Consider the following 72,089-nt stretch of genomic DNA (forward strand, 5'->3'; position numbering starts at 1 on the left):
TCTAAACAGCCATCACCAAGCCAAAAAAACATTATTAGTTACAAACTCTGAAACCAGAACAGCATGACATCACAGTCTCAGCTCAGTTCCCAGTTGGCGTCACTATAGAGCAAGAGGACATTAGATCCTATACCAATAGTATAGAGGCTAATTGTAATGTACTGCTATTTCAGCAGACATGAGCTAATTCAACAGACCATGAACAGAGCCAAATATCTGCTCTACACAGTTCGGCTCAATTCATTAATCCATCAGCAAAACCACCTCCTCTCCAATCTTTTAAGAAAAGCTACATAAAATACACAAAGCACAACAGAATCACAACGAATAAATCAAACAAACCAGAAAGTGCTGGGAGGGTTTGCAAAGTGGCAACAGAACAAAACTTCTAAGTACAAGGTTAAACCTGTAGCAGATTACATCACAAACTGGAAAAAAATCAGCAAGAACAGATATCACCTAGCTGAATATAAAACATAAATGCAGAAGTTTAGAGGGTACCCAAGAATGAAAACAAAATGCAAAAAAAGAGTAAATCTTCATCAGGAACATACAACAATGAGGGAATCAATTCTGAAAACAAGTCAAGATATATATTAAAAATAAACAACCACTAGCAGACTTTATTATTTTACTGGCTGAGAAGGAAAAATACAAGGCTGCAAAAAAAAAAAAAAAAAGCCTGGACATCTAAGCATAAAGGATCATCCAAACAAGTGTCATATAGAACCTTCAATTCTTTATTTTTCCCTGTCTAGCACAGCATTATGAGATTGAGTATGGCCCAGATATGCTATAAAGAAGAATTTTTTTTCAGATAAATAAAATCAATCAGTATTTCTCAGTTGAGTTTTGATTTATCTAATCCAGTCAGTGTAGAAATTTAGCAATTCTTCCTTACTTTACACAGTAAGTATACAACAATTACATACAAACTGGAAAAGATCAATGAATAGGCTCAATGTTGTCTAAAAATTGTACACTTCTATCCTTACCATATGATATTCTTCTCCCAATATTTGTCTCCACAGGAGCTTGACAGCAGCAATTTCAAAAAGTGATAAAGTTTTTCAACTTTCAAAGTTAAAAAACAGTTATTTGAAAGGATTCAAAGCCCCTGGAAAGAAGCGCACTACTAAATAAGTTACACATCATGCTGTGAAGTAAATTGTATGGAACATACTTGGTTGATTTATAGAATTTAAAAAAAAAATCATAGTAGAGGCCAAAAATTCAATTTTAAAATAGCATTTTTATTTCTGAAACACAGGGTAAATAATTTACTGGCTCAGAAACTTTTAACAGTTTCAACGACATGCTAGAACTCAAAGACAGAACATGTAATGGGTACATTTCCCAAATACAGCAAAACTTGCATTTCCTCTATGTGGAAATGGACAGTATTCAAACCAAAGGAAGGCATTGTTTTCAGTGTTATTTTCATCTTTATTTGAACTGCTTAAAAACCACCTGCTGAAGAATTAATAGATCAGTGTCCATAAACAAAATTTAATCACATTATCAAGTAAAATATCAATCTTGTCTTTTGTATAGACAATCTATACATGTAAAACAAATATTCTGACATATGGACACAAGACTATTTCCCAAAGTTCCACCTTTATAGTAACAGGACACTAATACTTTAAAAAAACAAAACGTCTTAAATAAACATTTTTATTTTCAGCATTTTACACAGGAAATTTATCAAGTTTAATGCTTGGACCCCTATCAATGGAAAATAAACCTCAATATAAATAACCCATATATCTGAATTTAATGAAAAATAAATATCTATAGTCACCCAATTGTCTGTACAGTTCAACTATTTCAGTGAAACAGCCTAGCTGAATATTGAACACGGATTCAGTCCCCATCCCGAACAGTCTTGCAAAGCAAACAAGTTTTAATAAAAAACACTTAAGACTGTAATAAATATCTCTTTGGAGTCAACATATACAAAGAGTTTGAAAAAATTAAATTTAGACTTTTTAAAAACTATGACAAAAATACACAACTTGGATGTACTTAAAAACTTAAGATCTACAGGTCCGAAAACATCTTTTACAGCTATTACAGTAATTGGTATTTCACATCACCAAAATTCAAAGTGGAAAACAAATGCAGCACATTACAAAAATATTCCAGCCATTTTTGCCATGCTTTTTCAAATATGGTATATACATTTTGAAATTACTTAGTCAATTCGAATCCCTTCCCTGCGTTACCACATTTCCCCACCCCAATTTTAATGAGTTTTTCATAAACGAGAATATTTATCTTTCAAAAAATGGGGAAATATGTATCCATACGGATAAACTGGTGCTCAACACTTGTTTTTCTCCTAGTCCTATCAATAGCCAATTTATTAAAATAAATTTTTGTTTTACCAGAACCGTCAATTTGTAAACAATACACCAAAAGGAAAAACTCAAGTTAATTGCTTAAGTACTAAATAATAATTGCATGCCATGACAGGATCACTAATAACATTCTTCTAAAAATGAAGTCTGCCAATTGATCAGGTTAGTGTGTTTGGATATTTAGCTTGTATGCACATAAAGACAGGACAGAGAATAGAGGCTGGCCTACATAAGGCACTACAGATAACAATGTACCTTCATTCCACATAGTTCATGTCATCACACAGTTCTACTTTATTTACAAAGCTTTAAGCAAACTTGGTGATTTCAAAAGGCTTAATGGCACTGGAACTTAGACAAATTGCTTGCGATTTGTTTCCTAACTGAAACTGAAGGTGATTTGATCTGCTCACCTGGTTCTTCCTTTGAAACTAGGTCATCGGCACTCAGTGATTACATCCGATTCCACAAAAGAAACTATACCCATGACATCACCCTCACAGAGGTCAGGATTAGTATGTGTTAAAGGCCGAAACCATAGACAGAATTATCTAGGTTGCAACAAATTTTCAAATCAAATCACAAAAAGAAATAGATTCAACTGTCATTAAACATGCAATTTAACCTCTGGGAAAAGGGACATTTTTCCAGGATCAGTGCTAGGTTTCTTTTGAAATTTTAGAGGAGTAAGTCCACAGACAAGGAGCAATACAAAACAGGAAAACATAAATTTACAGTCAGCCACAACTTTCAATGCTGTATTAGAAACCTTATTTAAATTTCTATGAATAAATGTGTTTTCTGCCTGTAAGAATTGATTTTGAAATATTGAATGCATCCAATTTTTCCTCCAGGGTGGCTTTAGGAATGAGCAAGCACGATCATTTCAATGCTTGTACCATTCTCATTCTTTGCTCAACTACTGTTATCTGACAGCTTGTTGAAATAGTCTGTTAACAGACAATGATTAAAATTTAGGAATTTATTTAGAACTTAAGAATGGTTTCTTGACATTTGCGCAGTTATAACTGCATACGCTGAAACAACTCCAAAAACACAGAATCTGTAATGTACTTACAAAAACTAACCTGAAATTGTATTGTTACCTTAAACATGATCTTTGAATTGGAATAAGGTTCTGTTTTGGTGAAATGTATCTACTGCGTTATTACTCCATAATGTTTACTACAAGTTATTACGTTGCAAGGCATCACATAGGTTCTGATTAGAATCTGGTTCTTCTGTTATCATAGCAATAACTTCCCATTCCCCAGACCTGCTCGATCTCTTAATAGCATCCACAACACTTTGCATATAAAGGCCATCTTCAAAGGATGCAGCCATTGAAACTGGCCTGTGGGCCCAAGTGCGCCGATCCTCTTGATCCTTAAAGGATTTGCTCAAGGCTTGCACCATGTAAACTGTGCCTTTTAAATATATAAGGGGAATATCGCTGAATGCTTTCTCTAGCAGTCCAGGTTTATTTATAGACATGGTATCAGCAAGCAGCAGCTCCTCCTTGAAGGAAGTATTTTTTTGTCCATACAAGTCTGTGCCCCGAGCAACCAAACGGCCTGTGGATCCCACAATCATGACTTCATGGATAAATGGGCCAGGCATGTTGAAGTTGAGTGTAACAGTGCTACACACACCATCATTCATTAACATCTGGAAGAAGCAGAAATCATCACTAGTGACGTGTCGGATTCCATGTATGTTATAATTTTGTTTCACAAAGGTTTTCAGGAGGCCGTGGACCTTCTCAGCCTTCTTATTGGTCAAGTGAGTCAGCAGATCTACAATATAGGTGCCCATAGTGTGAAGCCCACCCCCACCCATCAGTTCGTCACAGATCCAGTTATATTTGCTGCTGAGAAGACTGCCCCAATATACACGTACATCACAGATCATGACATTACCGATGTAGCCTTCTTCAATTAACTGCTTCATCTTCACAAATGCTGGCAGAAACCGAAGTACATTATCAACAATACTCATGAGTTTAGGATAGTAACGAGCTGCTTTCACCATTTTGAAGGCATCCCCTGAAGTAGCTGCTTTTTCACAAATCACATTCTTTCCAATACCTTTTATTTGGACAGGAAGAAAAGAAAATTAGAAAATCACACAAAATTAAAACATTTCCATTCAGTTATCTCAAGTTCTGGATATTACATAGTACTATCAAAATGTCCAAACAATTGCAATAACAATGATTGGAGACATTAAATTATACTTGACCCCAACACAAGTGCAACAACTGATGTTTTATATCTTTGTATCCACAAAATGTTCAAACAAAAAAAAGGACCACACTGATAACAAATGAAACTAATGGGACACAAACACATCGCAAATACAAACTTGCTAATACAAACTTATTCCCACCTCTGCACCTACAAAATCAGATTGGCTTGAAATGAAAATGTCATCCATTTTTCTCCCCTCTGAAATAATCCAGAGAGATATCGAATTCTATTTTGCTCAGTTCCTACTCATCCTCCAGAAGTTAATACATTTCACAAAATTATAACATTATACATTGCAAATACAATTTAGCTCACTGAATTCAGATTAGTGGCTCAATAAACAGCTTGCAATAAAGCATGAAATTTTAACTTCAATTGTATGACTACAATTTGTAGAGCTCATTCACACATTGAAAGGATAGTATTCCCGAGAATAGCTTCATGGACTTACTGGCAGTTTTCTCCAAATAAGTAATAAATTACTTTCACTGTTGGTTTCCAAGCACACAAGATTCAAGGCTGGTAGGAACACATTTAACAGCATCAATCTCCCTTTCTTCATTAACCTTGAGCAGTGATATTGCTGTGATCAGGAACTAAATGCCAGTTGCAGCATGTCCACCATTATAACATCACATGCTCCTCTCATAAGCTTGCAAACAATGACTTTCCTCTGGCTTTGCCAAATCCAAATGTTGCTTCTACTTGAGTTTACAAAAATTAAAATGTTAACTGCTAACCAACAATAAGCAACAGCTGAAGCAGCACAAGAGAATTGAATGCTTTTTTGGTTTGGAGTACAAAAATGGGCTTTACTGAGACAGTGAATGGATGTATGCTCATCAGACTTGAGATCCTGAGAGAAACTAATCACTTGGAGATTTAAAGTATGGCCTGAATTCTTTGAGGAGGTAATACAAGTAGCTCAGAATGCGGAAGAATAAAATAATTGAAATTAAACATTTTAGCCACATAAATGAATAGTAATATATGAGAAATAAATCATTAGTTATGTATCCTGTAAGTTTGAGGCAGGAGAGATCATAACAGTGTCAGAAAAATAAGTCAAAAAGTTAAAAGGATATACAAAACTAAAGTGAAGGAACATAAAAGTAAATAGAATTCTGCAATAATACAAATAACCATAAAATTAGGATGTGATAAAGGATGCAGGAGATAAAATTTAGAAGTAATGATCAAGAATGACAGAAATATTGAATAGCTGTTTTGACTCAGTATTTATGAAAGGAAACTTAGAAGAGGTTGGATTTGCCAGGCGCACAGGAAACCAGGGAGGCCAGGTCTACTTATTCATGGGAGAAGTTCTTCATCAGTCCCGGGAGGCAGGAGAAGCCCCACTGATTAAGATGAAGTCAAAAAGGGGCTGATGTGGAATTCCCAGCTGCCAACAACAGGATGTCAATTAGGCTCTTTATCCATTATCCCAGGTCCCCTTGTAATTTAGTGATGCCTCAACTTGGCCAACAAACCGCTGCAGGTGCCTCATTATCAATCACTCTATGCCCAATAAAGGGACCTGGGGCTAGGAAGGATGGGAGTTACAGAATGTCACTTCTCCCCAACCGTTGCCTCTGACTTCTTATGCTGCTCCTCTCCTATCACCCCATCTTGTTTTCATTCCTTCTGGCCTAAATGCAATTCAAGACCTATAGCAATGTGATGGCCATCCCTAACTGCTCATAAACTAAGTAGCTTGCTAGGCCACTTCAGAGGGCAGAGGGCACTCAGGAGTTAAATCATTTTGCTATGGGTGTTGAATAACATTTAGGCCAGAAGAATGGGAAATTTCCTTCTGTAGTAAACTAGATGTGTTTTTGCAACAAATCGATGATAGTTCCATGGCTCCATTACGATGACAAGCTTTCAATTCCAGATATATTTATTAGTTGAATTTAAATTCAACTAGCTGCTGTGTGCCCACAGCTTTACCTTGGGCCTCTGAATTGCTAATCCAGTGACATTACCATTGCACTCCATCACTGGGGAGGCGATGGCCTAGTGGTATTATTGCTGGACTGTTAGTCCAGAGACCCAGAGAATGTTCTGGGGACCAGGGTTCGAATCCCACCATGACAGATGGTGGAATTTGAATTGAATAAATATCTGGATTTAAGAGTCTAACAGTGACCATGAATCCATTGTCAATTGTCAGGAAAAACCCATCTGGTTCATTAATGCTAACTTCACTAACTTCCCTTTAGGGAAGGAAATTGCCATCCTTACCTGGTCTGGCCTACATGTGACTCCAGACCCAGAATGTGGTTGACTCTTAACTGCCCTCTGGGCAATTAGGAATAGGCAATAAATGCTGTCGAGCCAGTAATGGTCTCATCCTGTGAATGAGTAGAAGATCCCCATTTGTTATTTCTAAAATGATTAAATAATGAACGATGATCATTCTTGTGTGTTTTCTGGTCTGTTGTCGTAGAATTCTTCAATATGATCAACTGCCTAGCCTGCTTGATAATATCACTATTGTTAATTATTAGGGATCTCCATGTTTAATGTCAGAAGTAAACTAACATACTTTTTATTCAATCATGGAATGTGGACATTGCTAGCAGGACTAGCATTTATTACCCATCCTAGCTGCCCTTAAAGATGGTGGCAAGCTGCCTTGAACCACTGAAGCCCATTTGGTATAGGTGCACCCACAAGCTTGTTAGGGAAGGAGTTCAAGGATTTTGACCCAGTGACACTGCAGGAACAGTGATATGCATGGCAAGTGGCTTGGGAGGGGAACTTGAAGTGATGGTATTCCATTTATCTGCTGTCCTCATCCTTCTTCATGAGAGGAAAGATGAAGTCCATACATCTTTGAAGGCATCTCCAAGGTCAGCCTAATCACTGAGGACCCAGGGCTTTCATCACTGATTTTCATATTTGCGTGATGATCTGTACTACTCGAACTTTAATACAATTATATACCAATAATTATATACTGTACCACTTTATTGCTATTTGGTTTTGTGACATCTGAATCACATTAATTTTCTAGTGTTAAAGTGGGGTCAATTTGAAAAATAGTTAAAGAACTGATGTAAATACTATTGCAATGAACACTTAATTTTAATGTCTGAAGAAACTGCAGGCAATAGATAAAGTGCTCAATCATAAATAAATACATTCTCTGAGATCAGAACTTGAATTTTAAAAAAAGGAAATATTGCTGTACAAACAAACGTCAGATATAAGCAAATGACATTTGTTCATTATGAAGTTCCCACTAACCTTAAAGGGGAAATCGCATACCTCCATTAAATTTGCCAAAGCATTCTCTTATGGAGCAGAGACGTTCAAGCCACACTTCTTGTATAAGTGCACTGATAATTTTCTAACTGTTTCAGCAACTCCCAAAATCACCGGTTTATATTTTTGTTTTAACCAAAAAAAGGGTGAAAAGGCAGCCATTTAGAAACTACAGTTCAAGTGCTCTTTCAAACACTTATACAGCCAATAACAGTTACCCAATCCAAAGTCTTCACAACTCTACCAATGCAAAACTAACACTCCCCATGCATTAACAAATGCCAACAGTTAACTAATTGCCAGGTGTTGATCTTGGGTATGGCTTGAAGGGACATCAGAATCACTAACAACTCATGGCATTCAGCCTTTTTTGGCATTTCTGCAGACTCCCAGTTTCGCTGCAGTAGGGTAGTTTCAGTGAAGATAATGGCAGTGAACACTTAGTTTCAAATGTAATTACCACTGCAAAATCCAGGCCTGTGAAACTTTCTTCAGTAAGCGTGCCTTTAGCTCAAAGATTCAGCACTTTCATAATGAATAAAACTGATATCTCCCCCAAATCTTTCATTCTATGCTTTAACTATTTCCATTTTTGACCTAAGTGCATTACCCACCACCCCACACCACCTATCAAAAACTCAGGAAAACAAACAATAAACTAAAATTCTCATTTTCTTCTGCTGCTTTTGCTTCTCCTTAGCACACCGAGGAAAGGCGAAAGCACTGGTTTGAAATTTGAACCAATTTTAATTTCCATGAAGAACTTCACACCTGTATCATCTTGATAATGCTCTGCACTGCTAAAGCCTTCTTCAGTAACATGCTGAATCTTCTCATGAGACATCAAGACTTTAATGGTCATCATTAATGGTGTCTTCAAAGAGCAAAACAAGTTTCAAGATTTCCTTCCCAAATAAATCCCCGTCAGCAGCATCTTTAATTTCTAATGCTCTCTCCTGAAGACTAAATTAAAGGTCCAGCATATCATCTTGTAGCTGCTCAACTTCATCTTCAGTGCACCTCTCTTCTACTTTATCTAGCCTCTCCTCAAAGTGAAATGAAAGATCAATAATATTTTCCTGTGGTCACAAGTTTGGTGTTTCTTCAAGACTAAATTTACAGGGTAATGAATTAACTTCAATTTCTTCTGCAACTGGTGAATAAAAATGATTCAAAGCAACAAAGGTGTCTCTGCTTAATAAAATGAACAATCCTGATTAGTAATCACACACAGCATCAGAGAGTTCTCTCCCACTATAATGAAGCACAGCATACATGTACACTCACACTTATTGGAATACTTTGTGCCCCAAAATAAAAAAGGTAGACAGCCTAAGAAACTAGGGCTTCAGCTACAATTTGGCAACAAGATTAGATATGCATAAGCTTATTCGCCATGATATTTATACCAGAAATCATCTTGTGATCAGTCACTTCTCCAGAATAGATCTTGCTCTTCAACAGCATCCACTTCTTGGACAGTCACCGACTGGTATGCCTGTTTTTAAAGTTTTCACCCTGCCAACACAGGTCTCCAGCACCATTGTAGAACAGCCTCTCTTGTTGCACGTGTCACACTCAGCATTACAAAACTTCATGCCTGAGGGCTTTTTCTCCCCACAACAATGTGGATATGAAATAATGTTGGCAACCATATCTTTTCTCTTCGGAGGTGCTTGCTGACAAGCATCCTAGGTACCTCATCTCCTCCATGAACTGCTTTTCAGGTGACCGTGCTAAACCTTCTAATTCCTACCAGCACAACATTGTAAATTAAAGCAGGAGTTAAAGGCTAACAATGACTTCTGTATAGCTAGCAGTTCTGCTGCTGAATACATGTAGAGACAGACCTAAACTTTGATTTTTGGGTGGCTTTGGAGGCAGTGCAGGAGCTGCTGATGTGGAATGCCAGTCAATCCAGGGCAAATCTTGGTCAAGGTTTCCCACATACTCCAAAGTTCAAGAAAGCGTAAGGTTTTCTCCATCCTTCTGCATATCTGTACTGCACAGTTTTGGGACTTGTTTAGTGATTTGATTGACTTATTGTTGTTAACGTTAACAGAATTCTCTGTTCAGTTGATTGCTTTTTTGATTTCCCACCTTACATAGCATCAACCTGGGCCAAACTGATTGTTACTTGTGCACGTCTTGAAAATTCTCCATCTGGTTCACTATCCCTCACAACATTGACTGGGAGCCTTATAAAATGGTTCACATGCTATTGTCACCATTTTGTTATATCAGGATTGATGCTTGGATGCTTGAGAGGAGAGAGTCTGCAATCATGCCAGTGAAAACTTACAACTTTATTATCTACTTATTTTTATGTATTTGACAGAGTTTCAAAGGACATCTCAAACTTTCCACACAGGTTCCAGTTCAATTCTGGTTATTATCATTGCTGTTATTAACCCCTTATGGGACAGAAATCTACCAAATAAATTTCAGGATCTGGAATAGACACTCAAAAAGGCTCAACTCAATAACCATTCAGATGAACGAAAGATTAGCCTGTGCATAAGGCCAAGCTCAGAAGAGCAGTTCAAAGTGGCAGATGCATTTCTTCACGTGCATTTCCAATAACACAAGATTCCAATAGACAAGTTTCCATCAAAAACAAAATAACCTCATGCCAAGGTTGCAAGGTTAGGTAGGAACTTTGAGAGAATACAGGCATTGTTTGCCATTAGGCAAAAAAGGGACTATGCAACTGTGAAATATACTCCCCCATTCTAGCAATCATAGTTTGCATTAGCTTTAGATAAGCCATTTCAACAAGATCTCAGCAGACATAAAATGTAATAACACTTTTTGAAAACAGCAGATGCCAAATAATTATTTTCTGACTGAACATAAAAACGATTAACATTAGAGGTACATTTTTGGAGTTTTATTGAAATCGTGGTAAACAATTTTCTACTAATGGCTTGGCTTAATCATTTAAAAGATCATTTGTGGAAGCAAGGAGTTTTTGCAAATTGCAAAAGAAAGTTTCATGAGCAGCTGAAATTGCAAAAAAAAAATTCATTTCATACCAATTTTTCTGCTACATTTTGAATAGCTGCAAATTTACAGTCCCTCAATTATGAATCTATTGTACAGCACAGTGACAGATGCCTCCACAAAGCAAACACTCAAACACATTCAAAACTTAATTGTCTCAACTTTTAATTTTAAAATGGTAAACATGCAATGATCCCAAGGTCCAGATCAACATAGCTGAAAATAACAATTCTAAATAATATTAATACAGTTCCAAGAAAAATTAATCCATTACTTCAGGTGTTGGAATTTATAATCCATTTTATGCTCTGTACTGCATTCTGTTCATTCTTTTGAAAAAGTAATTACTGCAGTCACATTAAAAAAAATAAAACAGATATCAATAAAGGCACATCAGGCACACACCATCCTATTGGCTAATCAAGCTGGCTGTCAATGCAAATAAGCCATTTGTTGACAGACATGCTTTTTTTCCCTAAAATGTTCTATGAAACAGCACTTACAGTGCATCACAAGTCACATAGAACAGAAAAAAAACGTGTGTCCCCTTCTATTGCTCATTTCCAAGCTGTACCTGACTTGTGCTCCGAGTTAGTGACAAAATTGGCAATTTCGGACTGCCGATCAGATCCCATTAACTTGCTGTTTTAGTGTGGTGAAACTAAAACAGATTATGGAGAATCCCCTCACTTGAAATTTAATAATTGTTCCAACGAATCTATGGCGCTCAGTAAGGAGTATTAGTAGGACATAATAACATGAAGTGCACCTTAGCAGGTACTTCTTCCCTCCAAATGGGGAGATATCTGCTTATCTAGTTCCTTAAAATGTCAACATATTCTGACAGTATCCTACAGCTGCTTTTCAATCAAAGTGTGACAAGTGTGTCAAGCTTCTGGAGAGGCAAAATAAATGATAAATAACTTTATAGAGACAAATTAAATGACTGCACGGAGGATTTATGCTCAGCTTTAGCTGTGAAAAAGGTTTCTTTCCTTGAACTAAGCCTGTAGGATCTCTTCAAATGTCATTCTGTAAATTACAATTCTGTAAACATTTGAACACAAGTGATGCAAGTTGCAGAATCTAGAAGACCAGCAGTCAGCAGGTTGTGGCAAAGCTTTCTTTAAAGCATTTTTATATATAAAGTGTACAGACGCATTTAAGGATAAGTACAAGGAGAAAGGAATAGATTATGTTGAAAGGGTTAGGAGAAATTCACGTGAATATATACCCACATAGACAGACTGGGCAGAATGGCCTGTTTTTCAGCTGTAACATTCTGCGCAATTATATATAATTTAAGGAAATTCAAGTAACTTTGAAAAGCATGCATCAAAATTACATCCTAAGTGACTATGAACATGAAAAACTGTCCTTCCCCAAGGACAGTTGCTCTCAAGATGCTTTCTATTTGTCTGCAAGTTTTCCCACAGTTGACCTTGCCATCACCCTCGTGCATTTTCTCCAATTTCCACCTAGCTTGGAACAAAGAGCGGACTTAGAAATACTGTGAAAATAACATAAATCCTGCATTTGACAATGAAGAATTAAATGGAGCACCTTTGGCCCATGATTCAGGGAGCTTTGCCTCATGTAGGATCAACTAAAACTGACAGATGGAAGAGCTTTTACTGAAAAGAAATACTGTAGTCTATGAAACTGTCCAACTGGAATTAAGCCACAAATGATGCATTCCTTGGAATTTCCTAATATTCTTAATAATAACAATCACTATTTCTCTTCAATGAAGCCACAAATGTGTTACTGACAACTAGATTATTGGACAAACCATAACTGAAATCAGTGGTCTACTATAAGACAATTTTGACAAGTCATTGTTAGAAAGATAATGAATCACATCCACATACAATGCTTAACACCAGACTTTGTGGTTTTGTTAGTCTACAAAACTGTCACAAGCCACTGCATTTTATTTAGCACAAGAAGCTGAATCACAGCAGTTAATGGATCAGACTGTCCAACATGTACGAGAATTGAGATGATATCATTGAAATCACTATCTTTATACACAGGAATTTTATTCAACAGGAAACTGGAATGGATGGTCATAAGAACCTGGCTTGTACAATCATATTCCTTTCCTTTCACAGACGTACATCCGGTGATTGCCAAGGAGCAGGAAAAAGGCCTTCAATATGGAGAGCTAAATATAGTATCAATACTGCTGTCAATAGCTCATGTCATTTAGAGCCACTCCCCATCTTAAAAGTCTTAGAATGAAAAACACTATGCATGCTGTGACTTTAAGAAAAATCTTGTCTAAAGTACATGAACGGCAGCATGTGGGTGACTATCTGCAGACAATTATCAAAACTACTAGAATACCAGTGAGTCTTCCCCCTTTAAACAGGTGTAGAAAGCTCATATTTACAGCCCATCAATTTTCTAAAAAATTGGTTGTGGAATGAACAGCCAGCTGCTTGCTGAGTTACTACATGGAATGGAGTGATAAGTTAGGGATTCTTCCCAACAACTTTTTGGTATCTGACAATTGCCTAGTCTATTGGTAGTGTACACTAGCTTAATCACTAGGATTTTGTAACTGAGTTATTTGAAGAGAAAGTAATTTAATAAGGAATTACACATGTATCAGAACTTTCTTCTCTGTTTGGATTTTGAAAAAAATTACCACTGAATCAATCCACAAATTTGATCAAATATTAGTTAACGCTAATCATTATGAACAATACCGCAATTCTCAGAAATTCCAACATCTCCTCCCAATGATAAACATGGTATCTACAGCATTGCCATTTAACATGGAATTATTGGCCAGATGTTTGCAGCAGTAAAGGCAGGAAAACCATGGTATTCACTGATTGATTTCTGGAGTCCATACGAGAGCAATTGAATCTAGAATTTAGCAGTTGCTGTCAGTGATTCAATATGTTTCCGTAAGTGTGGTTCCCCAGACTGCTATCAATCAGAAATCCTTCAACAGGCTTGCTGCAAATACTTACAAAAAAGTTATGCCTCATTGAATGAGAGTTTTCAATAGCTTGCCAAGTTCATCACTACTATTAAGCAGCCTCATTGGTCCTGAAGGAATACACTTATATTTGTTGAATGTCCCATTTTTCTATAATGATAAAGAAGTCTCAGGTATTTTAGTTTTCTAAAGTTTATGATAGTAAAGCTTTCATCTTAATCTCATGCACATATTCTAGTCATTTACTTTGTTATTAATAAAAATTTTAAATAATGAAAAGGGAAGGAATTTGGTGGCTTTAATTCTGGTTCGGTTTTCTAGAACGTGTTTGGTTACTTAACCTCCTTGATATCAACACTACTGGAAGCAGAGAGGTCCCACCGAATTCTACTGAGCATCAAGCAAGGAGAAAACTATGCTATAGAGATCACTAGATCTTTGTGAGCAACTTTCTTGGAGACCGGTGGTGAGGAGCAATGTTACTTCACCATGAACAGATAAAACAATGTCCTTGCAGAAACAAAGACAGAAGTTGCTGGAAAAGCTCAGCAGATCTGGCAGCATCTGTGAAGAAACAAACAAAAAAAAAAAATCAGATTTAATGTTTGGGTCTGAGGTGGTGTTATCGGACACAAAAATTTAACCCCGATGTTTTTCTTCACAGATACTGCCATACCTGCTGAGCGTTTCCAGCAACTTCTGTTTTTGTTCCTGATTAACAGCACCCGCAGTTCTTTTGGTTTTTGTCCTTGCAGAAAACTGGATTTTGCATTTACTTATCTATCATACTGTCCTCTTCTCCTTTGGTCCCAACAACTTGGCTTTCTATAATAAAGATCAGTATGTCCTTCAACCAGCATTTCCAAGATTTGAGCAGTTCAGAAGGAGAAATGGAATTTGCTTCATAAAGTTCTTTAAATGGCTCTAGTGCCTAACATGAAATGGGACTCTTTCACCATCTCTACAGACAAGTAACTGAAATCTGTCAGTGTTAGCCTACAGCAACAGAAGACAAAAACTGTACAGCACCTTCCTTCCACAAGGTTACTTGATAGAAATCTAAACACAAGCATTACAATCTTTACACAATATGGCCTTCTGCTCTTCACACCTGTGACCAAAAGAAGGAGCAGTAAGACGACAATTTGGCTCATTGAATCCACTCTGCCATTCAATGAAATCATGGCTGATCTGATAATCCTCAGCTCCACTTTCCTACTTTATCCCCATAACCCTGGATTACCCTAATGATTAAAAATCTATCACCATCTTGAATATATTTAATGACCCAGCCTTGATAGCTCTCTGCAGTAAAGAATTCCACAGATACACCATGTTTATTATTACAATGTTGTTGACTACAATGTTTTTGACAACAATCGGATCCCTCCCCTCCTACACCAAGCTCCCTTCCAGCCTGGAAGGGACATCCTTAACCCTGGCATGAAGCAGGCAATGCAGAAGTTCAAGACTTGCAGAAAACAGTATCTATCCTCCTAATGATACTCTCCCCTACCACTGATTTTTTCTTACTTCCACCAACCACTTGACCAGATCCCCGTACCACAGAACATCATCAGGTCGCTCATACTTCCTACAGACGCCGCTTTCATCCACACAGGTTCAAAGAACCTTGTTACTGTATGACAATTACAGGAATGGAAGTATCTTGAAAGCTGACCTTTGGGTTCCCGTATCTACTTCACCTACAATCACACCCTCCTGTCCAAGTTTAAAATACCTATGCGAATGAATTCTGCGGTAAAGTGTCCAGAGTTAGGGTAAATAGCCCCCTCCCTGATATGATAAAAATCTGCAGCTCAAACTGCAGATCCTCAACCCGGATCTGAAGTTACTCAAGCTGCAATTCCTGCTACAAGAATGGTCTGGTACTATCTCTCCCAAACCTTTAACATTGTATTAGCAGGCCAATTATTTCAGGAATAGCTGAAAAAAAAAGAGTTTCATTAGCATCATGAAACATGTAGATACGTGAAATTGGTTTGGTTTAACATTGCCACTGGTTATGTAGGGTTTAATATTCAAAAATAAACTGAACCACAGTGCAAATTAAAGCAAAACTACCCTGATCCACTACCATATTGGGGTTTTCTACAAACATTTACCATATTCCTCAATACTGAAACATGATAATTATTCACTATTTGAGCCATTTACAACTTTCAGATCTAGCAATGAAAACTATCCTATCGGTGCTTCTGTAATTCCGGTCTCTTGTGCATCTGCAATTATAACTGTCTCTCTATTGGTGGCCAGGCCTTTAGTTTCAACTCCCAAAGCTCTGGAATTACAGTAAAGTCTTGTGTTCACACTGCTTAACGTTCCTGGAAAACCCTGCAAACAGAAAATATATTGCACTGCATTCACTCAACAATAGCTTACGTTTATATAGCATTTTTAAAGAATGAAACAGCCATTTGGCACTTCACAGAGGCATTATAAAACAAAGTATGACACTGGGCCACACAAGGAGATATTAGGTCAGATGACCAAAAACATGAGAGTCTTAAAAAATAAAAATCAAGATAAAGATAAAAAGGCAGAGAAGTGTAGTGAGGTAACGCCCCACCGTTTGAGAATTTGTTATCCACACAAAACATCATCTACCCCATTTTACCAACTGGGGACAAAGTGTTTGAATGAATGCAGAATGACTAAGATATGGAAGGTGTCAATGACATACTAAACTGCATTTCCTGAACTAGAAAGCATGCACTGCATCTGCATCATCAATATTGTTTGCAGGAATGAATGCACATGGATGTTAATTGCTGTTACGATCACTGCATTATACTGGATAAATCTGACAAATTCTACACATTTCTTATTGAAATAAACAATTTTTTGAGCAGAATGTCTTTATATGTATTGAAAACATGCTTCTAACTTTTATCTTTTACTGTGTAGCAGACAGTTGGAACCCATCCAATTGACAACCACAATAAAATATATTTGCTGTTTGCAGGGTTTTCCAAGAACGTAACTCCTGTGAATGACAGGATTTTACTGTAATTGGAGCCGAGGAACACCATTAGTGAAACATTCACTAACAAACCCGCAGATAAAGGGGACAGTCATGGTATGGCACACTGACCTTTACATAGCGAAGGCCAGGCACCAACTCTGATACCTCCGCCTACCGCCCCCCCTCAATCGTGACCCCACCCCTGACCACCAAAACATCTCCTCTCAAACCATTCATAACCTCATCACCTCAGGCAACCTTCCGCTCACAGCCTCCCACCACATTGTTCCCCAACCCTGCACCGCCCGTTTCTATCTCTTTCCCAAAATCCACAAACCTGACTGTCCCGGCCGACCCGTTGTCTCTGCTTGGTCCTGCCCCATGAACTTCCCTCTGCTTACCTTGACTCCATTTACTCCCCCTGGTCCAAGAAGTTCCCACCTATGTCCGAGACACCACCCACGCCCTCCACCTCCTCCAAGATTTCCAATTCCCTGGCCCCCGACACCTCATCTTCACTATGGACATCCTATCCCTGTACACTTGCATTCCCTATGTGGATGGCCCAAAAGCCGCCCTCTTCTTCCTCTCCACAGGCCCAACCAATCCCCCTTCACCGACACACTCATCTGCTTAACCGAACTTGTCCTTACCCTGAACTTCTCCTTCAACCCTTCCCACTTCCTACAGACTAAGGGGGTGGCCATGAGAACCCGCATGGGCCCAAGCTATGCCTGCCTCTTTGTAGAATACATGGAGCAGTCCCTCTTTCACAGCTCGACTGGCACGATCCCCCACCTCTTCCTCCACTACATTAATGACTGTTTCGGCACTGCCTCGTGCTCCCACAAGGAGCTTGAACAGTCCATCAACTTTACTAACACTTTTCACCCCAACCTCAAGTTCACCTGGACCTCTCTCTCCTTCCTGGACCTCTCTGTCTCCATCTCTGGTGACTGCCTCAAAACTGACATCTATTTCAAGCCCACCAACTCCTACAGCTACCTAAACTACACCTCCTCCCACCCACCTTCCTGAAAGAATGCGATCCCCTACTCCCAATTCCTCTGACTCCACCGCATCTGCTCCCAAGATGGGGCGTTCCACTCCCAAACATCCCAGATGTCCTCTTATTTCACGGACTGCAACTTCCCCCCGCTTCGGTGGTTGAAAATACTCTAGACCGCATCACTTGCATTTCCCACACCTCTGCCCTCACATCCCCTCCCACCAACAAAAACAAAAAAACAGAATCCCCTTGTTCTCACATATCACCGCACCAACCTCCGCATCCAACGTATCGTTCTCCGCCACCTGCAATCCAACCCCACAACCGAAGCTATATTTCCCTCCCCACCCCTATCTGCCTTTCATAGGAACTGCACACTCCATGACTCCCTTGTCTGCTCCACACTCCCCACTAGCCCCACCACCTTTCCCTGCAACCGCAGGAAGTGCTACACCTGCTCTACACTACCCCCCACTCACCTCCATTCAAGGCACCAAACAAACCTTCCGCATCAGACAGAGGTTCACCTGCACATCCACTAATGTGGTCTATTGCATCCGCTGCTCCCGATGTGGCCTCCTCTACATCGGTGAAACAAAACGGAGGCTCGGAGACCGCTTTGCAGAGCGGGTGCGCTCTGTTCATGACACACATCACCACCTTCTGGTCGCGAACCATTTCAACTCCCCCTCTCACTCTCTGGGCGACAGGTCCATCCTGAGCCTCCTCCAGTGTCACAATGACGCCACCCAGAAATTGGAGAAGCAGCACCTCATTCTACCTTGGGAGCCTACAGCCCAATGGCCTAAATGTGGATTTTACCAGTTTCAAAATCTCCCCACCCCCAACCTCATTCCATGACCAACCCTCCCTCTCATCCCCGCCGCCTTGACCTGACACAACCTGTCCATCTTCTCTCCCACCTCACTGACTAATCCCTATCACTACCGACCTGCACTCACCTACACCATCCCACCTACCTTCCTTAGCCTCACCCCTCCTCTATTTCTCAGCTCCCTTCCCCTTCCCCCATTTCTGAAGAAGCGTCCTGACCCAAAACGCCAACTTTTCTACTCCTCCGATGCTGCCTGGTCTGCTGTGTTCCTCCAGCTCCATAATGTTATCTCCAACTCCAGCATCAGCAGTTCTTACTATCTCTGGCTTAATTTTAAGACGGTTGCCAGGGAAACCATGGAATTGGCAGTTAGGGAACGGTGTTTAAAGTAGGAGCAAAAACAAACAAATTCATTCATTCCAATATGCGAATTCCTGCTTATCCCACATACACTGCTGAATAAGCAGTCTGATAACTTAGCAATAGTGAATAATTGAGAGAAATGGGGAGGGTGATTTGGACGTCTTTAGTATGCATGCAAAAACCATGACTTGACATGTTTTAAAGATCATATAATTTTTATTTTTCGTGTTTTTAAAAACTAGTGTGTAAATACGTGGCTGCAGTTTTGAGATCAAGTAATCTGATACTCATGGCAGGTATTGTAAACAACTGTTTGAATAAGTAATAATTGCATTTCAGATTGCAGACAACCTGGAGCCAAGGCTGTGCACTGAACAGCTAAGAAGTTGCCTGATAACTGTCATTAGTCCACAGACCAATGACAGAGACCTTTTACTTGCCAACAACTGTGACTGGTTCTCAGGTGGCTGAGCAGCTTGGAGCTGCAAGTTTCAGAGACACAGAAAGAGGAAGAGAATTATGCAGATCTTCTCCCCATCCATAAGCTACCTGATCTCTCTGCAGTTGTAAACTTCGTTTAAACCTGAATAAAACCAGCTTTTTTTTCCCCAGCAGTTGTTACAAGTTGTGATTTTGAATTGATAAATCAGAGACGTTTTCCAAGTGAATCAATTACTCCGTACTCCTTAAAAACAATGGAAACATTCAGACAAAGACATCTAAACAACAAAGGGTCTAATCAGCCAAAGGATCATCTCAACATCGAAACCAGAAAGCAAAGATTACTGACCTGTCTTTCCAGTTTTCCACCTCCACCAATAATCTGTTTTCCTTATTTGTTTGCCTGTGTGTTTTATGGGGGAAATTAATAACAGGAGTAGAAGTTTTAAACAGCTATGCTAATGCAAATGTTTATCTATAGCTATAATCTAATTACTTGCAATAAATATTAATACAGAAAGCTGGTCAATGCTTTCTACCAACATCAGTCCGGAAGTCAGATAAATTCAGGTAAATGTACATTTTTTTTAAAAAATGTACAACTCCAGGAATGGTGGGGCTCAATTTACAGTGCACTACCTCAAGTGGGGCGAAACAATTTCAACAAAGGATAGCATGTAGATGAAAACTTGGAGGGAGCCATAGTTTAATCTTTAGGGGATACCAGAGTCAGTGTGGAGCTGGAAGCTATTTTTTTTTAAAAACAAAGGCTCAGGGTTATGATCAACATATACACCAATGTTTCTCTGCAGCAAAGACATATTGCACAATGTTTAAGAGCCAGTAGCAATCCTAGTAATTTCCAGGGGTTCTTTCTTCACTGCAGAGTATCTCTTTTGTGTCAATTTATTTTTCAAGTAAAACATTGTATGGACTTCTCTATGCCCATTTCATCTTCTTGTAATCAAACTGTGTTTACTCCCAAATCTCTAGCATCAACTGCTACCTTGAAGGGCTTCGTGAATTTTGGTGCAGCCAACAGTGGTTCATTGATCAAAAAGACTTAACTTCCCAAAAGATGCCTGGCTTGACCAAACTACATGGACTTGCTCCAAACAAAAGCCAGTGTAGAACCTATCCTGATGAAATCTGTTACAAGTTTGAGACTAAACCAACATATGCCCAAAAATAATTTCCTATTTAGTCTTAGGGGCAGGAAACTCCACCAGTGCTTGTCCTTTTGCTTTTCTTGGCAGCATTTAACCTACCCTATAATATACCATAAATAGGTTATTAGTGTCTCTGCAAATCCACTTCTGGTGAGAATTATCAACAAAGCAGCTAATTGTAGTTTCCTGGTCAAAGCTTCCATTTGTTCCAAGTGGTCCTCCCATTTCCTCACCATCATGAATATAAACTACACAAACTGGAACACCAGCCACGCTTGATTCACAAGTAACTGGAAAAATGCAGCAGCTTTTCTTTCTAGCCTGAATGACATCATTAGGTATTGGGAAAAAAAAAGACTGGTGTCACAAAGACTGATATCTCTTTAGCTCTGGATGTCAAAGCAACCAGTATCCCTTTAACAAATCTATTTTGCTAAGAACTCTAGGACTGTCAACCCTATTAATATAGTATTTGAAGCAAGCAAATAAGTAGGAGTCTGCATTTGTTACTACATTGACCTTTCTATTGTTAATACAAAATTAGATTGAATTATTGGTTTAGGTACTACTACTAACTCTACTGAGGAATTCCACTGATTTGATTGCGTTCGATTTGGCAGTTTCCCAACATGCGTTAGATTTCTGCTTTCACCTGGCCTGTTTCTTTTTATCTCAGCAATAGGGATGCTGTTTTATAGGAAAGGATTCTGCTACATCTAGATCACATATGGCTAATGTTGTGCACCCTGTTTTGTCCCCTTTCAACTCCCCACCCCCCACCCCCCGCCCCGCTCCAAGAGATTCTTCCCAATGATGATAATTTTTCAATATATTGACAGACACAACTGATTCTTTTCTTAGCAATCTGGTGTGTAAATTAGACAACTTATCAATTTTTTAAAAACCTATGTATGGACCACTGAACCATGCTTGTTTCCAACAGTTCAGCTTGTAAAGGCAGTAATATTAATAAGTCAAAACCAAAAGAACTGCGGATGCTGTAAATCAGGAACAAAAACAAAGTTGCTGCAAGAGCTCAGCAGGTCTGGCAGCATCAATGGAGGAGAAAACAGAGTTAACGTTTCGGGTCTGCTGAGGAAGTTCAGAGGAAGAGTCACCAGACCTGAAACTTTAACTCTGTTTTCTCCTTCAATATTAATAAGTCATCTCCTTGTCAAAATGTTGGGGACTTGGTATGCTTGTCAGCTCATTGTTTCATGGTTGTTTGTGATGTTCTAAGGTGTGCCTGATCTACTTTGCAGCCACCTGTGAGCCATTCTCTGAACAGTGATATCTAGTCTAACATTGATGACATAAACTTCAGTCCCAAAACATTTCCTTAGTTAGAGTCAGAGGTCCTCTTACTTCATGGCCGCAAACTAATTCAAAAGGAGTAAAACTAGAAAACTCATTCGGTGAATCTCATGTGGCAAACAAAAGAAAATCCCATTCTTTGTTTCAATCATGATGTCAATCATGACAGTATATCCTGATCATTGTTTGATTATATCTTTCAGAAGCTCCTAGTATCTGTGGGCGAGGTGTTGAAGACGTTTAGCAATGTTATCGGCAGACTACGTAACTTTACAGAAAAAGGTTCAGATGTGAAATTGGGACTGTGATCCATTTGGATTTCCAATGGCAATCCACATATAGAGTGACCCATAACTGCGTTAACCTCTCTTACTAACTTAGCGTGATTGGGAATCAAGTAGCAATATCCACGATAAAAAGTATATGCTGGAGAACTACTTTTGTTTTCAGGTAAAGGTCTCTTTCAATCCACCCAACACCCTACAAAATGATTCCTCAAAAACTGGTACGGGAATTAGAGATGCCAGTTTGGTTGCATGTTGCACCTTTACAACAAGCTGATACCTCTGGCATGTTTTAAAGACTGTTGCCTATCTTTGTGAAGGTGGCCAGATGAAATATTGTTTTATACATGCTTGGGTCCTACTGATCCTGGCATATTCTGCTATAGGAATTTCAATGGCTATCTTTGATATTTCTTAGTGATATTTGGGTAGTATCACTATCTGTGATAACGTCTCCAGTTTCTGATCAGAATCACATTTTTGATATAGCAGCATTCTTGAACTTCCACAGATTTGACTTCATTTTGAACCGATTGGGCTACTTCACTTAATTCCAAATTGGTTTGCTGAGCTTGATCAAAAAAGACTTAGTGAACATTTCCTTTGGATTGTCCAAATTTCCAAAGTGTGAAGATCACTTTTTTTTGGGACTGTGGACTAAAAATCAGAAAAAAAGGTACTGCCTTAAACCAAGGAAATGCAGATAATGCTGCAACTTTAAAAACAGGTTGCTGGAATTCATTGAGTGTAGTATCTACAATATTGCTTTATTGAAACATTGGATGAGGATGTTAGACATCTCAGGTACGTGTGTACACGCACATCTGCCTGTGTGCACAGGGTAGTTTTGCTTAGAGACAGTCCTTTGATTCGGTTTTCAATTGACCATTTGCTGTGCGCTTAGAAGGACTCATTACAGTTGTAACTAATTGATTAGTTTCTGGACAAGCGGCTATAAGGCTTGTACGTGGACAAAGGAGTGAAACATTGACCTTGCAAAGAGAAAGCACATTGATCTCTTTGCCCTATCCTGTGTGCAGAAGTAACAGTCTTCTAATAGCTGTTCTCATTCATCATTTCCCTGTAAACTGTGCTCTGTGAAAAATAGCTGTTGAAATGAAGTGGAAAATTCATTGCAGGAGGATAGTGTGGTCAACCATAGGTAGCAGCCACTTACCCGTAGCTGGATGTAAAATGTGACCAACGAGGTTAAAATGCTGTACACTTTCAGTTTTGGAAGATGCAAGTTGAATAAAAATAACTAATATTATTTACCTACTTTATAACACTTAGTATTATGAATTTTAATTAAAACTATGATTTTAAAATGATACATTGCTTGAGTTTATCTGCTTATTATGCAAGTAGTTTATTATTTCATGTTGTTCCCAACGTATTCATGATTTATAATTTTCTTTGAACCGGTTATCATTGTAGCAGTGTATCAAGCAGTCTTTCACTGATGTTCAGTGACCACCAGATTAAATAGTTTGTCATGCTCTGTACTTGCTGGACTGTGGTTCAGAACTCAGCACACCAAGGTGCATCAAACATTTCAGAATTGATCTGGTTCAGGAATGCAACAATGAAAAACAGAATTGTTATTTTAGAGCTTTAACTTTAAAATGCCATGAAAAGTAAGACTTTGTTTCTAATATCAGTGGGGATTTCAACAAATTTCTTTGAGTTAAGATAAACATTTTTAGTTTTATGCACTAATCTAAAGATAATGGGATACTTTGAGACATAAACTTACTTGATGTGCTACATAAGAAGCCTCTTGGTTATATTGATTCTCCTATCACAACTCATAATTACAGTAGTTAAGAGAAATCTCAGACAAAAATGGAAGAATTGGGACTGTACAGTGCAATAACAACTCTTTTTTTGCAGAGGCGATGGTTTAGTGGTATTAATCGCTGGACTGTTAATCCGGAGTCCCAGATGATATCCTGGGGAGCCTGGTTCAAATCGCACCACAGCAAATGGCGGTTGTTGAATTCAACAAAAAACAAGTTAAAAAAATCTGGAATTTAAACTCTAATGACAACCATGAATCCACTGCTGATCATCAGAAAAACCCACCTGGTTCACTAATGCCTTTTAGGGAAGGAAACTGCCATCCTTAGCTGGTCTGGCCTACATGTGATTCCAGAGCCACAGCACTCAGACCTCTGGGCAACTAAATGCTGGTTAGCCAGCAACACCCTCATCCTGTGAATGAATTTTAAAAAATAGAGGCTTTATGAGGACATTTCATACATGCATTACAAAAGAAAATGAAGCACCAAGTCACAAACGATATGGATCAATTTATTGATAAAATAAAAAATAAACCTTTTCAAAGAGGCGGGTTTTAAGGAGTGTCTTAAAGGAGAAATGTGAGGCAGGGAAAGGATTTCATTTTGATTTCGGTTGCCATTTTTTTTTAAAGTTACTGCATAATATTAAAAAATGTAACTTTTAAAAGTTAATTTCTAAAGATCTTCGATCCTGTTCCCACTGAACTGCTTATCACAAACCTCCCCCCTTAGCCCTCATGTTGGCCTATGTAATAAATAACTCTTTTCAGACGCTATCTTTTCCTCCTTTAAATTTGTCATCACCCCTCCACTCAATAAGGCAACCCTTGAATACCCTGCATCTTTGAAAAAGGATTTTCCCTTCTCCAATGCCCCTATTTGTTTCCACCGTCTTTGAAAGTACTGTCACTTTCTGAGTCAGTTTCTAACTTTGCTAGGACTCCATGTTTAAACTCCTGCAGTGAGGTTTTTGTCCTTGTCAAAGTATCAAAATAGATCAAATCACAAATGACATCCTGTGACTGCAATAATGGTAATCTTTCCGTCCTTATCCTTCTTGATATGGTTGACCATACCATCCTCCTCCAATGCCTTATTCATTTCAACAAGTACTTTGTCGAAAGTGTGGTTTACCTGCTGCCGTAAGATTACAGCTGACATGAGAAATTACATTGCAGATCCCAGGCTAAACATGGTCATATATGACTTCTTAAAAACTTTCATTTCTCAAATATTATGTTCTGGAGATTTAAAGTATTTGCTATTCAACTCTACTATAGTTGCAATGAAAAATGTTTTACATTTAAAAGATATACACATCAAAAGTAGGATGGATCCGTCGTAAGCATTTTACACCATTAACAATTTTCAATTTCTTTTCCTGCCTTCCAGTCAGTGAGATTGGGTCTGATTGCATGAACATAGAGCCTAACTCAATCCTATGTTTCTACCCTGCTGCCTGCAGGAACAATGGGGCCAGAAGAGATTTCACAGAATCATTGAATACATGCACAAACATTTTAGTTGTAAAACTGGACATATGCTAGACTGTTCAAGTTAATTGCTGTTAAGTAAAGAAAATTATAAATAAGACATATTGCTGAAGTGGGAGACAAGTTACTGAAGCTTTTTGTCTTGCACTCTCCAGGACAAACATAAGAAAGCTTAATTTTAAACAGTTACAATAATTTGTAACACAGAAGAAAAGGGTGTCAACAGATTAGCAAGTCAAACGTGATTGTTTTCCCAATGTAACACTTCAGCCAAAGAGGAGCTATAGATAGACAAAATACATAGATTAAAGAAATGTTTCTAGAGGCAAAAACAAAGGATAGTCTACCATATTTGACAGAGCAGGGCAACAAAAGGACACCTGCCATTAGTTAGATGTAACTACCTAAATCAATGCAGAAAGTTGAAGACATGAGCTGATAATATTGCAAGGAAAACCATGCACCTGGGACTCTGGTAGAAACGATTACATATCTCCTTAACCAGATTGAAGGACTGTGAAACTACTAGCACATGGACTCAGAGTACATGAAATAGACTGGGCAAATTCACTGTGAAATCTGGTACAGAAAGTGAAATACATGGGCAAGGAAAAGGAAATATTGGGATGAGACAGTAAAGAGGACAAGGAAGAATATTTTTTAAAAATGTTAATTTTTAAAATCTCCAACAAGTAAAACCTGAAGAAGTGAGATTCCCTCTTTGTAACTGTTAATTTTACAGCCGGATAAGTTTTTTGGCAGTAATTAACATTTGGCCCATTGTTACAGAATACATAGGCTTAAATGGAGAAAAAAAATTCCTCATGCAAGGTAATTTTGTGACTAGTGCAAATGCAGTGACTTCATACTGTAAATGGATTTCAATGGTGAGGCAGATAGAAAGATGTTTTTGTTAACAATGAAGCAGATCTTGGACTCCTTATTTAACTCTGAACTGGCCTTAAGCTTTTGCAGAAAATATAACATACTGTGGCTACAAGAGCAGGTCAGAGGCTAGGAATTCTGCAGTGAATAACTCACCTCCTGTCTACCTAATGACTGCCCACTGTTTATACGGCACAAGTCAAGAGAATGAGATGGAATACTCTTTACTTGCCGGGATGATTGCTCCAACAACATTCAAGAAGCCTCACACCATCAAGGGCAAAGCACTTGATTGGTACCTCATCACCATCTTCAACATTTACTTCCTTCATCAAAGTACAATGGCAGCAGAATGTATCTTCCATGAGATGCACTACAACTACTCCCCAAAAGCTCCTTCAATAGCTTCCATATCCCGTGAACAAATTTTAAAAAAGCAAATGCACATAAAATTATAACAAATACTTTTGCTCCCACCATTATTTTGTTAGAAAATTCTGGTCTGTTCTTGACAACTTCAAAAAGTGAAATAAGATAAGTACTGCAGTTGAACACTCCTCTATTTACAGATTTAAATCATGACAGCATTAGAAGGGAATAAAACAAAATTACCTAAATTACAAAAGGATGTATTGATTTAATGGAGGCATCTACACATTTAGTATAAGACGACTTAAAATATCTACAATTACCATGTATTTGATTGCTCCAAGATAACATTATGTCTACACAATATCACAATGCATTCATGTTCAGGGTATGCCCTGCCACCCCAGCTTCCTGTCTGGCTGTTTCCTCAATTTAGCAATGAACTTTGTGTAACTGGTTGCCAAAGAAACGAAGTGATTTATCTTTGCCTGGGAAATCAGTGAAGTACTGATATTTTGCAATAAAATGCGATCTACAACATTTAGCCCAGACAGCCACCCCAAAATTTTTTAACCAGTATTTTCTATGAGCCAAAGCCTACAGAAATGTTTCAGCCTCCCATTCGAGGAAAGGAGTTACTTATCCTGAGGACATTGTATTCAATAACTTCCTAAGCAAAGTTTATTGCAGAAGAAGAGAATTACATAACTCAAACAATACAACTAATGTAAATTTTCAGAAATAGAATAATCACATTAAACAACAACTTCCTCTATATGTCTCATGTAGATGTTCTAGTTTCATGTTACAAAAACTTTTATATTATGGTGGTAGAAGTTTGATATATAATTTGTAGAAAGCAGTACCAGCAGTCCCAGTGTTACGAATTGGTTCTGTTCTTGAGTACATTCATTAGTCAATTCATACGCAAAGTAGAACTCAATACAATATGAAATAGCCATTGGCAAGTACAAACAAACAAACAAAACAAAACAAACAAACATTCACAGGTTGGAACTTTAAAATTACTATTAATGCACTATTGTGCGGAATCTCATTCATAAATGTGTGTTTGTAAGTTGGACATTCGGAAATCAAAAGCCATCTGTACTAATGGTGGGGGAGCTCTTAAAAGAAAATGGAAAAGATGGTTGTTTCTCCCCTTCCTTCCCCCAACATTCATTTCTTAAAAATTGATAATTCATACTGGATTCAATACAGTGTGGAGCTCGAGGAACACAGTAAGTCAGGCAGCAGGAAAGTCAACGTTTTGGGTTTACACCCTTTGTCAGGATTGGGGAGGAAGGAGGGAGCTGGAAATAAAGGGAGGAGGGGTGGGGCTAGCAGAAGGTAGGTAGGATGGTGATAGGTGGATGCAGGTAGGAGATAGTGAGGATTGGTCAGTGGGAAAGGTGGGATGGATAAGTGGTAGGTAACTCTGGTGTCTCATCCAGGTGGTAATTTGTCATAATGCTGTCAGTGACACGCACCAAAAGCTGAACATCCAGAAAGTCTTAGGAGCAAAGGTTCCTCCAATACATAGCCTGGAATCATTTGTTTCCAGTCTGAAATTCCCAATAGCTTCAGCTGGTTATATAGGAGGCAGGTGTACTCTTTTGCATCATTGAAAGATCAAGCTTCCTAAAATCTCTTTATGCAGGGAAACTGAACAATGCAAGGAACCACCAGGCCTTTTAATAAATCCTAATCTGTTGCATACAAATCGTAACTTCAAATAGATGAGCAGTCCTCATTTTACGACTGTTTTCAGTTCAAGTGATATAAATATTAGTCACATTTGTGGCTTAACATTGAAGTTAAGCAGAAGTAATTGAGCAAAAACGTAACATTTCCACTGGTTCTGGCAGTTGTTTGCCTATATGTATGATTCAACATTTGACTAAAACGATATAAACTTTATAAAAAGAATTCACTTACCAGGTTCAGTGCCAATGTTCTATAGTTACTGTTTACCAGCTGGTAAGCTCACAAGGTTGTGGTGTTTTTACAAGAGTTGCATTTCACATAAAAAAAAATCTTTACTTATGATTTTCTTTGCTGCCTTCACTGCAAAAATACTGACATTACCGCTAGCAGAATAGTTGAAAATGACAATGTGCAATTGAACACGTACACTTAAGTGAAATTTACATGAAGATCTAGAAGCTGATTAAATACAAATATTTAAGCAAACATTTACTTGATTTGGTGCAGTTGCATTTATCTGTGAATAACAATACCCTATGAATCCTTTAGCATATGGTTACATGTGTAATGCCACTGTGATCAATAAAGTCATCGTATATATTTTTCCCTTTAATGTGTCAGAATTATTTGAAACAGTCAAGCTTAACATTTAATTTACAGCAGAACTCAAAGCAATGCCATAAACTGCCAGGTTGTATTTAGCTTTTATGCAAAGTTAAGATGTGCTGACCATACATGCTCCCATAGATGTGATAAAGAACAAATTTGTTTACCGAGATGCACTCACAAGCAACAGAATGTGGAACAAGCAATATCCACAGCCTGCCAATTTCTAAACAGAAAAGGTGAATCAATACTTAGAAATGGGGAGTTTTAAAAATGTAATACCTACACACTGGGTACTGAAACTACTACAATTAGTATATACAGAACTCTCAGTATTGAGAAGTCTTTAAAATCTCATGATAGCATGGTATACTTCATGATCTAGCTTACAGTAATCAGAATAAAGAAATACTGTACCTAATGCTTTAGCAGCAATTTGGCAGGTGAGAGGCGGAGGAATATTGATGCAGATAAGATCTACATCCTGATGGAGCAAAACATCGTCAGTCCGACTCGTGTAGAATGAAATGTTCATTTCCTCTGCCAACAACTTGGCCTCTTCTTCTGTTCTTCCCCAGAGTGCCTCAATGGTGAAACCTTCAGCACGCAACAGAGGTACCAAAACCCGTGCAGTTGTACCTGTCCCAAACACACCGACCCCTGGGAGCATTTTCCACTCTGTTTCTGATAGAAACAAGGTTTCATAAGCAATTGAAAGCCAATATCCTCTCCAGATTTAGAGAAAGCTTCTGTTCTGCTGTAAAATAAAAAAACAAACAAGACTCTAAGATCCAGAAATCACTTCCCAAATCTCCGATTTAAGTTTGGTCACACACGAACAAGAAAAAGATTCCAACGATTGGTCATTAAACTCCGATCGTCTAAATTTAGTATTAAAGTCACTTTTAAAAAATATACATCTTACTGACACTCGCTTCCAGACACTTTCACAATGTCTATATGTACTATCAAATGATGCAGCCCCTCCGCTTTTACCATTGAAATTGCCTTAAAAGTCCCATATTGAAATGCATTCTCAGTTTGGTGCAGCAAGGCATTTTCTGACCAGTTTTTCCCCTTACTACTAGGTGTTAGTTTTGAACCTCCTGCATAGCTTAAACATATTAAAGCTGGCAAGGGTCATGGTAGCTGTATTCATTGCTGACCAAAAGTGAAAATGATTTTGGAATGAATAGTTCACAGAATTTTGCACAGATAGCATTATGATTAGTATTACAGTGGTAAATAAATCCCTGTGATTAAAATTGTTCAAATCTTCATGGGCTACAGGGATTCTGTACGATGAGGTTTAATCCTGGAAAACTGTGCAGTGCAATGTGTTAATCACACCATGAAACAAGACCATCTAGAACAGGGCTTCCAAAATTGGGGTTGGGACCACAGTTAGAATTGCAAACTGAACATTTGGGATCACATGCTTAGAAGATGAAATGGCCACCCAGTAGCTCAGTCCCCTCCCCTGCTCTCATAGGTTTTCTATCGTCCTGCTGTGCCAGGTCTTCTCATTCAACCCATGCCTGCCAAAAATAAAGGTCACAGTTATCTACAACTCCCAAATTTTGGGTACAAGTTGAGATGCAACTAGACTATTTCCAAAAATTGATCACAAGCATTATGTTGGCTAGCTCAGGGCAAGAAACAGACAGATGTTTACCTGCCAATTGACTAATAAGGAAGGATTTTAAAAAAGTTTACTGCTGCAGAGTACCACATGTGAAGGAATAAAATGTATAATTAATATTGAAATATGGATGCAAATATGGTTTTAAAAAGTAAATTGTAAATGGTTAAAAACATCAGTTAACCATTTAAATGTCAACAGCTGTGTTTAATAAATACAAATGCCAGTGATTAAGGACAAAACTAGCATTGAAAAAAACAATCTGCAGGTACTGATGATCCTGGAATGCACAGGTAACTCTTCACCAATTCAACAAACTTAGGAAAATGCTGCATTTATCTTCCATCACTAATATTTGACAAGAAACCCTGACTGTAATGGAAAACAAGTTTGAAATTACATTCTCCTCATCTCAGTGTAACATTTACTTAAAAGCTTCATTATAGCATTCTTTTCAGTTTCATGCATTGTTTTTGCTGAGAGCTGTATAGGGTCATCTAGTTCAGCTACAGCAATGCAAGGTTCTTTATTTCTCCTATCACTGCAACTTACAAAAGCTTTTATTTAGCAGTGATTTGCATAGCAGATGGAACAAGTCGCATGTGTTTATATTGTGGATCTAATAAAGAACCAAAAATATAGGTTAAAACGGGATCGTTTGGTTTCATGCCACACTCCAGAGTGTGTCAAACAGCAGCCTTGAAATCAACAACTTTTCCCCTATTGGAAAAAATTTCAATTTGGAGATGAATTTGAGAAGACTGTTGCAAATTAGATAAGACGTTTGAAATTTAAACTGAATGTTCAGGATTCATTGCAGCTGCAATGGTAAGATGATGTTCTCAATTAGTTGCTATTGCTCATTGTGCAGTTGAACTGTGAAGGCAGATAGCTCAGAACAATCTAAAAGGAAAGCTATTGTAGCCACCTTTGCTCAAATTCCAATGAGTTTTACAACACTGGCTCCAAGTGTCGTTCATCTGAAGTTGCATGTATTTTCTTTCAAGTGCTTTTGTCACCACAGTGCTGTGATAGAAGTATGCAAGTAACCTGTTTGCAACTGCAATGGTACAATTCACACTGAAGAAAAGCCATTGTTCATGACTTGCTGCAAGGGATGGAAACAATTCTCAGATTTCCATGCAATATATTGCACTGTCAGTTAGTGCAATGTCGCCTGCAAGACTGCGTACGCATGCCAAGATGTGGTCTACAAACTCCCATTTTTTCACCATTGGGTTCAATATTTCAGCCAGGCTTTCTGCTGTATGTTGCTCTGCCTCACTTTCAGTTTCCAGGAACTGCAGATAAAAGCCCCAAATTCTCAATATAATAACAATTTACAGTCACCTAGCTTTCTGCAGTTAATGCTGTCCATCAATCGGTGGGGAAAGCTGTAAAGGCATGTTCCAATTTTTCCCACAAAGACATCACACAGCACACATCACACATCACAAGATGCGAGGTTATTGCCTGTCTCACAGGCACATGGTATTCAGTTTCTACAAAATTCATCAATGCATGAAAACCTGCACCCTCAATGACACGTACTCAGCATATCCATAGTGATTTGGGCATTTCACATGTTGCATTTTCTTTTTTGTCACACAAAACACACTTTCCCTGGGTTTTGTGGTTTTGTTTCCATTACTATTTGAACTTTAAATGCTTCAGAACTGCAATAGTGCTGTTCACTTAACCCAGCACTGCAGTACAGTTTACATTTAATGGCATTTTCCTCCATTTTTATGAAATTATTCCAGGCACTGCTTCTTTTTGACCCATCTTCAAATTAACTTCCTGCTGTGGAAAAACAGTGTCCTAACACCACAATAACTCAGGTGATGTTAGTATCGGGAATCCTTTATCTGAAAGCCTCAGGACTGGCTGTTTCTCAGGTAAAGGATATTTTTGATTTTCAGATAGATCCGAACATACATTAGGTCCATTTGGGTGAAAACAAAAACCTTTGGTTGGTCCCAACAAACTCAAATGAGTCTAAGAGCAAATTTTAACTTTTCCCACAAAGGTCACAAGCACATCACTGGTCTAGGGATATGATTCTTGCTTTGGGGATTACTGCATATGACGAATGAGCGAGGGGGCCCGGGTTCAAATCCCGGACGAGCCCTTATTGTTAGGTGAGGCTCTGTGGCACAACGGAGAGCGCATTGGACTTCTATGGATGTACTGAGAGCTATTCAAATGTTGTGCGTTCGGGTCCCACCAGAGTCGAGTTTTACGGGCAGCATGGTGGCTCAGTGGTTAGCACTGCAGCCTCACAGCACCAGGGACCTGGGTTCGATTCCACCCTTGGGTGACTGTGCAAACTTCATACATTCTCCGTGTCTGCGTGGGTTTCCTCCCACAGTCCAAAGATGTGCAGGCTAGATGGATTGGCATGCTAAATTGCCTGTAGCGTTCAGGGATGTGTAGATTAGGTGGTTTATAGAGGATGGGTTTGGGTGGGCTACTCTGAGGTTTGGCGTGGACTTGTTAGGCCGAAGGGCCTGTTTCCACACTATAGGGATTCTATGACTATGACTATCTATGACATCTGTTGACCTGCTGAATTTGGGCTTTTGGAAAACAAACTTGCTTTTAGGTTTTTCATCAGAAATGGCTTTTCTGATGAAGGGTCTAGGCCCGAAACGTCAGCCTCTCTGCTCCTATGACGCTGCTTGGCCTGCTGTGTTCATCCAGCCCTGCACCTTGTTGTCTTGGATTCTCCAGCATCTGCAGTTCCTACTATCTCTTGCTTTTAGGTTTGTTCAGGTCAAGCAGTCATTTTCCAAAGGACCCCAAACTCAGCATATCTACAAGACTGTTTGGGTCCAATTGGGTCTGCATTCGAGAAGTCCTTTGGTTTTTAGGACATTTTGATTTTTGGAAGTATGGATAAGGGATACCTGACCGGTATTGCTCTTTTCATTTTATGTCACAAAATCATTTACCCAATCTGTTCTAAATATTAACCTATTACTGGCAAAATCAATAATCATTAATTAACCAGTAACTATTTTGGGTGGCACAGTGGCTCAATGGATAACACTGCTGCCTAACAGTGTCAAAGACCCAGGTTCAATACCTCCCTCAGATGACTGTCTGTGTGGATTTTGCACAATCTCCCCATATCTGCATGGGTTTCCTCTGGGTGCGCCAGTTTCCTCCCACAGTACAAAGATGTGCAGGTTAGGTGGATTAGCCATGGGAAATGCGGGGTTACAGGGATAGGGTAAAGGGGTGGGTCTGTTGTTGGCTGCTCTTCAGAGGGTTGGTGTAGAGTTGATAGGCTGAATGGCCTGCTTCCACACTAAGGATTCTCTGATTTTATGCCATGATTCTACTTTACATTGCTAATTGAAATCATGACGACTTCGGGGAATAATGTGCCAGTGAATGAAGAGTTACACAAGAAAGGTTCAGTGCAGGGCAGAGTACATAATGACTCAAAACCACAGGAGGATGGGTGTAACTGAGTATGGATATGAGTTTTAGTGGTGATGATATGACTGGAGGTGAATACTCTTGTGGATTGAAGCAGATAACTTTCCTGAAGAGTAGGATATGGGGTATGGTCTACAAGTGATTCCAGTGACAGTAGGAGCTTCAAAATCTCCCCTCCCCCTACCGCATCCCAAAACCAGCCCAGCTCGTCCCCGCCTCCCTAACCTGTCCTTCCGCCCACCAATGCCCTCCTCCCACCTCAAGCCCCACCCCCATCTCCTACCTACTAACCTCATCCCACCCCCTTGACCTGTCTGTCCTCCCTGGACTGACCTATCTCCTCCCTACCACCCCACCTACACTCACCTTTACTGGCTCCATCCCCGCCTCTTTGACTGGTCTGTCTCCTCTCCACCTACCTTCTCCTCTATCCATCTTCTATCCGCCTCCCCCTCTTTCCCTATTTATTTCAGAACCCCCTTCCCCTCCCACATTTCTGAAGAAGGGTCTAGGCCCGAAACATCAGCCTTTCTGCTCGGCCAGATGTGTTCATCCAGCTCTACACCTTGTTAAGTGATTCCAGTATTCAATGACTAACCAGTATGTTCAAATCAAACCATGGCAAGCATTATTACTGAATTCAGGAAATTTAGAAAATAAGAGACCACAAAGTAGTCTTACTGATGTAAATAAAATAATGTGTCAACGTTTGAAAGTAACCTGACACTTCCAGCTGATTTAGTCTACACGTGACCATGATAACCTCAAGATAGATATACAAACACTAAGAACTGCATCATTGCCATCCATGCTAATGAACAACGGTACCTTCCAAATGAATGATAATTACTATCTAGAGAGGGAAGAACACACGAGAACACTACCAGCTGCAAATTCCCCTCTAAGCCATTCACCATCCTGACTTAGAAATACGTTGCTGTCACTGCAACCTGGTTAAAAACCTGGAACTCCCACTCTAAAGGCAGATGCCAAAATGGACTGCAGCCGTTCATTCTCACCTTCTCCAGGGCAGCAAATGCTGGTTTAATAAGTGATGCCCACATCCCATGAAAAAATAGGATGAAAAAGATTGAAAAGACTAAGTTCCACATCAGGTTAAGATTGAATAAGAGTAGACAAAGGATGGTATCAGGAAACAAGGTCCATAAGATGAGAAGATATTGGCGCAGAATTAGGCCAAACGGCCCATCAAGTCTGCTCTACCATTCGATCAACTTTATTTCTTGCCTTCTCCCTGTAATCTTTGATCCCCTTACTTGTATTTGTTGGAATGGAGAAGAATGGGGCTTGTGGGGTGGGGAGAAAGAGAAAATCTCATAAGCATATAAAATCTTGAGGGACTGGACAGGCTAGATGCGGGAAGAATTTTCCCGATGTTGGGGAAGTCCAGAACTAGGGGTCACAGTCCAAGAATAAAAGGGGGAAGCTATTCAGGACTGAGGTGAGGAACAATTTCTTCACTCAGAGTTGTGAACCTGTGGAATTCTCTCCCACAGGAAGCCGTTGGTGCCAGTTCATTAGATATATTCAGGTGGGAGCTGGACATGGCCTTTGCGGCTCAAGGGACCAAGGGGTATGGAGAAAGGGCGGGTATGGGATATTGATATTGCACGATCAGCCATTATCATATTGAATGATGGTGCAGGCTCAAAAAAGGGCCAAATGGCCTGCTCCTGCAGTTCTTTTCTATGTTTCTATGATGGCAACATGTTTCACAGATTCACCACCCTCTGGCTGAAGTCCTCCTCATCTCAATTCTAAAGACTGTGCCATCCAGTCCTAGTCTCTGCTCCTAGCAGAAACATCTCTTCCATGTCAACTCTATCCGGGCCTCTTAGTATTGTGAAAGTGTCATCTGCCAATTTAGCAACCATGCTCAATTCCCTCATCCAGATCAGTAAAGTATATGAATAGCTGTGGTTCCAACACGGACTCCTGCAGAACTCCACTAGTCACCAGCTGCCATCCTCAAAAGACCTCTTCAATCCAACTCTCTGCTTTCTGCCAGTCAGCCCATCCTCCATCCATGGTAGTACCTTGCCCTTAACACCATGGGCTCTCATCTTATTTAGCAGCCTCCTGTTCAGCACCTTGTCAAAGGCCTTCTGGAAACAGTCAGAGAAATTCTTGAAGTAAAACAGAATGGTTTTCATCTTTTCGGTGTTAAAGTTCTGGTTTGTCCACCAACTTGTTGGACAAGTAGCACAACTGTCTTAAAATTCAGTGGTGTTTCAAAGTTAAAAAGGACAAAATTAACCTTTTATCTTTCATTAAATTTTCTGGATAGTCACTGTTATCTTTCCTGCAAAGAAGGAAATACATATCCTTCAATTTAAATTACTCCTTTATTCAAAGTGCTATCAGATTTTAACTCATCTCGTTCTCTATAGTTGATCTTGACATTATAGATCATTTTTACAATTTTGTGGAATAATCGCTAACCTCTTGCACTCTAGTTAGAAAATGATGTTCAAGTTGCTAACATCTGGGGAGGTGTCGTAATTTCCTCAGAAAGCTGAATAGTGAGCAAGAAAGGGTTGTGTGCACAAAGCTCAACAAATTCCCCTACAAGAACGTGTCTCGACGATACACAACAATGCTATGCTAATAACAAGTCATCACACTTACCTACTTCAAATAAAGAAAAAGTAAACACAGCCGTGACCACTTTTTTTTTGGAGAATACATTTCAAATACAATAACAAGAATCTACACAATTGAAGACTAAACTTCTTAGCAAATGGACAAGAATGCATAGATCTATTCAGTTGTGGACTATAAAAGCTGTGACAATCTGATCTTCAACTAAGAGCATCTGTAAATCCAGGGCAGGTTATCTCATTCTGATAGCACAGGTTCTACTTCCAAAAGATGCTGGGTACAGTGCGCAAGTGTCACACAACAGATTTGCAAGGAAAGTTATAGATCATGGATTAAAAGGGACAGTAGCAATGTAAATACAAAACTGACCAATTCTTCTTTTTCCTGATACACCCATGAATGATCTACATCTTGGTGCGCAGGGGGAAAATTCAAAGTTTGTGGATGACAAACTTGGAAGAACTGTAAACTACGATGAGTGCACAGTAGCACTTCAAAACGACATTAACACATCAATGGAGTGGGCAGATGAATGTTCAATGCAGAGAAAAGTGTTAAGTAATGCAATATGGTACCAATAACAAAAAGAGACAATATAAAATACAAGGTATGAAGATACAGAGAGACCTGCACGTATATGTATACAAGTCATTAAAGGGCGCAGGATAAAGAGAGAGCTATTAATAAAGCATAAAGTATTCTAGGCTTCTTAAATGAGGGCATAGTGCACAAGAGCAGGTTAAGTTATCATGAACATAGAAGGCACTGGTTAGATCTCAGCTGGAGTACAGTTCCGGGCACCACACTATGGGAAGGATGGGAGTACATTGGAGAAATTACAGGAGAGGTTTACGAGAATGGTTCTATGGATGAGACACTTCAGTTATGAGGAAAGATTAAAGAATTTAGAACTGTTTTCCTTGGAAAGAAGAGGAGGAGGAAATTTGATTGTTTTCAAAATCATGAGGGGTCTAGACAGAGTGGATAGGAAGAAATTTTTCTCACTTGTAAACAATCTGAGAATCAGAGGGCACAGTTTTAAAAAGTTTTGCAAAAGGAGCATAGGGGAGGTGAGAAAACCTCTCAAATAAGAATGCACTGCCTCAAGGTGTGGTAGACGCAGATTCAATTGCAGTGTTCAAGAGGACACTAGATGATTATTTAAATAGAAACAATTTGGATTGATACAGGGAGAAGACAGGAGTTTGGGACCAGATTAAAATGTTCAGAAAGTGAGTACATATACAATGAGCCGAATGGCCGCCTCCTGCACTGCATCAACTTTCTGATTCTCTTGCAGCAATCATCAATTGCCTTTGCAAAGCCACACATTATATCTTTAACAACAGTGTGGAGCTGGAGGAACACAGCAGGCCAGGCAGCATCAAAGGAGCAAGAAAATCGACATTTCAGGTCAGTACCCTTCTTCAGAAATGGAGAGGAGGAAGGGAGGTGGGAAATAAATAGAGAGGACAGGTGGGGCTGGGGAAGGTAGGTGGAATGGTGATGGGTTAGTGCAGGTAAGGAGTGGTGGGGATTGGTCAGTGAGGTGGGAGGGGTGGATAGGTGGGAGAGAAGATGGACAGGTTGTGTCAGGTCAAGGAGGCGGGGATGAGAGAGAGAGGGTTGGACATGGGATGAGGCTGGGGGTGGGGAGATTTTAAAACTGGTGAATTCTATGTTTAGGCCATCGGGCTGTAAGCTCCCGAGGTGGAATATGAGGTGTTGCTCCTTCAGCATGTGGGCGGTGTGGCACTGGAGGCGGCCCAGGATAGATATGTCATCAAGGGAGTGGGAGGGGGACTGAAAATGGCTAGCGATTGGAAGATGTTGTCATTTGTGGCGTACAGAGCGCAGATGCTCCACAAAATGGTCGTTGGTATCACTGATGTAGTGCAGGCCACATCGGGAGCAGCGGATACAGTAGACCAAGTTGACGGATGTGCAGGTAAACCCCTGTCAGATATGAAAGGTTTGCTTTAGGCCTTGAATAGAGGTGTAGGGGGAGGTGTAGCATTTCTTGCTGTTGCAGGGAAAGGTGCCAGGTGCGGTGGGGTTAATGGGGACAGTGGAGTGGACAAGGGAGTCCCGGAGTGACCAGTCCCTATGAAAGGCAGATAAGGGTGAGGAGGGAAATATCTCTTTGGTCGTGGGGTCAGATTGTAGGTGGAGGAAGTGGTGGAGAATGATATGCTGGATGAGGAGGTTGATGCAGTGATGTGAGAGGACCAGTGGGACTCGGTCTTTATTTTTTTTGGGGGGGTGGAGGGGGTTTGAGGGCAGAAGTGCGGGAAATGCAAGAGATACAGTTGAGGGCATTTTGGATCAACATGGCGGCGGGGGGAGCAGGTGCTGAGTTGCGATCCTTGAAGTAGGAGGAGATGGTCCAGGTGAATTTGAGGTTGGGGTGAAAGATGCGAGTAAAGTTGATGGACTGTTCAAGCTCCTCGTGGGAGCACGAGGCGGCACTGATACAGTCAATGTAGCGGAGGAAGAGGTGGGGGATAGTGCCAGTATCCTACGAAGATGCAGGCATAGCTTGGGCCCATGCGGGTGCCCATGGCTACCCCCTTAGTCTGTAGAAAGTGGGAGGAGTTAAAGGAAATGTTGTTCAGGATAAGGACAAGTTCTGTTAAGCGGATGAGGTTGTCGGTGGAGGGGTACTGGTTGGGCCTGTGGGACAGGAAGAAGCGGAGGGCTTTTGGGCAACTGGGTTGGTAATGCAAGTGTACAGGGATTGGATGTCCATAGTGAAGATGAGGTGTTGGAGGCCAAGGAATTGGAGGTCATGGAGGAGTTGAAGATGGGGGTGGTATCCTGGACGTAGATGGGGGGGCTCCTGGACTGGGGAGAAAAGACAGAGTCAAGGCAAGCGGTATGTCAAAGATGGAGGTGTCCAGGAAGGGAAGGGAGGTATCGGGGATCCAGAGATGAAGATGGAGATGGTCCATCTCCGATATCTCCCCATCTCCGGTAACAGCCTCAACACTGACCTTTATTTCAAGCCCATCAACTCCCATAGCTACCTGGGCAACACCTCCTTTCACCCACCCTCCTGCAAGAATGCAATCCCTTACTCCCAAATCCTCCACCTCATCTGCTCCCAAGATGGAGCGTCGCACTCCAGGACATTCCAAATGTCCTCCGACTTCAAGGATTGCAACATCCCCCGACTCCGGTGATCAAAAATGCCTTCAACCGCATCTCTTGTGTTTCTCGCACTTCTGCCCTCACAACCCCTCTCCCCAACAAAAAAAAAATAGAATCCCACTGGTACTCATATCACCGCACCAATTTCCGCGTCCAACATATCATTCTCCGCCACCTACAATCCAACCCTGCAACCAAAGAAATATTTCCCTCCCCACCCCTATCTGTTTTTTGTACGGACCGCTCACGCCGAGACTCCCTTGTCCACTCCACACTAACCCCACCACCTCCCCCCCTCACCTCCATTCAAGGCCCAAAGCAAACCTTTCACATCCACCAACTTGGTCTACTGCATCCATTGCTCCTAATGTGGCTTCCTCTACGTCGGTGAGAACAAATGCAGACTCGGGGACCGTTTCATAGACCATCTGTGCTCTGTACATGACAAACGACAACACCTTCTGCTTGCCAACCATTTTAACTCCCCCTAACACTCCGAGTGACATGTCCATCCAGTGCCACAATGAGACACACACAAACTGGAGGAGTAACACCTCATTCTGCCTCGGGAGCCGACGGCCCGTTGACCTAAACATAGAATTTACCAGTTTTAAAGTCTCCACATTCCCAGCCTCATCCCATGTCCAACCCTCCCGCTCAACCCCGCCTCCCTGACCTGACAACCTGTCCATCTTCTCTCCCACCTATCTGCCCTACCCATCCCACTGACTAATCCCCAACACTCCCTACTTGCACTCACCTATCACCATCTCACCTACCTTTCCCAGCCCCACCCGTCCTCTCTATTTATTTCCCAGCTCCCTTCCTCCTCTCCGTTTCTGAAGAAGGGTCCTGACCTGAAACGTCGATTTTCCTGCTCCTCTGATGCTGCCTGGCCTGTGCTCCTCTAGCTCCACACTGTTGTCTGACTCCAGCATCTGCAGTTCTTGCTATCTTACTTTTTACATTATCAATAGTACTTTAATAAATTTGTTAAACATGATTTTCCATGTATAAAACTATGGTGGTTCCACCTGATTATATTATGAGGTTCTAAAATGTTACGCTGCTACTTCCTTAATAACAGATTTCATTAATTTGCCAATGACAGATATTAGGCTAACTGATCTTCAGGTTCCTGCTATATGCCCCCCTCCTTGCTTGAAAATGAGTATTTTATTCATTTTTAAAAAAAAATCCACTGAGATTGTTCTAAAATAAAAAGGGAATTTTGGAAATTCTGTAGTTAATGCAACCTCTACCTCTGCAGTCACTTTTTATGACCCTTGGGGCATCAGGTTCAGGGAACTTGTCAGCATTTCGGTGTATTTTTCCCAGTATTTTTCTCTAGTAAGTGTGATTACTTAAAGATTATCTCTCCATTTTATCAACAGACTCTGTTACTGGGATCTGATCAGGAATGAAGACAGGTTCAAAACGTTTATTCAAATTCTGTAACTTCCTTGCTTAATCCCCTAAGGAACTTTAACTATTCCTCTTTATAGACTTCTTTAAGTTTTTGCCACCTGCTTTCATGTTTCTTGATAGACTGAAAGTAAACTATTTCCTTCTTTTTAAAATCATGCTTTGATTTCTAAAAACAAATCCCAATGATCCAGCCATTGCAACTAATCTTTGCAACATTGAAGTGCAGTCATAGTGGTGTAGGAAAAGACAAAAAGTGCTTCAGTGATAGCAAAGCATTTGAGAATCTTATGTATGGTGCTATGAACATGAAAGTTGCCCTTTTTAAAAAGGATAATCTCCAATACTAACACTGAGCATAGGAACAAACATTTAAAGTAAAATTTCATCACCTGCACCATTCTAAAGATCAAATCACCATTAAAAATCTCCATCATTTGCATATTTAAACAGCTTACAAGGGTTTAATGCATAAAATTCTAACAAGGTAATGCACTCTGGTTCATCCTGTTTAATTCCTTTTACCAGAGGGCTCAATAATACATTGAACTGCCACTCACTGAGATCAAAATCTTATAATTAAGCAAAAATGTATTTTTAAAAAGTTGAAGCAATGTTAGAAAACCTTAATAGCAGTTTTATCCCCCTCTTAAATGAATGTCTTATATAGCTCATTTTCTCAATTCAGCTTTGTATCTCACTTCCCTGAAGGAACAGACTGACATTAGTGACAGAAAAGAACCAGAGCAATATTCCAGCAATTTTCAAAAGTGGTCAATCATTCTTCGTCTGTTAGGTTGGACGACTACTTAATCCGAGCACCACAAAACAAACGGATCTTGTTCTCACCATACATTCAATGGAATTTTCAGAGGACAAAGAAATTAAAGAATTCTCAAAGAAATTAAACTGCATGGACCTCCTGCCCCAGAAAAGACAACAGCAGAAACAGCCCTGTCAACCCTGCAAAGTCCTCCGCGCTAACATCTGTGGAAAAATGCCAGAATGGGGACAGCTGTCTCACAGACTAGTCAAGCAACAGCCTGACATAGTTGTACCCACAGAATCATATCTTACAGACAATGTCCCAGACACCACCATCACCACCCCTAGGTATGCCCTGTCTCACAGCAGGACAACCCCAGCAGAGGTGGCAGCACAGTGGTATACAGTCGGGAGGGAGTTGCTCTGGGAGTCCTCAGCATTGACTCCGGACCCCATGAAGTCTCATGGCTTCAGGCTAGACATGGGCTAGGAAATGTCCTGCTGGTTACCATGTACTGTCCTCCCCCAGCTGATGAATTAATACTCCATGTTGAACAACACGTGGAGGAAGCACTGAGGATGGCAAGGGCACAAAATGTACTCTGGGTGAGGACTTCAATGTCCACCACCAAGAGTGGCTTGGCAGCAATACTACTGATTTAGTGTCCAACCAGCTCAAGGACTTAGCTGCTACTCAGAGTCTGCAGCAGGTGGTGAGGGAACCAAGAGGGAACAACATATTTGACCTCATCCTTACCAATCTGCCAGGTGCAGATGGATCTGTCCATGACATTATCGGAAAGAGACACCACCGCACAGTCCTTGTGGAGACCAAGTCCCACCTTCACATCTCATGGTGCACTATCACCGTACTAAATGGGACAAACTTCAAACAGATCTAGCAACTCAAGACTGGGCATCCATGAGGTGCTGTGTGCCATCAACAGAATTGTATTCCAGCACATCTGTAACCTCATGGCCCAACATATCTCCCAACTCAACCATTACCATCAAGCCAGGGACCAACCCTGGTTCAATGGAGAGTGCAGGACGGCATGCCAGTAGCAGCATCAGGCATAACTGAAGATGAGATGTCAACGGGTGAAGCCAAAGAGGATGATTTGCATGCCAAACAGCATAAGCAGCAAGTGACAGACAAAGCTAAGCAATCTCAAAACGAATGGATCAGATCTAAGCTTTGCAGTACTGCCATTTTCAGTCGTGAACGATGGTGGACAATTAAACAACACATTGGATGAGGAGGGTCCAAAAGTAAAAATCCCCATCCTAAATGATTGCCGAAATGGGAGGCCAGCACATCAATGCAAAAGGTAAGGCTGAGGCTCTCACAGCAATATTCAGCTAGAAGTGCCGAGTGGATGATCCATCTCGGCCTCCTCCAGTGGTCCCCAGCATCACAGATACCAGTCTTCAGCCAATTTGTTTCACTCCACATGATATCAAGAAACAGTTGGAGGCACTGGATTCTGCAAAGGCTATGGCTCTGACAATATTCCAGCAATAGTACTGAAGACTCATGCTCCAGAACTTGCCACTCCCCTAGACAAGTTGTTCCAGTGCAGTTACAACACTGGCATCTACCTGAATGTGGAAAATTGCTCAGGTATGTGCTGTGCATAAAGCAGGACAAATCCAACCCAGCCAACTACTGCCCCATCAGTCTACTCTTGATCAACAGTAAAGTGATGGAAGGTGTCACCAACAGTGCTATCAAGTAGCACCTGCTCAGCAATAACCTGCTCAGTGATGCAACGTTTGGGTTCTGCCAGGATCACTCAGCTCCTGACCTCATTACAACCTTGGTTCAAACATGGAGAAAAGAGCTGAAATCCAGGCTTGAGGCGAGAGTGACAGTCCTTAGCATCAAGGCTGCATTCCACAAAGTGAGGCATCAAGGAGCCCTAACAAAACTGGAATCAATGGGTATCAGGGGGAAAACTCCCTAGTGGTTGGAGTCATACCTGACACATAGAAAGACGGTTGTGGTTGTTGGGGGTCAGTCATCTCAGCTCCAGAACATCTCTGCAGGAGTTCCTCTGGATAGAGTCCTTGGCCCAACCATCTTCAGCTGCTTCATCAATGACCTTCCCTCCAATATAAGGTCAGAACTGTGGATGTTCGCCAATGACTGCACAATGTTCAGCACCATTTGCTACTCTTCAGATACTGAAGCAGTCCACGTCCAAATGCAACAAAATCCGGACAATATCCCAGTTTGGGCTGGCAAGGGGCAAGTAACATCTGGGCCACACAAATGCCAGGCTATTACCATCACTATTGAGACAATCTAACCTTCATCCCTTGATATTCAATAGTGTTACCATTACTGAATCTCCCACTATCAACATTCTGGTAGTTACCATTGATCAGAAACTCAACTGGACTCACCACATAAACACAGTAGATACAAGAACAGGTCAGAAGAATATTGCGGTGAGTGACTCACCTCTTGACTCCCCAAAGCCTGTCCACGATTTATAAGACACAAGTCAGGAGTGTAGTGGAATACTGCCCAGTTGCCTAGATGAGCCCAGCCCCAGCAAACACTCAAGAAACTTGACACCATCCAGGACAAAGCTGCCCACTTGATTGGCACTACATCCACAAGCATCCACTCCCTCCACTACTGATGCTCAACAGCAGCAGTGCATACTATCTACAAAATGCACTGCAGAAATTCACCAATGATCCTCAGACAGCACCTTCCAAACCCACAACTTCAATCTAGAAGTACAACAGCAGCAGATACATGGGAACACCATCACCTTCAAGTTCCCCTCTAAGCCACTCATCATTCTGACTTGGAACTACATCGCCATTCTTTCACTGTCACTGGATCAAAAACCTGGAATTCCATCACTAATGGCATTATGGGTCAACACACAGCAGGTGGACTGCAGTGGTTCAAGAAGGCAGCTCACCACCACCTTCAAGGGAAACTAGGGATGGGCAAGAAACACTGTCCAGCCAGCAATATTCACATTCAACAAAACGAATATTTTTTAAAAAAGGACAGGAATAAGGAGCAGGAACTGTGGCTGAGTGTTCCTCCACCCCCTCCAAAAAAAAAAAAATCCTAAGGATACTGAAACTAACAGTAGCAAAGTAATCATTCTAGCCAAGATGAATTAACTCAGTGCACTATCAATGTTTCATTGCATCATATTTATGTGATAAATTCTAGACAACAGGAACACAAACAAATCAATGATGGGCAAAGGGATGGGTTTAAGAGAAAGGTAAACTAAATTATTTCATTAGCCATTGACACTTCTGAAAAAAAAACTCTTTGCCTAACAACAGTTGACTTTCACATCCAGCCTAGCCCGAGTTCACTGATTTACGCAATTAGAAAGGTTACCTTCAACACCTTCTTTATAAAATGAAAACGTCACTGAATTGCAAGCCCTCGCTCGCACAAGCAGTGCATTGATTATCCGACAAAACATTTACAACAGCATATCTACAATCTTCCACAATCTACAGACAACTCTCAATTAATCTACACACACTACAGAATAAAATTTATTCCTACAATGGCTAGCTATGTTGAGAACCATTTATGATAGAAATTATTGTAAAAGAAACACCCGACACAGAGCTGTAAAAATATTCCCGTGTAACAACGTAAAGTCACTCTTCCTACAAATTGCACAACTGACCAAGTTTGTAATTCTTTCCCAAACACATCAACGTTCCTGCCAGCACTACCTGATCATTCAGGAGCGTACAGTACGCAAAAAAAAATCGATGGAAGGTCTCAGCAAGTGGAATGAAAACTCCCATCTTTAAATAAACAAACAACAATGATAATGCAGCCGCTGATATCGGTTGAAGTTATTCCTCATTCTCTAACTCCACAGCCCGAATGCTACTTTTATAAAGGTGCTGTTACCAGTGAGGTGATCATGAACACAAACCCGGATTCCATGTGCCCCACATACCGCCTGCCCCGGCCCAAAAGTCCATCCCCTCACTCCCAGTCCCGATTGCCGAACCACAGGACACAGGGCTGCGACAAAAAGGTTTGTCTGCGGTCAGGTTGGCCCGTCACGCGTTTCCATCACCGCGGCAACAGCAGGGCCTTGACTACACCCAGATGCCGAGCAGTCCCAACCACCCAGATACCGAGGAGAGCAACCCCAACCCCAACCCCAAACCCAACCCCAAACCCAATCCCAATCCCAATCTCAATCTCAATCTCAATCTCAATCGTTACCATCAGCAGGAGGTGAATCACAGCGACCGTAGAGCTGTCGCGGGCTCATTTCCCGGCCAAGGCTCCGCCCTCAGCTCGGTCGAATGGCGACGGGCCCAACAGGCACCAAGGGATCTGTCTGAGGTGACTGAGCCTCAACTTGCTGCTACCGCCGCCACAAGGAAACCGTTGGCCGCGAGCTCCAGCAACACAGAACCAACTACGCGCGCCGTTCAATCTCCCAGGCTGACGGTATTGCGCAAGCGCGCTAGGGAACTGCCCACTCTGCAGACGTCACAGATAACCAGCGCCGGACCGTCATGATATACGCATGCGTGTTCTCCGCCTGCTTAACCACTTACGTCAGGGAGACCTGTCGCACTCATTACTGTTATTTACATGGCAGACTCCGCCCCACTGTTTACATAGCTTGGTGTCCACGCCCCGCTAGCATTTATTAGCATCTCAGCACCAACCTATACTGAGAGAACAAGGTGCAGAGCTGAATGAACACAGCAGGCCAAGCAGCATCGTAGGAGCAGGAAGGCTGACGAACCTATACTGGACTGATAGCTGAAAATGTTGAGACATTTGTCTCTTTTTGCGCGTAGATCTTTCCTCATTTATTTTCGTTTTGTTATCGTATCCCATTCAAACGTGATCTAAACAATGCAATCAATCAAGAACTATTTCAAAAAATCATGTTTCTTTCAAAAACTTGGGGAAAAAGGAGGGGTAAATTGCCTGGCGGTCATTGAAATGTAAATATTGCGCAACACGAGATAGTTAGCAAGCCTATGATCTACACCAGCAGCAACGACAGTTCCATTTTTTTGGCAAAAGGTATTGAGGAACCATGCTTGTTTCCAACAGTTCAGCTTGTAAAGGCAGTAATGTTAATAAGTCAAAACCGAAAGAACTGCGGATGCTGTAAATCAGGAACAAAAACAAAGTTGCTGGAAAAGCCCAGCAGGTCTGGCAGCATCTGTGAAGGAAAAAGCTTTGTTTTTGTTCGGGATACTGGAGTCATCTTCATGACTTCTCCGCTCGAAGGCAGCGCTGCACTACTGTTCGGGTAAGGAGACAAGTCCCAAATCTTCCCCAACCGGATCTGGGATATGCTACCTTAAGGGCATCTGAACAGCTCCCAAATCTGAAAAAAAACAGAAAATACTGAAAATACTCGGAAGACTAGGCATTTGTGGAGAGAGAAAAAGTTTCAAGTTTCAATGACCTTTCATCAACACTGGGAAAATTTAAGAGACATACGTTTTGAACATGGGATGAGTTGGGACAAGCGCACTTGGGGAAAAAGGTCAGATTCAACGGCAGAACAGTCAGTCTAACAGGGCCAAAAGAAATAGCGATATGGCAAGTGACGTGGAAAAGATTTGCCAACATCAAATGAACTGCTGCCTGAACGCAAAGCTAGGATAAAAATCGAAATTCGCAAAGGAAAACAAAATGGGGTCTTATTATCAGAGTTTATGATGTGAACTGTTAAACTCAGTGCTGAGTCTGGAAGGTTGTAAAATGCCTAATCAAATGTGGAGGTCCTATTCCTCAAACTTACTCTGAGATTGACTGGAGCATCAAGGATAGCAATGTCAACATACAAGCTAAATGGAGCATCAAAATGATAGGCCCATGAAGCTAGGGGTCATGCTTGTGGACCGAATGGATGTGTTGTGCAAAATTGTCGCCCATTTGTGTTCCCAATGTTTCACAGTGAATCCAATACACAAAATTGAAAGAAATGGCTGGTACAATTACAACATTTGAAAGGCATTTGGATGGGTATGTGCATAGGAAGGGTTTAGAGGGATATGGGCCAAATGTTTTCAAATGAGATTAATTTATCTAGGACATCTGGTGGGCATGGACTACTTGGACCCTAGGGTCTGTTTCCATGCTGTACATCGCTGCTTCACTTAGAAAGAATGTTTGGGGCCTGGGGAGAGAAATTAAAAGCCAGATGTTATATTTCCCGTATTTCTATGGAAATATTCCAAGGGAATGGCTGTAGTGTAAATAAAGAGTAGATCAGGGTAACATGAAAGGAACAGTCATTTTATAAAACTGAAATGTGAGGGTTGAGCAAGATGTGTTAGGTGAAGATAGCACAATGGAGGTGGTAGGAAATTATCTGTTGAATATGGAAAACGTTATTGTGGTTTCGGTCAGGGCGCGGAAGCGTGGGAAATGTGTTAGAGAGGCTGAGAGCCTTGTCGACACTGGTAGATAGTTATTTATGATTGCACGAAAAGATGTGTCAGTATTGCTGGCGAGTAAGGTTGCAACATAAGAACAGACGTGAGAAAGATGGAGGATCTGAGCAAATAGAATGGGGTCCCTACCAGGCAATACTGGCACCACTGACAAGTGATGGACACGGCTGCCTTCCAAGTGGCATTCAGTGAAGGGTTGATTGCTGACTGTCAAGATGGGGGGAAAGACCTCAAAGCCCAAACCGCTCTCCCTCACCTCCAACACAAGAAGCTGCCTACTTTGTGACCGTGTTTGTCACTGCTCTTAGAACTTCAGCTTCAGTCGGGCCATCTGCACACATGGAGCCGTCCTGACATTATTACACACAGAACATAGTGCTGTCAGCCACGCCCCTCCATATTCTTCAGTCTAGGGAACGTCTGTTGCTAGTAACTGACTCATTTATGCCTGTAAGAACAGCAATTTTGACGGCTGTCTTTGTGTTCGTGCGAATCACTCCGTTTCGAATTTTCTTACTAACGCTTTCGGACACCAGCATACGTGTTCTTACTACATTTTTGTTTCTTTTCACTTGTATCGTTCCTTTTGGATTTATATGACTAACTCTTCTGTCTTTCACGCTATCATTTTCGTTGTCAGTGGCCTATCCACACCTTCTTCAAAAACCTATTACATTTTCAACTTTTCCCAATTCTGAATAAGAGGTCTCAATCTGAAATGTTGGCTCTGTTTCTCTTTCCACCGATGCTGCCTCGCCTTCTGAGTATTTTGAATATACCCTGTTTTTACTGTTGAGGAGCTAAATTGAATACAAGATGTCCCACGAAGTCAACAAGTGCATCTTTGAACAAAGAATGAAGTAAATTCACTTTGGAAACAATCATTTTTGGAAATGTTTGTTTCTGAAAACACAGAGTAAAGTGAGTAACAGAGTAATCATGTCATTGCAACTATTGTGCTTTTTTTTATTGCAATAATAAACTTTATTTATAAAAAAAAACTTTTTGTAGATTCACAGGTACTAAAGCTGTTCTCTACAGTCTTTTCATATTAAAAAAATTGGAATTTGACATTCCCTGAAGTTGTAAGAACACAAAGGAATTTCATTGTAACTATTGTGCTCACAGTAACACCTCACCATGACATAAACTGTACCATGACACTTATTTAAGTGCCTTTGGAGTATGGAGCACGAAATAATTCCTTGGCTGGTATGACAGTTGAGTTGTAAAGTGTACATCCAGACTGGTCTTTGATGCAGTGATAGAGTTGATTGATATGTCGAAGTTCCATTTCTACTGCTATGCTGTCCCTTGCGGAATCTCAGATACTGAACTAAAAAATAAAAGCAAAGAAGTAAAATCAAAAGCATAGATAGTGGCAATGTTATTGAAATACACCAGATTCTTAGAGGACTGAGAGGGTAGATATAGAAAGGTTGTCGGAGAATCAAGGACCAAAGGTCATAATCTCAGAATAAGGGGTCACACATTTAAAAGAGAGTAGTGTATCTGTGGAATTCTTTACCACAGAGGGCTATTGAGGTTGAGTTGTTAAATATATTAAAGACCAAGATAGACAGATTTGTGATTCCCTTACTGATTAAGGGTTATAGGGAAAAGGCAGGAAAATTGAGCTGAAGATTATCAGGTCAGCCATGATCTCATTGAAAGGCAGAGCAGACTTGATGGGCTGAATGGCCTACTTCCACATCTATGTCTTTTCTCAATTGAAGTTAAAAGCAAAGCAGGCAGAACAAAAAAATGTTGGCATCTGTTGGTTAGGGTTGAAAATGATTTGAGGTGCATGATATGGTGCATGACAATGAGGCATGTATCCAAACTTGAGCTAAAAAGTAAACACCCTGGCTACTTATGATGTTCTAGTCAGAAATATTCAATAGATTCAGAAAGGATTTGTACATTGGATTAAACTGGACTTTGCATTGTCAAGTCTACTGCATACTTTATTGCAAGTACAGTACAAGCCAATAAAATAGATTGCTCCTTACATTTATGGCGAATTGAGTTTTAATTTTACTGTTGAACAGATGGACTGTACTGAGGGAGACAATCATAAGTGGGGTGAGGGAGTTGGATTAACATTGGAAAGTAATGCAGACAGTTTCCATATTCCTTCAGACAAAAGATCCAAGAGCCACATTACAACTGTCCTTCACGTTGCATGGATTGACAAATCACAAGTGACATATCATGATTTTAAATACATACAGATAAGGATTAACAGACTGAAAGACTGCTTGGTGATATACTAGGTTAATATATGAATAGGTTTGAGCATACACTAATGATTCAGCAATGCTTTAAGTGAAGCTAGGAAACTTCTTGAAGAGGCAATATTAACAGCTAACTCATTCTAGTGCATTGCCTAGTATCTAGCTAAATTGTTAACCTTAATGGAGGTATTGCCATGTTATGTCAACACCTCCTCTTTCCCTCTTTTCATGTTGCATGCATAGGAACTCTAAAGAACAGGAAAGAATATAATTTACTGTGACAATAAAATGTAAAGTGAAACACTGCCAGAGAATATTTGGGATGAGAGGCAAAGGATTTTATTTCTACAACTATTGCTTTACTATTAATAATATAACATTATGGATTGCATCTTCAGCTTCCCTTTTTATAGGTAGACATTACTGTACATCTTCCATTTCTACAGTATTTTTAAAATTATTGCAGTGAACTGATATCATTGTTGCTGGGGTTTGCCATAATTTATACGATGAGGGAATATGACTGTATGAGGAGTTGACTGAAAAATAAAACAGCAGTTTCAGCTTTAGCTCAGTGTTCGCCTGGCTTGTTTGGTAGCATTATCACATTTAAATCAGAAGGTTGTGGAAAATGAGAGTCTGTGCACTTTGGCAGGAACAACAGAGGAGCTGAATGTTATTTAAATTGAGGAAGACTGCAGCACAGAGGGATTTGGGAGTCCTCATGCATAAATCATAAAAAGCTAATTTACAAATTCAGCAGGTAATAAGAAAGGCAAGTGGAATGTCGGCCTTTATTTCAAAGGGAATTGAGTATCAAAATAGGGAAGTCTTGCTAAAACTGAAAAGGTACTAGTTGTACCATACCTAAAACACTGAAGAGTCTTGGTCCTCTTATGTAAGGAAAGATACATACTGGCATTAGAGGCAGTGCAGAGAAGGTTCACTCGGCTGATCCTATGTATGGAGGGACAGTTTGATGAGGGGAAGTCGAGTAGGTTGGGTCCATACTCATTGAAGTTTAGAAAAATGAGCTCAGAAACATGCAAGATTCTTTGGAGGATTAACAGGGTAGATACAGAGAGGCTGTTACCCCTTGTGGAAGAATCTAGAACCAGCAGTCCAGTTAGGACAGAGCTGAGGAGGAATCTCTCCTCTCAGAGGGTAGTTAATCTGTGGAATTCTTTACTGCAGAGGGCTGTCAAGGCTGAGTCATTAAGTAAACTCAGGCTGCCTTGAATATAATCAAATAAGAAAGTCAAGGGTTATGATGAAAAGTCAGGGAAATGGATTTAAAGATGATCAAATCAGCCATGATTGAATGGCAGATCAGACTCAATAGCTGAGAGGCCTACACCTGTTTCTATGTCTACATCTTACTAACTCCGTGATCTAAAGATAACATTACAAGTCTAGAATCACTTCTTCATAAACTACAGCTCTGAAAGAGAATCGTGCTGAATTTGAAATATTACTTCTTTTTCTCTGTCCACAGATGCTGCCAGATCAACCGAGTTTCTCCAGCATTCTCTGTTTGTATTAAACTATGATTGTTTGATTATGAAATATTTAAGACATCCATAGGGGCTTTGATTTGGATAATTTTGATGAAATATAAAGCATTTTCCCAAATACTAATGTAAAGATGGCTGAGAGAGGAATAGGAATTATGTTGGCAAAACTCTTAAGAGAAGGCAGCTTCTTAAATTTCAGTTTGTTTGAGGCAATACCCTCACTTTCTGAGTTTCACATCCCCAAGTTGTCCAGGTGGTGAGTTACAGATAATCCTAAAGTGTTCCCAATTCCATTTAAAAGGAAAATTGGAGAAATGGAGTTTGGAGGATCTAGGAGATATTTAAGATGAATACATAGAGAAAAGTGTAGCATCTAGATTTAATGATGCAACATTAGAATTGTTGCGGAGTACAGTCAAGTTCAGGAGAAACATTCTTTCCCTCAGCAAAAGAGAAATAAACATACAGCTCCTTCCAAGAAAGCATAGTGGTTGAAATAAACAACAGCAACATTGTGTTCCAGTCTTGGAAGAGCTTTAATGACCTCCCTAGTGTGAAAAAAGTGAGTGCATATGCTGATACACCCAACTATCCTGTTGTTCAAGCTCATCACTTCTTTCACTCTGCCCTGCTAAGATATTCTGTCACATGCCTCCTCATGCCCATTCATTTGTCAGCAGCATCCAGTTTCACTTTCTATGCACTTTACCACCTCCCCATCTTTTCATCCACTGTTATTGCTCACCTCTGTCTGTATAAGAGGTGACACATTTACTCTTACAGTCACTTTCTCCAAATGCACTGCATCCATCAGATGAATACCAAACTTGTTACTCCTTTTCTTGTTTGCCTTTTAAAAAGTGTGTGTAAAACACATGGAGAGTGAGAGACCTGGAAGCTAAAAGCTGTTGGTGTGTCTTTTTTATTTCAGGTGTTGCATTCAGTTGGTTTAAATAGGGCGTACTTTGTGTAATAATGATTCTTTCTGTCACTAAGGGTCTCCTGGGGTTGGAAGAAGTCACTTCGGGAGTTTTACAGAAAGGGAGCAAGGCAAAACTTTTGGAATCGGCAGACAACTTAGAATTGGGGTTGCCTCTGTCCGTGCAAAAAGTGAAGGTAATTGCAGCAATAGCTCGACATTTATGATTGCCAGAAATGCCATCAGAATCATTGGAAATGGTTAAAATTCAATTGCAAATGAAAATGCTTGAACATATAAAAGAAATGAAACAGTTTAAATTATGATTGAAAGCAGAACAAAAGAAGAAAGAGAATATCTCTAGCAGAGGAAAAAGAAAAGAACAGGCCTGGCAGGACAAAAAAAAAGAAAAAAAAGGCCCTAGCAGAAGAAGGAAAGAAAGTTTTTGATCTTCAGAGGTTGGAAGTGAAAACTCAAAAGTCAACTTGAAACGGTGGAAGCAGAGGTGAAAGGTAGGAGTAGTGATGAGGATAATGATGGAGAGCAATCCCATCAAGTAGTAATGATCTTCCTCTGATGCATTATAAAAAATATCCAAACTATGCTCCATCCAGTTTTTCAGTGCCTCTATTATGTCAAGAATTCAGATAAATGTTTGAAAAGAGCACTGAAAAAAGAATTGAAATCAATTATTTATTTATCTGTGGCAACACAGCCTTCCAAATATTATACAACCAGCTTTTCAACAGTAGAAATCTGCCCAAGCAGTGCAAAGCCTTGGTCTACAATATTTTTGTCATTGCCCTTCTGTATGGAAGTGAGACTTGGGTCATATCCAGGCACTGGAGAATTTCCATCAAGACGTCTCAGCAGGATACTCAAAATTGAGTAGGACGGCAGGTGAACAAACTTCATTTTTATCGCCAACTTGGCTGCAATAATGAAATGTGTCAACTCCAGTGAGCACATTGGAAACACGTAACCAATTGTGGCTCAATGAAACCCAGAGGTCACAATTTTGGAATATGGAGTTACGATTTTTATACACTGAATTTAACGATTCACTCACTCTGAATCCATTTGTTCTTGTCTGTTAAATTTTATCCCATTGTGCTTGAAAATATCATCCCCTACTTGTACAGCTCTATAAAAATATTCACAGCATTCTATATTAAGGTTAGTTCTTAATATTTGTATTGACGTCAGCAAAGCACATTTTATTTGTTTCTACCACAGATTTTTTAAAGTAGTTAATCATGAGCTTTCCTGCCTTCTGGCTTTCATTTTCCAAGTACTGAGAATGTATCGCAATGAGTTTCTTCACATTGCTTTTAATTTTCAACTTTGTAGTGTATTCCCTTGCTTAACAGCTATCCCACAAAATAACTGTGGGTTCCCATGAATGATCTTACTATGGCAAAAACAGCCCTGTTGACCCTGCAAATTCCTCCATACTAACATCTGGGGGCAAATGCCAAAATTGGAAGAGCTGTTTCACAGACTAGTCAAGCAACAGCCTGACCCAGTCATACTCATGGAGTCATACCTTACAGACAATATCTCAGATACCACCATCACCATCTCTAGACTGTGACCTGTCCTACCAACAAGACAGATCTAGACGTGGTGATTTTCAGTCAGGAGAGATTTGCCTTGGGAATCCTCAACATGGGCTCCAGAGCCCACAAAGTCTCACGGCATCAAGTCAAACCTCCTGCTGACTACCAAGTACTGTCCTCCATTGGCTGAGGAATCAATACATGTCCATGTTGGACAGCACTTAGAGGAAGTAATGAAGATGGCAAGGGCACAGAATATAGAACAAAGAACAATACAGCACAGAACAGGCCCTTCGGCCCTCCAAGCCTGTGCTGACACATTTTGCCCTTCCTACTAAAATTGTCTTCACTTAGAGTTCGTATCCCTCTATTCCCTTCCTATTCATGTATTTGTCCAGATCTTCTTGAATGCGGCTATTGTGTCTGCTTCCACCACCTCCTCTGGCAATGTGTTCCAGGCACTCATTACTCTTTGTGTGAAAAACTTGCCTTGCACATCTCTTTAACTTCTTCCCTCTCAACCTGTTTCCCCTAGTAATTGACCCCTCCACCGTGGGAAAAGGTTTCACACTTTCCACTGTATCCATGCCACTCACAATCTTATTGATTTATTGTCACATGTACTAAATGCAGTGAAAAGCTTTGTTTATGATTAGTACAGGCAGATCATAGTAAGCAAAGGATGTAAAGATCAATAAGACTTAGACAGAGGCATGCACAGGGCGTGTGCTAGGCGAGATCAACGTTAGCAAAGTACATTTATCAGTTTGATAACAGCCGGGAAGTAGCTGTTCCTGAACCTGCTCGTGAGTGTTCAGGTTTCTGTACCTTCTGCCTGATGGAAAAAGTTGTTGGAGATCAGTACTGGGGTGCAATGGATCTTTGATGACATTGGTAGCCTTTCCGTGGCAGCAAGCCGTGTAAAAGAAGTCCATGGATGGAAGATTGGCTTCCGTGATGGTCTGGGCTGTGAACACCACTTCTGTAGTTTTTTTTAAAACTTCCTGGGAAGAGCAGTTGCCATACTAGGCTGTTACACACCCAGACAGTATGCTTTCAATGGTGCATCTGTAGAAGTTGGTGAAGGACCTTATGGACATGCCAAATTTCCTGAGCCACCTAAAGGAAGAGGAGGCATTGTTGTGCCTTCTTGACCATCGCATCCACGTGGGAAATCCAGGATAGGTTGCCGGTTATTGTCACTGAGGAACTTGACCCTCTCAAATTCGGTACCATTGATGTAAATGGGGGTGTGTTCTCCTCCTTTCTTTCTGAAGTCAATGTCCAGTTCTTTAGTTTTGCTGGCATTAAGAGAGTTGTTGATTTCATTGCAACATGTCACCAAGCCCTCTACCTCCCTTCGGTAGTTTGACTCGTCGTTGTTAAGTATCTGTCCCACTACAATGGTGTTGTAAGCAAACTTGTAGATGGCGTTCTTTTGGAATTTGGCAACACAGTCGTTGGTATAAAAGGGAGTAAAGTAGGGGACTGAGGACGCATCCTTGGGGGCGGGGGGGGGGTCTCCATTACTGAGTGTTATTGTGGAGGGTGTGCAGTTACCTATCTTCACCAGTTGCAGCCTGTGGATCAGAAAGCTGAGGATCTAATTGCAGAGGGCAGAGCCAAGATCAAGGTCACGCAGTTTTGAGATCAGTCTGGAGGGGATAATGGGGTTGAAGGCGGAGCTGTAGTCAACAAGCAGGTGTCTTTTATGTCCAGATGTTCCAGGGATGAGTGAAGGGCTAGGAACACTGCATCCTCTGTGGACCTTATAAACTTCTATCAGGTCGGCCCTCAACCTCCTGCATTCCAGTGAAAACAAACCCATTCTATCCAACCTTTCTTCATTTCTAAAATTCCCCATACCAGGTAACATCCTGATAAACCTTTTCTGTACCCTCTCTAAAGCATCCAGATCCTTCTGGCAATGTGGTGACCAGAACTGTACGTAATATTCCAAGTGTGGCCTAACTAAAGTTCTATAAAGCTGCAGCATAACTTGTCTATCCTTATACTCAGTGCCCCTTCCAATGAAGGCAAACATGCCATAAGCCTTTTTTCACTACTTTATCTATGTCTGCTGCCACTCTCAGTGATCTGTGTACCTGTCCACCCAGTTCCCTCTGCATATCAATACTCCTAAGAGTTATGCCATTCACTGTATAACATACTCCGAGTGGGTGTTTTCAATGTCCACCACCAGGAGAGGCTTGGTAGCAGTACTATTGATCAGGAGTCCTAATGAAAGATCCCTACCCGAAACGTCGACTGTCCTACTCCTCTGATGCTGCTGGACGTGCTGTGTTCCTCCAGCTTCACAACGTATCAAATCGGACTTCCAGCATCTACAGTTCTTGCTATCTCCACTATCTATCAAGCAGCACCCTGCTAAGTAATAAACTGCTCAATGACATCCAGTTTGGTTTCACCCAGACCTCTCCTGACCTCATTACAGCTTTGGTTCAAACATAGACAAATGAGCTGAATTCCAGAGGGGAGGTGAGAGTGAAAACCTTCAAGGTGCATTTGACCAAGTGTGGCATGAAGGAGCCCTAGCAAAACTGGAATCAATTGATATCAGGGACGAGACTCTCTGCTGGTTGGAGCATAAGTCTCCAGACTCATGGACGTGGTACATAAGAAGATGCTTGTGGTTTTAGAGTTCAGATGTTGTCCAGATCTTGTTATATTTGAACCTAGTGTCCTAGGTCTAACAACCTGCACTGCTTTATCGGTGATCTTCCCATTGTTATTAGATCAGAAATAGGAATGTTCACCGATGATCACCCAATGTTCAGCACTGTTTGCAACTCCTCAGATACTGAAGCAGAGAGGTTTAAATATAACAAGATCTGGACAATATCCAGGCTTAGGCTGACAGGTTGCAAATAATACTTGCACCACACAAATTCCAGACAATAACCATCTCCAATAAGAGACAATCGAACAATCACCCCTTGACATTCAATGATGTTACCATCACTGAATGCCCCTCTAACAACCATTAGGGGGTCACCATTGACCAGAAACTCAACTGGACTCACCATATAAATACAAGAGTGGCTACAAGAGCAACTGATGCCTAGGAATGCTGCAGCAAGCAACTCATTTCCTGACTCCCAAAAGCCTGTTCACCATCTACAAAGAATAAGTCAGGAGTGTGATGGAATAAATCCCTCTTGTCTGGATGAGTGCAACTCCAACAATACAAGAAGTTTGACACCATTCAGGACAAAGCACCCTCCTTGGTTGCCAGAACACCCAGAAACATCCACACCCTCCACCACCAAAACTTAGTAGCAACAGTGTGTAACCAACTACATGATGCACTGCAAAAAAATCACCAAAGATCCGCAGACTGCACCTTCCAGACTCATGACCACTTCCAACTAGAAGGACAAGGGCAGCAGATACATGGGAACATGACCACCTGCAGGTTCTCCTGCAAGCCACTCACTATCCTGAATTGGAAATATAATCGCCATTCCTTCAATGTTGCCAGGTCAATTTCTTGGAATGCCCTCCAAAAGTGCACTGTGGATCTACCTACAGCATGTCGACAGCAGTGGATCAAGAAGCAGCTCGCCGCCACCTTCTCAAGGGAAACTATGAATGCACAATAAATTCTAGCTCCGGCAGCAACACCCATATCCATGGTGATACACCAACCTCAGAACGTGTGTCAGCAGATTGTGTGGCAAACACACTGCATGTGTTGAAGAGAATGATGATATGCAAAAGTGAAAGGGACAAGAGTTTAAATGAAGCAAGGATGGCCTCCTGTTAGGCAGCAATTACCACCACACCACAGGGGGCTGATCTGACTCTAGTCTGAGGGTTGGCCATGGTCAGGCACTTGGTACTATACAGGTCAGGCAATCCATTCCTTTTCAATGTGGATATTGGGCTAAGCTCGGTTGGGGTTGGCCTCCCAAGTCAGTCCAGTAGGTGGGCCATGGTTAGTCATAGGGTTTAGTCATTAGGAGACAGTCCATGGCATCTTTGGGGAAGCTGGTAACTCAAGTATGGGGATGGGCCTCATTACATCTGGTTGCTAAGGAAACTTTGGCACTGATCGGGAATGATTAGAGATAGTAGGGTGGGACCTCAGTTAATTGAGTTGGGAACTGGGAGCACTCCAACAGGGTGTTCAAGTGGATCACATTTACTCTGGCTTATACATGGGGAAGGTGTAGGTCCCAGGAACTGTCAGAACCACGGGTTCTGGGATTAAAGTAAGCCTACTGATAGTAATGCAAAGGGGTGCAATTGAAACAGGGTGAGGTTGAAGCATCATGGAGACCACTGACAACATTCCTTTTAAGCTGCACAGCCACTCCGACAGTCCACACAGGCCAATTGGCATCCCCAGCATTGACTTTTGTTTTTGGGACATTACTGTCACACATGGACCTCGGAGGTCTCCTCAGAAGAACTAGAGGGAATGTCACCTGCAGGGACAGCAACATAAAAAGGGAATGTAAAGAATGGCAAGGACTGGGGAAGAGAGAAGAATTTGTGGGCTGCAGGTGGAGCCTGAAAATCATTCATAAACACAAGGTTAGAATCGTGGCATATCATATTGTAAGTGCTTTGAGAGATGAGTTTGCAGTGGATGAGTTGAAGTGAAGGCTGGCCGTTGAGCACAAGATAGGAGAGAAGATGATGCCACTTACTTTTAGGAAGTACAAAAGATCATTTAACTCTCTTTCCGCAGTACTAGCCATGCCTTTTGACTTTCAAGGCAACAATGATCCATGCTTTCATCTTTCTTCAGGCTGGTTGGAATAGTTGGGTGACCTCTTGTTGATAATAGCCAGGAACAGGACTGACTTCTCTCTATCACACCATCCTCTAGAACCTTGAGAAGTTTGTCTGTGAAGCAGGAAGCAAGCTTAGTTTTTTTTTCTGTCAGCTGATCAGAGTTTAGAGGTAAGCACCATGGGGTGAGGGCATAATCCTGGCTTGCAGCTTCTGAAGTCATGATCACCTGAACTTTAAATATGGCACCTGAATCCAGGAAGGTCCTGGCCGAGGAGAGAAATTTCTCGCCATCACATGATTCCCAGGGATTGCACTTGACATCTCACTTACATAAATAATGAGAATCATGGAATTGAGACTAATTACCCCGAATCATGGCAGAAATGACACCATGAAACTGGCTTTTTTTAAAAAAACTTCAAATGAGAAAATCCCACCTTATGTTTTTAGACCTACATCTATGGTTCTGAAACAAATCTAAGTAGGAAACCTTATACTGCATTGTTACATTTATATCAAAATTTTCTATGAATAAATTCCAATGGTTTTATTCATCTATAGGCTTTGTTTATGCAGACATGTCAACCTTTATTTGGAGAATCTGTCTGTCAGATTCTGGCTTTCACACCATTGTTTTCGGAGTATCTTTCATCTAACAATTTCAGATTTCCCAATTTTTCTGAATTATTCTTCATCTAAAATAGGTTTTGATCAATTTTTAGGCAGCAAATTTACAATAAAGTTATTAAATATATTTATTTTATTTTATCTTTTATTGTCTTCAGTAAAATGTTACTTGAAGTCCATAGCTGCTCTCAGAAGCCTGGTACAGACTTAAGATTTTTGCCCAGAGATGTGACAGTGAATTGAAGTTGGAATTTTCCTTCATTTTCCTAAAATGCACTAACACTGTTGAGTTGACTGTGCTGATTAATAGCAGGAAAATAATGGGGACAAGGGAAATGAGGAAGGAGGAGTGATTGGAAGGGAGTTGTCACCCCAAAATGAAGCTTAGATATCTTCATATCAGTCACCACCTCTCACTGAAAAAAAATCAAATGAAAAAGTATATCAAGAAAAGCACAGAATGTTGTTGTGGAAAAAAAAGTGTGTTAAAAAGAGAGGCAAGGAGGATAGAAGGGAAAGATGTCAGCAATGGCCTTGATAACATTTCAGCAACATTACCAAAGGCTTGTGCTTCAGAAGTAGCCGTATCCCTACTCAAGCTGTTGCACTGCAGTTATAACTCTAGCATTTACCTTACAACACAAAAAGTTGCCCAGGTATGAGATATATACAAAAAGCAGGACAAAATCAAACCAGCAAATATCACCCCAGTCTACTCTTGATCATCAGTAAAGGGGTCATCCGCAGTTCTATCACTGATATTCAGTATGCGTCCCACCAGGGCTATTCAGCGCCTGACCTCACTATCGCCTCGGTGCAAACATAAACAATAACATGAACTCCAGAGGTAAGAGTGACTGCACTTGACATCAAGACAACATTCAATAGTGTATTGTATGAAGGATCCAGAGCAAAACTAGTGTCAATAGGAAATAAGGACAAATCTCTGCTAAGTGCATTCTTACAGAGTAGTTGTGGTTGTTGGAGGTTACACATCTCAACCAAGGGATATCACGACAGCAGCTTTTCAGCATAGTGTCCTAGGTCCAACAATTTCCAGCTGTTTCATCAATAGACTTTCCCTCCATCATAAGGTCAAAAGTGGGATGTCTGGTGATGATTATGCAATGTTCAGCATGATTCGTGACACCTCAGAAAGATGTGTTCGTGTTCTGCTAGACCTGGGCAACATCCCGGTATGGCTGATAAGTGGAATGTAATATTTGTGCAACACAAGTGGCAGGCAATGATCTTCTCCAATCTAACCATTGCCTTTTGATATTTAATGTCATTACCATACTGAATCCCCCACTGTGAATCTTGAGGATTGCCATTGACAAGAAACTGGATGATCCATAAGTACCATGACTACAACAGCAGTCAGTGGATAAGAATGCTGCAGCAAGTAATTTCTTTTCTTCCCAATGTCTGTCCATGGCCTACAAGGCACAAGCCCAGAGTGAGATTGAATACTTTCCACTTGTCTGGATAAATGCAGTACCAACAACGCAGGAAACTGATATTATCCAAGACAAAGCAGACTTGATTTTCACCTCATCCACCACCAAACAGTAACAACAATGTACACTGTCTATCATTGCAGCAACTCTATAAAGCTCCTTTAATAGCACCTTCCAAACACACAACCTCTACCACCTAGAAAGAGGCGGCACACATTCCTGGAAACACCACCACCTGCAAGATCCTATCCAAGACAGACTATCCTGACTTGGAAATATATTGGTCCTTCACTGTTGCTGGATCAATATCCTGGAACTCCCTCACATGCAGCACACAATAGGTACCTACCACAGAAGGACTGCAGCAGTTTAACAAAACAGTCCATTGCCACTTTCTCCAGGACAATTAGGGATATGCAATAAATATTTCATTTACAGTGCTACAAGTGATTTCCTACCTTACCATTTCTCATCTCTACCCAAACTGTATCTAAATCATAGTTTCCTGAACGTATGTCAGCCCTCTCTATTGTGCTAATATCATTATTAATTGACAGAGCCTCCACTCCACCTTTTCCTAGTTTCCTGATAACTGCCATATACCCTGAATACTCAGGTCTTAATCTAGACCATTTTGCAACTGTGTGTCTGTATTAGCAATCAGGTCACACAAATGTATCATTATTTGCACTCTCAGTTCATCTGCTTTGTTTTAAACACTACATGCATGCTGATACAGACTCTTTAATTTTGTTCTTTTACTATTTTATAGCCTTTAGCTTTCCCTAAAAATGAACGTTGTCAGAAAATTAGTTTTGCTGATATGGAGGCCAGCATGCTGTTAGTAGTTGCTGCCTCCTAAATACCCAGCTATACCATGCACCTGCTACTCAACTTCCTTCATGGTCCTGTTCCCTGCAATTTTTGCTTCACATTACTTAATTGTGAAGTCCACTAGGCCTAAATTTCTTCAACTAGCACATTCATAAATCTTGCCCTTCCTTTTCAGTTCTGGAACATGTTACTTCTTTGGAACAATGTACCTGTCATTATTTCAAAATAAGCCTTTTTAATTCAAATTTCTTTCTGATAAACAGACAAGGTAGCACTAGTCACATGTGGCATCCTCTGCAACTTCAGCTCCCATATCTCAATCACTTTAACCTCTGAAACTCAACTCCATTGATTATTTTATTTTCCTCTGCAATCAACTGTTGATCTCTTCTGCTCTTACTTGATTCACTACAGGCATTATCTGTATGTCTACTTCTTTTACCACCACTTGCAACCTTAGCTTCCTATAAAAAGTGTTCCATAAGTACTTGTATGTAAGAGGTGTAAAATGCATGCTGCTGCCTCGTAATTGTACCTCTGTTGTATGGGTATTAAGCAAAGTTGTGGAAGAAACCCTGGCCTACAACTTCAGAATTAAGGCTCTGTCATTTCAACATGTTTAATTGATTAGGAAATATATAAAAAAGATGTCTGAAAGCCAAAAGCAATCTGGAAAGTTAATGAAAGCCTAACTGAACTGTTGAAATTCTAAAGTATCTTTGAATTCTCTGCGCACTTGTGTGGGATGTTCAAAGCAATTCATAATGCAACAGTTTGAGCATAGTGAATTTTATATCGGTCAAAGCTACAATTATTTTGGGAATATATTCTATCAACAGCAATAAAAGGCATGGCAACTTATTTTTGTTCTTTTAACAGTATTTGCTGAGTGTTACTTGCCATGACAGAGTACTTACTGCTTTTATTCCAGGCATGCAATAAGATTGAAAATATTGTTTAAAATAGCCAAATGGAATCTTGCTTTAACCTTGCCTGTGAAAGATGGCATTAGTAGCAATGCAATATTGCTTCAATATTCCACTGATATAGCACCTAGTTTATTCTCTTAAATTTCTGGTGTGAGCTCCCCCAACTACTGTCAAGAACACAGAAAAAAAATCTTTAGAGCCAATACAAACATGATGGAAGTAGGAAAAGTTCCTTTCGCAGTGGTGTAACATGAATTTTACATGCTTCACCACATCACGCGGATAACAAATACATCACCATTGTAAGATATAACACAGTGTGGAGCTGGAGGAACACAGCAGGCCAGACAGCATCAGAGGAGTAGGAAAGTTGACGTTTCAGGTCAGGACCCTTTTTCAGAAATGGGGCTTCGCAGTGGGGTTACTGAAGAAAGGTCCTGACCTGTAAGATCAACTTTCCTACTCCTCTGATGCTGCCTGGCCTGCTGTGTTCTTCCGGCTCCATATTTTGTTATCTCTGACTCCAGCATCAGCAGTTCTTACTAACTCATCACCATTGTAGCTTTTTTTTTGAAGAGCAATTCTAGTTTAGTTTTAGTTTGCTCTTTATTTTCTGTATACCTCCTCCTTTCCAACAAAAGACAATAAAGTGTTTGCAAAGTGATAACAACTGCTAATGTTCTATTTAAATACAGTATCATTGTCCTGACTGATCTGACCCAACCAGAAATTGATGGTCTGTCACTTAAATTTTTGATTGATGTGTGCCTATTGCTTCAGCAGCAGATTTATAAGCAAAATCAGCCAAAACGTTATCCAGAAGTTTACTCCATACCTCACATGAACAGTTGATAAATATTCTAGGGAATTAAACTTTGCTTCACATAATACTATCTAAAATTGCTACTGAAGCTCAATTTCCTCTCTAAATAGCTTTCTAATTATTCTGAAATCACAGAGTGAAACGCAGAACAAAGACCAAAAGAACTGCAGGTGCTGTGAATCAGGAACAAAAACAAAGTTGCTGGAAAAGCTCAGCAGGTCTGGCAGCATCTGTGAAGGAAAAAACAGAGTTAACGTTTCGGGTCCGGTGACCCTTCCTCAGAACAGTGAAAAGCAGAAGACAGTTAAGAAATAATTTTAAAAATCACAAACAACCCCTCAAAGTACTACAAATCAATTCTGACAATACAATTAAATCCGTCATATCTGTACTAGTTATCCTACTATTCTTTTGAAACTGCTTGATCACCTAGCCTAGTCCTAATGTTATAATTAGCAGTTGAAAATTCTAGTTTCTCCCTTTTGTTCTTTTAATAACAACCTTACAATTTATATATTTGTTAACCACTTACACCTAGTGAAAACAATTCTATCTACCATCTCAAAATCTTACATTATTATGAAAACCTCTAGATTACTCTGCACATTACCCTCATCTTTTAATCCCATCTGCTTCATCTTCAAGCTTTCCTTAGCAACTAAACATGAAAACTGTTGCAAGTTTACATTCACTGTTAAAGAAGTGATGATTAAATTAACTTCTTCAAATGAAACACGATGTATAACTTTTCAAATTTTGTTTTACGCTAATTCTGTAATAAAAATACAAAACTAAATGAAAGAATCATGAAACTCAGCATAGTCGACTGAAGATTCACATGTCTTTAGGGACCCTTGCGCTGAACAGCAAGGAGTAATATAGCCCATCAGTTCATTCTGGATTTGGGCCTGGATTCGAGAATAAAAGTAGTTTAACCAAACTTTTGACTTCCTTTATGGAGTGCTGTGCATGTTCATTTAAACAATACTGGCAATCTGCTGCTAATTCGCTATTTATAGGTTAAAAGTGTAACAGTGAAAACATGCATTCAACCAGCTGCAAAAATCCTTTAGGCAGAAGTTACTAAAAAAATCCAACAGCAATTTAGCACATGACTGTGTATTTTAATAAAAATAATTCTGTCAAAATACAACAGAATACATTTTGTTTTAACATATTTCTAGTACATTTTTTTAGTTTTGCTTTTGTTTTAAAAGTTTCTCAAATGTTCATGCTCGTACTGGGTAATTTTTGCTTCACAAATACTTACTATGCTCAAACTGAACAACCATTGTACTTGAGCACAACTTGCGTGTTCATTTATTGAATTCATAACAAAACTAAACTGATATTGAGCATGGAGCAGAAATTAGTTCATGAGTATTGTGTTGGTAAAATGAAACAACTTGCTTCACATTCCATGCTGTAATTGTATGCATCATACCTGAGTTGGAGCAACAAAAGAAAATCATTAAATTACAATGTATACATTTTATACTGTATACAGAATTTAAAATTTTATTATCACCCTTCCCTTCCGTTAAACAAAATGACTATAGTTTCAAGCTGAGCACAGTTAAGTACACAAAACTAGAATTACTAGATTAACAGAACTTTTAAATCTTTAAATAGTGTCACACAATTTGTATTGTTTTATTCTAAAAAAAATAAAAAAAAAAAATCAGCATTAGTTTTGCAGAGCCCAACCAAGGGAAAAGAGCACACACAAAAAAAAAAATCAAAGCCATGCTTCAGTACACTTCATAACATCAGGAAAAATGAGACCTCCTGTTCCCATATTTCAAAGTGCCTGGTACAAACTCAAAAGCATTAACCTCAGGGTTTTGTGAGAGTGCAAATGTAAATTACTGTTAAATTGCAGCATGCTTCTCTTTCTGAACTACTGTCTGTTTACATCTAAAATCAGAACTCATTTGGGAAATTTAGCAGAAAGAGAAGATAGGAGGTAAATTATATCACTTTTTTTTCAACTTGTCAGAGTTTGTAAACTATCTCCCGAATCAGCAAAAAATGTGGCTGCGTGGGGGACAGTGGGATTGAAAACATACAACTAGAAAGAAAAGTCAAAATGGCACATTACTGCAGCCTTAAGAAGGTTAGTGAGACAACAGACAAATTAGAATTGTTTCCAATGCTGAGTGTTAGAAAATGAAATCAGAAACTTTAAACTTTAGATTAAATTTTAGATTGTCTCATTAAGGTGACATCACCAACCTCACTACTGATTGATAGACATTTAAAACATATGAAAAAGGAAAAATACATGGTTTTACAAAGTGGTTGTAGTTTGTCATATACTATGACACCTCCACTCACATTCACGCAATACAGTTTTCCAGCTTACAGTAACAACTGGGTTGCACGTGTAATCAGTTGCACTGTATCCAACATAGCTATTGCTGGTCTTTCAATTATTTGTAAATACACAATACTGAATACAGGTTCATGTTGCTAAATACAATGTGTCTTTTGTCTAGGCTTTTCAAGGTTAGTAATTTGCCAGTAATACTCTGGACAGTTAAATGTCATTGGTTTTCTATTTAATTTCTTTTCTCCGATATTATTGGGGATAGGGTGCAGTATGAAATTTCAAGACCACCAATGTCTAGCTGGATCTCCAGAAAAGGGCATACTGATGTAATATCAATTTGCAGGTTACCAGCAGACCATAAGCTATCCAGCATCAGAAACTGACCAAACTTTCCCATTGCTGATTCAATGTATTTTCAAAAGGATGGGAACATAGTCAAAAAAAATCATGAGAGCGCCTGATGAGCAGGGTAATTGCAGAAAATGTTTCTTTTACTAAGTAATTATTGTCTAACATTTGCCATATTTGGCCAATTGAACATCCTGATTTGCTATTTCAATTCCTTTTCTGCTCAGTGGAATGTGACCCCCATATTCAGACAGATGGCACATGCATTGTGCAGTTATTGCTAAAATGGCGAGACAAAAAGCAGAATGTGCAAGTTTTTTGGTTGTTGTGACTGCTTTATTTATTTCCTTGGTTACTGAATGGTGCTAGATGCCAAGTGAATATACACGAGGTACATTTACTTGCATGGTGTACACCATTTTCTACTTTGTCTGTGGCTAAAACAGTGTTACTGTAATATCAGCCGGGGTTAGTTAGAAATCATTATTGGGCCACACTCTATAAACATGACACTCCCTTTCTGAATAATTATATATTATTTCTTAAAGAACTTAATTGCTGATCTTTTTCAGCATAATTGATTGACAAGGTTTTGTAGGAGAAATGACTGAACTAATCCCTGTAACCAATAGCAAAGGAAAAATCTGAAACAGAGTGTGGTCAGACATTACCTTGATTAAATTCATATTAAAGTAACTGCAGTGTTCACTTAAGTTGGATTTATTATTGGATTAAGAGTGACCTTAAATGGAACATCCCACAACCCATTTTTTCAAGGGAGGTTCTTTATTACCTATTTGTTTATTTAAGTCATTATTTTTCAGCAATACTAGGCCATCCAGCAATTGGAACCTACCATACCTCTTCAAAAGTCAATAGTTACAAATGATTTGGCATAATTTAGTCTACTATTAACACTTACGTTCTATACTTCAGTAATTAGTAGAAACAAATGTGAAATTCCCTTCCCCTCCAGTGGGAGAAAGTGGGTTATGCACAAATTGCTTCACTGTAACATCACTGAATGTACTGTAGCAGAAGAGGGAAATCTACAAAGAATGTCTTCTGCATGATGCTCTAATTAAATCATATCAAATGATATACATCTATTTCACTTATGGTGGATGAACAACTGTCATTTAATTTTAAAAAATCATATTGCAGATCAATTCCATATAACTCCCTTTTAATTAACCCTCTGTCAAATCCAAGTACAAGGAAGGCATTGACTTTAAGGCAAGTCTAATCAGTGCACAACCAAAATCAACATTGACTTACGTATTTAAATAGTAGAAGCTTCCAAAAGATGAAGGTTGAATTTATGACAGCTCCAAATTCCCCATGAGTCTTATCAAAAACTAAAATTAAGATTGGTTTAGTCAGATATTCTGAAAATAAAAATGCCAAATGCAACTCAAACCTCAAATCATTTTGTGTGACTCATACAACACTTATGCTTATTTGTCAAAACTGCACAGTGTTAGAGACCATCATTCAAAATTGATTTGTGTTTCCTGTAGTGGTATCTAAGACAACTAGCTGATACGGTATCATAATGGCTTCCAAACTTTGCAAAAACTCTACTAGCAACTTTATTTCTTTTGTATTAGGCTATAAAATTACGGCAATTTTTGTCATTCTTGCAGACGAGTGATTTATTGCATCACTTCCCTTCCCTCATTTATTTTTACGCCAGAGTCCAGATAAAATCAGGCTCAGTCAGGGACTAGCCAGTAATTTCCATGGATGCAGAAAACAACTTCAAGGATTTTTCTTCACACATCACTGACCCAATTTCATTCCCTCAAGATCAATCCTAGCTTCAGTGGGGAAAATGTGCTTTACTTTAGTGGAGTAGCATTGGTAAGTTTCACTAACTGTTAGCTACAGTCACACTTGGTAGAACAAAGTGATGGGCTCTGTCACATTTTCAGTCAAGCAATCAAAGTTACATTGAAGACATCAGTGTTTAAATCCTCTTGAAGCAGGCAACAAGGGGGCCTCATGAGGAAATCAGTGGCAGAGAAAAACAATCATAGTGGTCAAATTATCTCAGTTACATAGGTGAAGATCTGAACATTGGGTGGTGTCAGTATCAGCAGTATCGGCGTGAGTGTGTGTGTGTGTGTGAGTGCGTGTATATTTGCTATTTAAGCATGGCATGTATAGATGACAAGAAATATCTGGCTTCTGATAACTCAGCGAGCTGAAATTTAGCATAATCACTGCATTAACAGGGATTTTGTAATTACAAGTCTATCTCTTGAACATTATGGATTGCACAAGTGCTTAGATATTAACATGTACATTTAAGAAAAACATGCAATGTTGAAATTCCCAATCAAATTCAATAACTAAAATGCTCAGTAAACATCAAATACAAATAGAGATTTTTCCCATATGTTGCACAACATAGCACAGCAATGGGTAGTCACATGCTGCACTCCATACTTTACAAATTTAAGAACTGGCTGAGCTGAATGGAGGTCAGACATCATAACAGATCAGTTCTTTGTACCTCCCTGCAGCAAATTAATGTGGAATATGCAGAGACCTGGGAAAGCTAGCTGGTCTCCCTAACAGAGAACAATGCCCACAGTAGCTGGGAGAGAATGTGGAGGGAATTACAGGAGAAGATTATAAACAATGGAATGAACTTTTTTTTAAAAAGTAACTGCATTGTGATGTTAACGTTGATTTGTAATATTTTAAGAAATTATTACTAGTTAAAAGGCAACATGTTGGTTACAAATGACAACTCTGCTAAAGCTGAGGAAGTATGTTTTTACCAATAATCCATCCTATAATTTATCACTAAATTCTTTGAAGAGGTTTGTTAAAGTCTAATTGATCCAAAACTACTTTTTATTGTCCATACTATGTCAAAAACTCTTGAAAATGGAAGGTACTGTATTAACTGGACCTTAAAATGGTAATTGCTCATATACTTTAGTGGTCTTGCACAAGTTGCCCATTATCCTTCATATTTTATTTTCAAGTATTGCCAAAAAGTGGTTCCATCTTCCACTGACATTGTGTTCAGGAACATGATCCTTTCCTGTAATTGCTACATGTGTCATTTTGGCTCCCTCGTTCCACTCTGAAAGTGAAGCATTGTTACAGGCCCTTAGGCAAGTCAACAAGACGGCTAGTAAATTAACATAGGATCATGCAAATCCACAGGCATTAAAACCTCATATTTTTCCAAGCAGTGTTATTTTACAATCATGTCCACAATGGACAGGTCTGAATGTGTGCTGATACAGAGACATGCACGCGTCCCCTTTGAAATTCTCTGCAAACTATATCTAATTTAATTCAGGGACAAAGGAACTGAATTTAGCATAAAATGCTGGGAGAAGACACAGTGAATCTGTTTTAGAATAGCACCAATACAAAATACGTTTAGAAGAGGAGGTAATGGTATTATTTTCTTAAAACTATTAAAACCCAAATGCATCATCCCAATTTGCACTTTAAAAAAAACTATTAAAAGCTAACATGTCAATCCAAACTTGTTAAGTGAACAATTCCACAATGTAGCTCACAATGAAGCAGTTACACAGTCCAGTTCCTATTCAGATTTTACAGGCTACCATTTAGAACAACTACTCAATCTGTTTGATTCATGGTCACTGCTAATTGTCCAATTAGAAACATTTTTCTCTGTATAGTTATATATAGAACTGATGAATTCCAAGTAGTCAGATTGCTGTTTTATGATATTCTCAGCAGCCACAGGAATCTCCAGCATATTAAGTCTCTTGGCTCATGTCTGCTGTTCTGTCATTCTGATATTTCTTTGGTGACTTATATTGCCGTGCTAATCTTATGATTTTGTTCATGTAGCTTTTAGGTGGGGCTAATTGGACAGGCATGGCTAATTGGACAGGCATGACTAATTGATTGATTGAAAGGTTATTAGCTTACAAACTATCAGAGTGGCTCCCGCGCCCCCCACAACCTGCCACCTCCCCACCCAGAGATGATTGTTCAATTAATAACATTGTAGTTGTAAGCTGGAAATTTACAATGTTGTGGTAATCAGAAACCAACGAAACCAGTCACTAGTCAACTAACTTTCCCAGAGGCATTATAGTAAAACATCTAGTAAATCCTTCCAAAGAAGGATGTTGTGTAGTAAATCTGCAGAGCTGTACATTTCAACTGCCGAACTGGCCTTTGCCTTAGTTTCCTTGGTTCCTAAAGTTTATTAGCTTTATACCCACATTATACTTGGCTACCATTACCTCCCTCCCTACCCTAACAGTATTTGTTGCTGACAAATGACCTAGAGAATTGGTGGTACTGTTATTGAAAAGGAAGGCCTGGTGGAGGACAATGCGGGAGCTCGAAGTAGGAGGCTGCCCAGAACTTTCTGACATGTTGTGGGTTTTGATGTTAAACCTCCAGTAAGAAACAAGTGGAAGCTATGGCTGTGCAACTAAAGGCTGAAGGCAGGAAAGCAAAACCAAAAGTGACGATGAGCAGCATTGTTCCACACAAATATACACAGGTAGAACATGGTGATGTAAACCAAATGTGGTTGATTACTGGGGCTGTAACAAACCAAGAATTGTATTTTTTTGGCAAAGGATTAGGTGAGACAGAGGGAAAATTCAAGGCTTTGGCAAAAGTACATACCAAAGCTTTTGAGTGTCAATGAATTTTTGCCAAAGGAAATGGGGAGTGGACTTGAAGCACTGATTAATGCTGGAGAATAAAACTGCATCGGGTAACGCTGCTACAAACCCAAGTCGTTTTTCAGCCTTGTTAAATAAAGTATTAAAGCTTCAAAATACATGAGTTTTGTTACAGCCCTCTGATAACCAGTAAACAATAGAGGCTAGCGCAGGACAAAACCTCCAGGGCTAAATACTGGTGATTCAGTGACTAAATAAAAATCAAAGAAATATGCTACGTTTGTACTGTGCATTACTGCACCCATGATCTCTTTCAAAATGCAATGCATTCAGTCATGTAACCTGATAAAATGTAACAAGGATGCAGGTAAGAAAGGAAAATGGTCAGCACCCGTCTGGTGGGCAGTGCGATGGTCTTCAAGAGGGGAGAGGTTGTTGTACGTCTTGAACAGGAGGTGAGGGGCAGTATTTGAGGTCTTTCCACTGCCACAGCAGCTAGTG

General features: G+C 40.0%; 2 protein-coding genes across 3 annotated transcripts in view; both read right to left on the reverse strand.

The window, feature by feature from the left end:
* Positions 1 to 1,232: 1,232 nt before the first annotated feature.
* Positions 1,233 to 46,716, reverse strand: LOC109933256 (glucose-fructose oxidoreductase domain-containing protein 2). Of its 2 annotated transcripts, none has more exons than XM_048606019.1 (2): positions 46,393 to 46,716; positions 1,233 to 4,450 (listed from the first exon to the last, which is right to left on the reverse strand). In XM_048606019.1, the coding sequence occupies exons 1-2, from the start codon at positions 46,439 to 46,441 to the stop codon at positions 3,549 to 3,551; spliced, it is 951 nt and encodes a 316-aa protein (XP_048461976.1). In that variant the 5' UTR covers positions 46,442 to 46,716; the 3' UTR covers positions 1,233 to 3,548. The 2 variants fall into 2 exon arrangements, with proteins under 2 accessions (XP_048461976.1, XP_020387816.1); XM_020532227.2 differs by lacking the exon at positions 46,393 to 46,716 and adding an exon at positions 29,519 to 29,853.
* Positions 46,717 to 65,381: 18,665 nt separating this feature from the next.
* ranbp10 (RAN binding protein 10) overlaps positions 65,382 to 72,089 on the reverse strand; it is a 37,427-nt gene continuing 30,719 nt past the window's right edge. Inside the window, exon 8 of the mRNA XM_048605994.1 lies at positions 65,382 to 72,089. This exon is cut by the window's right edge and continues 125 nt beyond it. Within this exon, the coding sequence (XP_048461951.1) occupies positions 72,084 to 72,089 (6 nt within the window). The 3' untranslated portion in view covers positions 65,382 to 72,083.

This window comes from Rhincodon typus, chromosome 15 (genome assembly GCF_021869965.1).
Source record: "Rhincodon typus isolate 14 chromosome 15, sRhiTyp1.1, whole genome shotgun sequence".
NCBI lineage: Eukaryota > Metazoa > Chordata > Chondrichthyes > Orectolobiformes > Rhincodontidae > Rhincodon > Rhincodon typus.

Bases quoted from the DNA above. Each gene is read 5' to 3' on its own strand.
- LOC109933256 (XM_020532227.2), bottom strand. From the start codon at position 29,771: ATGCTCCCAGGGGTCGGTGTGTTTGGGACAGGTACAACTGCACGGGTT. The intron at 4,451-29,518 runs GTACAGTATTTC...TCCAAATAAAAG, and splicing joins AATTGCTGCTAAAGCATTAG to GTATTGGAAAGAATGTGATT.